Source organism: Mauremys reevesii, linkage group 17, assembly GCF_016161935.1.
Source record: "Mauremys reevesii isolate NIE-2019 linkage group 17, ASM1616193v1, whole genome shotgun sequence".
NCBI lineage: Eukaryota > Metazoa > Chordata > Testudines > Geoemydidae > Mauremys > Mauremys reevesii.
Window position 1 is genome coordinate 11,856,924 of NC_052639.1, and position 70,143 is coordinate 11,927,066.

At 51.5% G+C, this 70,143-nt stretch overlaps 13 non-coding genes and 1 pseudogene across 13 annotated transcripts; 4 read left to right on the top strand and 10 right to left on the bottom strand.

The window, feature by feature from the left end:
- Window positions 1–8,888: 8,888 nt before the first annotated feature.
- On the bottom strand, window positions 8,889–8,961 carry TRNAF-GAA. Its single transcript has one exon. It is a non-coding gene; the product is annotated as a tRNA-Phe (tRNA).
- Window positions 8,962–10,462: 1,501 nt separating this feature from the next.
- Window positions 10,463–10,544, bottom strand: TRNAS-CGA. The gene has a single exon. It is a non-coding gene; the product is annotated as a tRNA-Ser (tRNA).
- Window positions 10,545–14,001: 3,457 nt separating this feature from the next.
- TRNAS-GCU lies at window positions 14,002–14,083 on the top strand. Its single transcript has one exon. It is a non-coding gene; the product is annotated as a tRNA-Ser (tRNA).
- A 1,868-nt stretch (window positions 14,084–15,951) lies between these two features.
- TRNAT-UGU lies at window positions 15,952–16,025 on the top strand. The gene has a single exon. It is a non-coding gene; the product is annotated as a tRNA-Thr (tRNA).
- A 4,438-nt stretch (window positions 16,026–20,463) lies between these two features.
- TRNAG-UCC lies at window positions 20,464–20,535 on the top strand. The gene has a single exon. It is a non-coding gene; the product is annotated as a tRNA-Gly (tRNA).
- A 7,078-nt stretch (window positions 20,536–27,613) lies between these two features.
- On the bottom strand, window positions 27,614–27,686 carry TRNAM-CAU. The gene has a single exon. It is a non-coding gene; the product is annotated as a tRNA-Met (tRNA).
- Window positions 27,687–30,086: 2,400 nt separating this feature from the next.
- On the bottom strand, window positions 30,087–30,158 carry TRNAA-UGC. The gene has a single exon. It is a non-coding gene; the product is annotated as a tRNA-Ala (tRNA).
- Window positions 30,159–31,389: 1,231 nt separating this feature from the next.
- On the bottom strand, window positions 31,390–31,461 carry TRNAE-CUC. The gene has a single exon. It is a non-coding gene; the product is annotated as a tRNA-Glu (tRNA).
- A 6,290-nt stretch (window positions 31,462–37,751) lies between these two features.
- On the top strand, window positions 37,752–37,824 carry TRNAK-UUU. The gene has a single exon. It is a non-coding gene; the product is annotated as a tRNA-Lys (tRNA).
- A 4,208-nt stretch (window positions 37,825–42,032) lies between these two features.
- TRNAR-UCG lies at window positions 42,033–42,105 on the bottom strand. The gene has a single exon. It is a non-coding gene; the product is annotated as a tRNA-Arg (tRNA).
- An 11,380-nt stretch (window positions 42,106–53,485) lies between these two features.
- Window positions 53,486–53,692, bottom strand: LOC120385229 (annotated as a pseudogene).
- A 7,943-nt stretch (window positions 53,693–61,635) lies between these two features.
- TRNAG-UCC lies at window positions 61,636–61,707 on the bottom strand. The gene has a single exon. It is a non-coding gene; the product is annotated as a tRNA-Gly (tRNA).
- Window positions 61,708–66,146: 4,439 nt separating this feature from the next.
- Window positions 66,147–66,220, bottom strand: TRNAT-UGU. The gene has a single exon. It is a non-coding gene; the product is annotated as a tRNA-Thr (tRNA).
- A 1,843-nt stretch (window positions 66,221–68,063) lies between these two features.
- TRNAS-GCU lies at window positions 68,064–68,145 on the bottom strand. Its single transcript has one exon. It is a non-coding gene; the product is annotated as a tRNA-Ser (tRNA).
- Window positions 68,146–70,143: the final 1,998 nt, after the last annotated feature.

Genomic DNA, 70,143 nt, shown 5'->3' on the forward strand with positions numbered 1-70,143 from the left:
GAAGTGAGCGATCTTGGAGCTTTCGATACCCCCTGCTGGGAGCAGAGGGAATTGACTGAGTGATGTCCTGGCTAATTTTCACCTTGTTCTCTGCCAGCAGGCTCCACTGGAGAGCTGGGGAGTGACTTGACCATGGCAGCACCCTATGTACATTTTGGGGCCATTGGGGTGAAATGTGAGTACTTTTGGGGTTGGGACCCACATGAGAAGGGATGTGCACAAACTGGAGAAAGTCCAGCAGAGGGCAATAAAAATGATTAGGGGGCTGGGGCACATGACTTACAATGACCTACAGGCCATATCCTGTATGTTAAGCTAAGGCAAAGTGAGCATATCTATATTGTGACCTTTTACTCAGAAAGGAAACTTGACCTTTATCTTGTTACTTAAATAGAGAAGTACCCACGCCTGTCTAGACCAATCGACAATGGAGAATGGCATAAGGGGTTTTTCAGTGTTGTACCCACAGAATTAACAGGTACACCAAGAGGGAACTTATGTGCATATGTACATGTCATCAACACGCACAAACATACTAGCCTATGAAGTAAGCGTACCCTAACGTTTTGTGGATGGGGAATGAAATTTGGGCATAGGAGGAAGGATTTCCGGCGCTTGTGCCCTATGAAAGAGGTAACCCACCTCGCTAGAGCACGTCGCTCTGTCATTCTGACTTACTTCCTCCACTCTCTGTCTATCTACTATCAGTAGGCGCCTGTACTTGTTCTTAAACTTTAAGTTTCAAAGTAACTCGGCTAAGCTCAGTTTCCCTAAGTTTTTATTTGTTTATTAGGTTTTGATTATAAGTTTAACTTATTCAAGTAAACCCAAAGTAACATTAGCTTTTTCTAAGCACTGCATCTTTCACTCAAGAATTGAGAAACCTGAACTGCAAGGCTGGTTCTGTGTCTCTTACCACCAGGTTATCAAGGAAAGGTGTGAGTATATTAACCAAAACTTTGTTGCATATAATGCCATATGTATCTTTTGAATAGCAGTAATGCAACTGTAACTTTGTAACTCAATTATATTAAATAAAATGTAAGCTAATAAATTAAATTTTCATCATATTTTCCAAATTAATATTATTAGTACACCCTAAATCAGGCTACATGGGACAGAGAATTGGAGTGCAGGGGGATGAGGGCACTGGCTCTGGGGGTGCAGGCTTTAGGGTTGGGTTGGAATGATAGGTTCAGAGGGCAGTAGAGAGCTCAAGCTTAGGGCAGAGAATTGGGCTGTGAAAGCTCTGGAACAAAGCCAGTAAAATGAGAATTTAAACATGAGAAAGAAAAAGATCAGACTAGAACAAAAAATGGTGGGGGTTGAAAAGTTTGAGATACAAGTAAGAAAAAAACACCCCCCTACCCCAGAGCATTTAAGAACTAAATGAGAAATACCTCTCCCCCGCTGCACCAACAACTCTAACAGGAGCTGACTGAGGAAGAATCACCACTTGCCAGCAGTTTGGTTTGGTCTGGAATGGACCATGAACATCTCATTCCCACAAATCTGGTGTGTCTGGCCTGGGACAGGGGAGGGGCTCCTCTCCTCTCCATTGGGGACATGGCGGGATGAGAGATGTGACAGGGCTTGATGGGAAATCATTATTTCCCTGATCATGTGCCAGTCCTAGTCCTTGCTGACCCAAACAAACCGTTTATCCTGCATGCTGATGCCAGTTTGGAGGGCCTATGAGCACTCTCGTACCAGGAAGTGGAAGGCAAATGTAAATCTGTGGCCTTTGCCAGCTGAGAACTGTCAGCGAAACTCGCTATCCCATCCACCAGCTGCAGTTCTTGGCCTTGAAATGGGCCATCACTGAGAAATTTTGAGACTACTTGTCTGCTGCTCAGTTTCAGGTATGAACAGAGAACAATCCACTGACTTATGTGTTAACAAGGGCTAAGCTGGATGCTACAGGGCAGAGATGGGTGGCTACTTTTGCTAGCCATAACTTCAGCATTCAATACCAATGAGTTGGTATAACAGGGAGTGTGATTTATCAGGACCACCAATTCTTGGCTGGGGGGAGGGTGTAAGCAGGGTCAGAATGAACTCTACCCTGCCATCTGTTGGTGTTGTGTTGTAAAGGCATTTAGTTGCTGATGTGCATGGTCACACCCACCCCACATTGCATGATGGGGGTGCTTGTCCAAATGGTGATTTTGGCTGCTGTGGGATCCCCAATCTCTTTCTTATTAGGGCAAGAGTAACAAAGTGTAGTGAACCTGGTGATATGAATCAAGGACAGTAGAACGGAATTTAGCAGTTCTTGATTTCTGGACTCACCAGAACCCACATGAAACTCAGTATACAAGGGACATGGGTTCCAAAGCAGAGTGAATTAAAAGAGATTGAAAAATCAATATTTGCACTTAATACTAGGTTTCTTTTAAAATTTCTAAATGCAGATTTTATGATTTTTTTTCTTGCTTTAGTTAAAAAAATATAATTATTTATGATAGCGAACATTTAAAAACTTTGATGCTTAAGTGTACATTTTAGATACAATTTAGTGGGTTGTCTCTTATTTCACATAAAAGCCAAACCTGGCAGAATAGTTTAGCTGGAAGAAAAAGCAGAGCAGAATTGTTAGTCAATAGTCAGTGGGTGGGTTTATGCAAATACTAGACTCATGGACCGGAGGAAGGGCGGGGGGGGGCACACGCACCATCTCTGAAACTAATGCTTGCTACTTCACTCCATAACACCACACACAGAGCAGCCCTTTACCTCTCAGGACCAAAAGACACCGTGAAAGAGATCTAACAGCACAAGCTTACAACAAGCAACTGGAGCACAAACAACAATTTTAAGGATTCAAAACCACCTCTGTCTTTCCACACCAGGGACAACAGAAAGGACCAGCACCTGCAAGAGACCACCAAACATCCATTCCTACCTCCCACCCCATTTTGTCCTTTGGAACCCATGCCCCTTAATGGTGAGTACTTTCCAGGACAGGGTGACGCTCTCAGGCCTCAAATGCCAGGTACAGTTACTCTGTCCTTGATCCGAAATCAACAGGAAAATACACTGGATTACTCCTGCCCCAATAAGAAAGAGACTGGGGATCCCACAACACCTGAAATGACTGTTTGGACAAGCACTCCCATCATGCAACCTGAGGTGGGTGTAACCATGCAAATGACATCAGCCCCAAAAGGCCTTGACAACACATCACCAACAGATGGCAGGGTAGAATTCATACTGACCCTGCCTCAACTAGATTGTGGCAAAGATTCCAAAACACCAAACATTAAACCTCACCAAACATGGGTCAATCCATCCTCATCGTCAAATCTGCTTGTTATACTCCACACCTGAACAGTAGCCCTCCTATGGACAACATACCCTCCTAATTCAGAGTCTGTACGTTAACCTTTTACCCCAAGATGGGGCTATTGCAGATTATGTATTCCTTACGCCACCCGATCTTAAACAGAACTTCGCACCCTTGGATAAGCTGTACGTTGTTCCCTGAGCACCAGAAACTTCTACGTCTAAACTCTGTACCGTACACATTTTTTTCTTTGAACGTCATCTTAATAAAATGTTGACTTTTGTTTGAGATCCCGGCTCCTGTTCCTTTGCAAGGCGTGTGCGTTCGCTCCGGGTTATAGTCTGCTAATACAGCGAGAGGGGGGGAGGATATAGCCAGATGCGCTCGCCTGCTGCAGACACGGATCCAAGGCTGAACCTCGTCCCCCACAAGCTGAAGGCTTAACTGAAAACAGTTTAAGAAGTGCTCCCGTCTCCGGCACTCAGCTACCCAGCTCCCAATGGGGTCCAAATCCCAAATAGATCCTTTTTGCCCTGTAGAAGCTGTAAAATCCTGTGACCAGGGCAGCAGCCTAGCAGCCTGCACATCTGCCTGCCAGCGCGAGAGCACGTAGGGCACTAATCTGGATAGTGGCAGCTGGGTGGCAGGGGGAGGATGTAAAAACCAGCAGAGTGGTGCAGCGGGAGCGTGCTGGGCCCATAACCCAGAGGTCGCTGGATCGAAACCATCCTCTGCTAGGTGAGCGCTTGTTTCTTTTCCCTCTGGGCCTTCAAGCGAGCCGGTGACCAGCAGAGCACCAAGAGCCTAGGCCATGAGGCAAGAGGTGGCTGAGGCGAAGCGGCCTGCCAGGGAGCTCCCCGGCACCTCTGGCTGCGTGGGCTGAAGGCAAGAGGCAGGCCTGGGCGTGGCGAGGGTCTCCTGTCCTGGCCTGAGGCTGCAGTGCTTCCTGGTCCCCTTTTCCCACCACCCCGGCAGGCGGCTGCTGCGGGAGAACACGAGGGAGGCTCTGGGGGCGCTGGGCAGCGCTGTGTGTGTGGCTGTCAGGGGAAAGAGCCGAGGCTCCGGACTCGACCTGCCATTGACTCGCGTGGCTCTGCGCGGCCGTCAGCCGGGGCGGGCCAGGCCGCGGACGTGACTCAGGCTTGGGCCGCATGGCCGCGCTTTCCTGACGAGGCATGAGGCAGGCCAAGAGCTTTGCACAGCGTACAGGGAAGTGGGAGGGAGGCGTCTTTGAGCCGGCGTGTCTCCTCCGCTTCTCCCTTGCCGCTTGGGCGGAGGCGGGAAGGGAGCGAAATGTTCCCGGCTGAAGGTTTTGCACTCGGCCTTGAGGATTAAACCTGAGCCTCCGGCACGGCTGCTGGGAGATGCGCTTTTGCAGCGCGGCCCCGACACTCTTGTAGGCAGCAGGTGAATCCACTGTGTCCAGGAGGGAGCCTTCGAGGCGGCAAAAGGGGGACATCACAGCTCCCAGCAGACCTTGAGGAGCCCATGAGGAGCCTTCAGTGGCATCCCTGGGGGAGCATAACCCCCCCTCCTTTCCATTAACAGCTGCACTCACTGACCCATGATACCACAGAGACACCTACCAGCAGCTGGTTTGCCAGGGCCGCTGCCCAGCACCCTGCAGCGCTTCCTGCCAGTGCCAGAGCTCACCAGGCACTAGCCTGGAGCCAGGGCCGCTAGGCGCTGCTGAAGAAAAGCCAGCAGAGGGACACAGTGGAAGCGTCCTGTGCCCAGCACACAGAGGTGGATCAATCAAAACCCTCTTCTGCCAGCACCAGGCCTCCTGCTTCTCACACTGGGCCTGCAAGCGAGGGGGCGGCTGGCACAGCACCAAGAGTCTAACCTGTGAGGCAGGAGGCGGCTGACGCCCGCAGCCTGCTGGGGAGCTCCCAGAAGTTATTAAGGGACAGAGACTCCTCAGTGCCCTTAGTAACAAGGGTTTGGGGTTCCCCAAGGCCAGTAAGGGGGTCACTATGTCTGTCTTATAACCCTGGGTGTCAGGTCGCAAGTCTAGGGGCTTGGCTACACTTGCAAGTTTGAGCGCATTAAAGCAGCCCCGGGTGCCCTAACTCCTGAGGTGTCCACACTCGCAAGGCACATGGAGCACCTGGGCTCTGCAGCTGGAGCGCTCCTGGTAATCCACCTCCATGAGAAGCATAAAGCTCACTTTGCCTCGGCTGAAATGCCCAGGTGTGAGTGTGACGACGTGTTGTATTACTGCACTGTGATTGGCCTCTGAAAACGTTCCATAATCCCCTGAAGTCAAGTGCCCACTGTGGTCATTGTTTTGAAATCGGCATGCGGATATTCCCTTTCAAAGCTCTGTTTCCGACAGCCGGCTGCTTATCTGCTCCGGGACAAAGCAACCATTACTGGGGAATGCTGCTGCCGATGATGCAGGGTGTGTGTGAGAGAGAGAGGTGGGGGAGGGTGGTCTGCTGCTGTCCGAACACACAAGACAGCATGCTGACACACTCTCAGACCCCAAAACACACTGTCTCTCCCCCCACATACACACTCCACCCCCGCCCCCCATTTGAAAAGCACATTGCAGCCACTTGCACACTGGGATAGCTACCACAGTGCACTGCTCTCTGTGGCATTTGCAAGAGCTGCTAGTGTGGCCATTCCAGTGCACTTGCAGCTGTCAGAGTAAACACACAGCAGCATTTTCCTGCTGTGGTCTCCGAGGGCTGGTTTAACTCCCAGCGCTCTACATCTGCAAGTGTAGCCAAGCGCTAAATTTGCCAGGCCAACCTACATAACACCTACCATATTTGAACCTCTTCTTTTCACACGGTTGCTCAGTCTCAGGTTCTGCTTTGTCTCCAGACAGATCCATTCTCTTTCAGAACAGCCTTGCTCTTTCTGTCTGTGTCAGAGTAAACACTCCCCTTCACTCTATTCTCAGACAAACACTAGTATTAACTGTTTGCTACTGATGGGTTTAGAAAGCATTTGTCAAATGGAAGATTCTGTTCCTGGAGGACTGTTCTGAAGATCCAGTACTTTATACAAGAAGAGAGGAGTTTTTCACCCCGGATGGGCCTTGAACCCACAATATCTGGTTTAGGAAGCTAATGTTTTCGCCATTAGGCCACTGAAGAGCAGTAGAAAGGTAGATGGAAATTCCCTCTCATAATTGCACATTTCTCACATTCACTCAGAAGCCAAATACCCCATTTAATCGCCTTACAGAAATGTCTGTATCCCCTGGCAGCGAGGCAGCTGGGCAGGTCGCTGACAGAGCTGGGCACCACCTTTCTGCCAGCCATCGTTAGAGAAGAACCCCACCCTGGAGTCACCCCTCCCTCCTTCAGCACCTCCACGGCTGTGGCTCTGAGTGGTAGTAGGATGATTAGGGGGTGAATCCGGGACTGGAAGGGGGGTGAGGTCGGCCTGTAAGGAGTAACCAGGTGGGGCTGACCCAGGGGGAGGCTGTGGGCTGCTGGTCAGTTTAGATCAAAGCTGCACAGCGACCTGACACCCAGGGTTATACCTCATCAGGAAAGCGCGGCCATGCGGCCCAAGCCTGAGTCACGTCCGCGGCCTGGCCCGCCCCGGCTGACGGCGCGCAGAGCCACGCGAGTCAATGGCAGGTCGAGTCCGGAGCCTCGGCTCTTTCCCCTGACAGCCACACACACAGCACTGCCTAGCGCCCCCAGAGCCTCCCTCGTGTTCTCCCGCAGCAGCCGCCTGCCGGGGTGGTGGGAAAAGGGGACCAGGAAGCACTGCAGCCTCAGGCCAGGACAGGAGGCCCTCGCCATGCCCAGGCCTGCCTCTTGCCTTCAGCCCAGGCAGCCAGAGGTGCCGGGGAGCTCCCTGGCAGGCCGCCGCCTCACCCAGGAAATAAGGAAAAAGGGATGAATAAAGAAGTCAGGAAATAACAAGGAAATGAAGCAACAAAGAATCCTGTGGCACCTTATAGACTAACAGACGTTTTGCAGCATGAGCTTTCGTGGGTGAATACCCACTTCTTCGGATGCAAGAATAACTCTGAGCGGTATCCGAAGAAGTGAGTATTCACCCACGAAAGCTCATGCTGCAAAACGTCTGTTAGTCTATAAGGTGCCACAGGAGTCTTTGTTGCTTTTACAGATCCAGACTAACACGGCTCCCCTCTGATACAAGGAAATGAAGAGGTTTGTCGAACGGGTTTCTGCCCCATTTACCATCTTCTCAGCTACCGCTCAGAGTTAAAGACCTAGAGTCGACCTATCGGCATAAGTACAGATGGTTGGATGGGAATTAAAAGGAGCTGCTGTCACAAGTGTTAGGTGCCTGCAAGCAGCATGCAGAGCGTTTAAAAACACCGCAATTAGAGGCTCAGATGAAACGTTTGCCCTAAATCAGAAGCGACAATAGGACGACCAGCAGAACGCCACTCTAGGTACATGGCAGAGTAATGGAGGCCGTTAGAGGCAAAAGTCATTCCTCAAAATTTGGAAATCAGATCCTAGTGAGGATAGTAGGAAGGTGCACAAACTCTGGCCTGTTAAGTGTCAAAGTGTAACAAGTCAGGCCAAGAAAGAATCTGAGAAGCAACATGCTAAAGACACAAAAGCTAAGCATAAATCCGGTCAATGCGAGTCCTGGCCTGTCCCCGCAGAAAGGTGAACCCCCTCTGTGGCTGGAGTGAGCTCCTCTAAGCCGACCTCACTACAGACCTGCGCCAGGTAGTGCTCATTGTAAAAACGTTTCCTCTGAAGGTTGGGAAAACGGGACCAGCGGTGCTCAGGCCGGCTGACACAATTAAAATCCCCCCCAACACCAAACATCATGCAGCCCAGAGGAAGGGAGCCTTTGATCTTCCCTCTCATGCCTTAACTGGGGACCATACACACTAATATAGCAGTGACCAGTGCCACAGAGCACAAAGCCACCAGTAATGCCCTCCCTGGTTGGAGCTCCACCACCTTCTGTACTAGCACCGCGAATGTGAAAAACAAGACTCCAGCCCCATCGTTCTTCCCTGGCCAGGAGGCCCTTCCTCCAATCACCCTCTGCCTATTGAGCTACCCTAGAGTTGTTAATGTGCATTTCCTGAACACCCACCATGGCCAAGTCCAGCTGCTCCAAGGCACTGAACATCAAGCGCCTCCTCCTGGGCCCCCAAATCCCTGCCACCTTCCACACGGCCACTTTTACAGATGCCCCTTCCCTGGTACTGCCCTTGCTCAGCTGCACAGAGGAGCTTCCATCCCCAATCCCTGCCTGTCACTGCCCAGCAGCCCTCTGGCACCATTCCTGAGGGTCACCCTGCCTTGCTGTCTTCCTGCCATGTTGGGAAAGACAGCTCTCATCTCTCCTTGTTAAAAGTCAGGTGGGCCAAGTAGGGGCAGAAGCCCATTCTATGTTTTCCTACTGCAGAGCCCAAGATCAGAGACTCACCATCAGTGCCACCCACAGGGGAGGCAAGTGGGGAAGTTTGTTCCAGGCCCCACAGGGGCCCCATGAGAATACAATGTTGCAACTTTTTTTAATGGAAGGGGCCCCCAAAATTGCTTTGCCCCACAGCAGCTCTGCTCACCTTGGGTGCAAGTACCACTGGGCTGCCAGAGAACAAGCTGCCCCCCTGTACAAAGAGAATAAAAGAACCTGTCAAAGCCTGGGATTGAACCAGGAACCTTTAGATCTTCAGTCTAACGCTCTCCCAACTAAGCTACTTTGGCAGCCATGGAGCAGTATTTTGGCCTGTTGCTGCTCTGCCCGGGATGTTTTTGCAGCAGTTGCACACAAACAGGACGTCATTGTGAGCGGCCCATGAAGACAAGACTCGCTTTTGCCTGCCTTGCTCAGCTTGACTTGCTGCCTCACCCCGTTCCTGCCCTAGTGGCCGGGTTGACCTGGTGGGGGAAGGGGACTGGGGGCCAGTGGCACGGGGAGGAGGTTGAGCTGGACCCTGAGCTAGACTAGACCCTGGCAGTGAGAGTCTGGCCACCACCTGCTGCCCCACCCTGTTGTCCTGGCTTCCCCCACTGGGCGTCATTTCGGGAGGGAAGTGGGGCTTCTGCCTCCCCTCCCCGATTTTCACACCGCAGAGGAGTGCGGACAGGAAAACGAACGGCTGCTCCACACCCCCACCGGAGGAACCCGGCGCCCTTAGCTGTGGGGAGTAAGAAGTGGCTGTTGGCTGACAGGGCCTGTCCCCGAGGAGCTGGAACAGCAGCTGCCGCCTCCCCCTCGGCTCCAGGCTGTGGGAATTGCTCATTGCCTGGCTGCATGGGCGGCTGCTGCTCCATGCTCTGGAGAGCGTCTGTATTGCTCTGTCAACCCCCCGTCTTCACTGAGCCAGGCTGGTAAAGTCCCAAGTGCCCCCTCCGGCCTGGCAGCTGAGAGTCTGTGCAGACATCAGCCCCCCTGCCAGCCCCACAGGCAGCAGCAGCGCCAGCCCCCCAGCACCACAGGGGCACTCGATGCACTTCCTGTGGGGAAATGGCTCCTTGGCATCCAGCCGCTAGAGTGAGAGCCAGGAGAGAGCAGTGTCTGGCTCACCGTGGGGGAGAGAAGAGACCTGGTGAGTGCGGATCTCCCTCAGCCTCCCCCGCAAGGCTGGTCAGTTTTATTGTCACTGTGATAGTCGGTGCGTCCCTGCGGGGCCGGCCCTCGAGGGATCCGGGTATGGGACAAATCCCCTTTCCTCCCCAGGCCCTGCCCCCACTCCACCCCTTCCCCCAAGCCCCCACCCCTGTCCCATCTCTTCCCGCCCTGCACCTTCCTGCCCCATTCCTCTCCCTCTCCCACTCTCCCTGCTCCTCCCCCCCCCAGCGCCTCCTGCACCCCACTGAACAGCTGATCACTGGCAAGTGTGAGGAGCTTGTCAGCAAGGCCTGTAGTGGGTGGGGGGGAGCTGGCTGCCAGTGGGTGCTGAGCACCTTTTTTTCTCTGTTGGTTCTGCAGCCCCGTAGCTCCCATGGAGTCGCTGACTCACATGCTAGAGAGAGGAGCAGAACCAGGGCTATGGCTGATCTATGGGGCACTAGGTGAGTGGCAGAGGCTTCAGGTGCTGAGAGTTTGCCCGACCCCTCAGGTACACAGTGTGCGGGAGTGTCCCAGGCATCTCGATGAAAGGAGCAGAACAGAATTTACTTGGGGTGGGGAGAGAATTGAGAGTGTCTCAGGGGGTTGTACAGAGGTATTGCCTGGGTGAGAGACTGGCTAAAACACAGGCCTCGCTGTGAGCAGGATTTGAACCTGCACAGGGGAACCCTATTGGATTTCGACTCCAACGCCTTAACCACTCGGCCATCACAGCTGTGAGCACAAAACTGCCCCAATGCCAGAGAAACTGGTAAAGAATCACAATGCCCAGGCGTGAAGTCATCTGAACTACAGGATTCCCACAGCAAACCTGGCTCCCAAAGCACAGGGGGGATTTGGGGTTTGTTCTGTTTGCTTAGCCAGGTGCCACAGGAGTCTTTGCTGCTTTTACAAATCCAGACTAACACGGCCCCTCTGATACTCCTAGTGACACTCTCCAATGGATCCCCATCCTCCACCCACCTTGAGCTAGGTAGGAGCGGATCATCATTATCCCTACTTGAGAGAGGGAGAAGCTAAGGCTGAGAAAGGAGAATTGACTTGTCTTAGGTCACACAGCCAGCCAGTGGCAGAGTTGGGAATAGGACCCAAGAGCCCTGATTTTCAAACTAACCATCAGATCTTGAATTTCAAACACTGAATGACCTGAATAAAGTGCTCTCAGATGAGCTCCAGACCAACAACAGTGCACAGTAATTATTCAGCAAGTATTTGAGGAGAACTGCAATGTTAGAGAGAATCATGAACTGCTCAGAGACCATTAATGCAGCAAAGCAGCAAAATTTGTCAACATATAACAGGTTCTGACTTATTTCCTTGGTCTTAAAAGAGAACAACAAGGACCTGAGTCTCCTCCCTGTCAATAACCCCCTGCTCAGCCAATCAGGGTAGAGACTGAGGACGGGAGGCTGAGGGTTCTCACCAGAGAGCCCAAAGGATGGCCCAGGTCACTGGTGGGGATCACTGCCCGAGCACTATTTCAGCCCCACATTTTTGGGTGGACCTCCCACAGTGGGAGCTGCAGAGCACTCCCCCGCAACACACACACACACACACACACACCGCTCCTGGTGTTGGGAGGGGAACAGGTGAAAGGACAAAAGAAGCAAGAGACAAAGAGAAAGGAGGAAGGGATGGATGGAGGAAAAGGTGAAACAGAAAGGACAAACCCTAATGTCCCCACTGATTCTATGGGACAAAATCCCAGGTGCGGAATAAAATTCTGCCTCCTTAAGTTTGTGTTTTCCATGCCTAGAATTCAACTGTCACCAGATGGATCAGACCGAACAGGTTTCAAACCTCAAGGAGGCTCTTACCTTCTAAACAGGGATGGCTGTTTTCTAGTAAAATCATGAAAAGGGAAGGAGAAAACTCAAAAGAGGTTCCTCCTGGCGCTCACATACGTGAACCCCAATATTCCCCCAGTCCTCAAAGAGAGACCTGGAGAAGGAGACTTGCTGAAGCAAAGCCACAGGGTCTCTGAGGTTTCCCTGGCCCCTCGCCCCTGTCCTGCCTGGCTGATGTCAGCATCTCTCTGTGAGGTCACCACCTCCCCACCACCTTTGACCAATAGCCTGAGCCCCTGCAAAAGGCCTTTGTGATGTCACTGCCACACCCCTCCCTTGCTGGGTTAACGTCCTGCCCCTGGCCAGGCACTCTGGAGGTTTGAGCTACTCCCTGTGGATCACCCACTCAAGGAGCATTCGTTCTAGGCAGCAAGCCGGCTAGACAGGAAAACATCAGATGCTGCTCCCAATGCTACACTCAGCTTTTCAGAAATTAGTCGCCTTTATGGCCAGAAGAGACGATTAGAGCATCTAATCTGACCACTTGAGGATCACTTGAGCTGCAGTCAAGCACTCTACCGCTGAGCTATACCCCCACAATGACCTGAGTAGGGAATCGTGATTTTCAGGACTTTGAAGGACAAACCCTGATTCATCGAGCTCCTTTGCCATTCCCAGACCACAGGTGGTTTTAAAAATGGGGTTTGATTAAACTTCTTAAATGTGGCAAACACCACAGCTTGCACACCCACCGATATAGCTTCTCCCACTGACATAGCTGCCACCTCTTGGGAAGTGGATTAACTACACCCCCAGGAAAACTCTCTCCCCTCAGCATAGAGCAGTGGTTCTCAAGCTGTGGGGCAAGACCCCAAAGTGGGTCATAACCGTGTTTTAATGGGGTTGCCAGGGCTGGCGTTAGACTTGTTGGGGCCTGGGGCTGAAGCCAAATTTCTGAGCCCCACCACCCAGGGCTGAATCCTTCAAGCTCTGGTTTTGACCTCCCCTAACTGGGGCAGGGCTCAGGCTTTGTCTTCCCTGCCTCTGCTCAGTGGGGAGGGGCCTGGTCCCTCTTTCCAGGGCCATGGAGTAAGTTTTTTTTGGGCAGAAGGGGGTTGCAGTGAAAGGAAATTTGAGAAACGCTGGCATAGAGCCTCTGAATATGTCTAGACTTGGCTCCCTGTGGCAGATCAGACACGGAAAGTACAGCCATGGAGACACCACACACCAGCCTTGCCTAACAGGCAAGAATCAAACCTCCACAGAAAGACGCCTGTTGCTTTCTAACCCATCTCCCTAAGCCCTCAGCCACCAACACTTAACAAAGGGGCTTTTCTACACGATGGTTCTGGTCTCACTGAAGGGTCATTTCCAATTGTTTGCTCAGACCAGCATTAGGGAAAATGGTGCCCTGGGCAAAGCTTGTACTTTGGCACTTCCCCATTGCCCCTGGACGGTCCCCACTCCCCCTTTACCGCTAGCTCCTGCACTCCCACGCCTTGCACCTCCTTCACCCCTAACTCCTGCCCCCTCCTGTGCCCCATTGCCCTTAACTCCCTGGGCCACCAGCCATTGCCCCTCTCCTGCAGCCCCTTCACATGGCTCCAGTGCTGGGGGCCCGCACTTGTTCTCCCTTTCCCTGGGCTTTGGCATCACTAGCCCCTGCTTAGCGAGTAGGGTTCAGTGGTTCCCAAAATGTGGGGCATGACTCCTAGGGGGACACAGAGGAACATGCATGGGGGCACCTCAGGGCCTGAGCCAGCCCCCATGGAGGGAGCAGCACTCAGCCCCACTCTGCCCCAGCTCTTCCCCAACCCCAACGTCAGCCTGGGGCTCTGGCTCCCAGCTCAGCCTCGACCCCCTTACCCCTGTCTGCACCTCTCTCCCCAGCAAGCAACAGCCCCACTCCCAGCCTCAGTTCTTGACTGCGGCTTCCAAGGGGCCACAGCCATGGCTAAGAGGGCACAGAGTGAAATGTTTGGGGACCACTGGTTTAGGGTGATGTTCTCAATCACTTCTATGAAGTCCAATAAAAGCTATTCCTCACCCACCCCTCCATCAGGACAGTCTAGGTATGTTCTGCTGCCCTTCAATCATGCAGGAATGTTAATAACATTTAATTACATTGAATCCTAAAGTGATTTGTAACCCACCACCAGCCGAAACTGGTCATTTTGGGAAAGCGGCCCCATCATGCTGCATACCTAGGCAGAGTAGGTGTGTCTGTGCAAACACGCTCTGTTCCTGAAGTCTTTCCCCCAGCTCCTCACTAGATGTGAGGGGGGAGCTCATTCAGCCCCTGCTTCTGCGTAGTATTTAAAAACTCCTTATTGGCCCTAGCTCTGCTGGCCTTAGATTTCTCCTCCTGTCCCTTTTAACAGCTCAGATGAGGTGGCCGAGTGGTTAAGGTGATGGACTGCTAATCCATTGTGCTCTGCATGCATGGGTTCAAATCCCATCCTCATCGGATGCATTTAGTTTTCACCCTCCTTTGTAGACAACCATCTCCCCTTTGGTACAATGACAGCTCAAACGATCTTGCTTCTTGCAAACAAAAACCTTCTCAGAAACTCAGAACTCCCTTGCTTTAAATAAAATGTCTAAATCCCAGATTTCTTTAAAAAAGAAATTCTCTAGTGCTGTATTTCTTAGTTTTTATCTCAAGAGGTAACATCCTCATCTTCTCCCCAAAACACCCTGGGACCTGCCCAAATTATTAAAATACCCTCAACTCGAGCAAGGCCACAACAGTGAACCAGAGCTAGTATCTAGGCCAAGCTGTTCTGAAGGAGGCAACTCAAACATTTTCTCCTGCTTCCCTTGGCCAAGTCTGACTGAGAAAACAAAATTCCCCAAACTGAAAATTTTCTGCTGAAAAACTAATACTAGTCTGTTTGGGGACTTTGGTTTGAAAGTATTATTGTTATTATTCTCTTCTGATTTCTGAGTCAGTTCAGTTCAGTCTTTTTCCTCCAGGTGTGTTTCCAGCTGCTGAGTTGTGGGGGAGAGAGGCCAGGTCATGATGTCTCTTCCCCTCTTTCATAGTTTCCTCTGACTTGCTAGGAAGCTCCTTTGCTACGATGTGAGTCAATCAGTGTCCATTGTCGCTGTGCTATCTCGGAGAAGCCTGCATTGTACACGGTTCCTGGGATGGTCCTTGGGAGTGTGGATCCCTTCAATGGGCCAGCAGCGAGTCTGGCTCCTCCCTTGTCGCACCTGAAAGTCTGGTGGGGGGCATTTCCCAACCTCATAACATATCTCAGTAACGCACACAGAGCAAAACTTCATAACTTCCCAACCAATGCGAGCACACACAATCCAACACGATATTAATGTTCAACAGATCAAGACTTTTGAAATGACACCTCACCAGGCAGACTTTGTACAAACCATCTCATCATTATATGAGAGTGGTGAATATGGGGCTTGCAGGGTGCTGCTCTGAGCACAGCGTGCCACACCTGGGCTTACATTGCAATGGAGACGTACCCTTAGAGTCCATCTCTCCTGGGATAAAGATGGCCCACACCTGACTCTCTGCCAATCCCCACTGGGCCCTGAGAAGTGTTGTTCGTGTTTGGATTCTATAAAGCAGAGGAGCAGATGAAGTTTTGCTCCCAAGGTGTGTGTGTGATTCTTTGGACAGGTCTACACTACAAAATTAGGTTGGTGTAATTACATGACTTAGGCTGGCAATGCAGTTCTATCAACCTAATCCCGGTGTAGATAGCGGCTCAGCTGTCAGAACTTTCTGGAGCTATGAAAGGGGAGGTACCCAGCCTCTGTAGCAGGAATGCAGGGCAGGTGAGTTCACGGCAGGCATGGAGGGATACTGGTGGAGGCCAGTTATGGTGATATAATGACCAGCAGCATTTACACTGACATTTGTCACTTTAAGTTTGCTGCAAAAAGCACTAGGCCTCTCGTCGAGGTGGTTTTATTTTGTCACCAAAACAGGGCAATTTTGTCGCCAGACGTGGTATTGCAGTGTGTGCACCAGCCACAAGCTGCTGACCGAGGGAGCGTTGTGTGTTTTTCACGCATCTGAGCAATATAATGATGCTGAAGTAACCTTGTAGTGCAGACCTGGCCAAAGATTCTCTCTCTCTCTCTCTCTCCCTCACACACACACACACACACACACACACACACACACACACACACACACACACACACACACACACACACACACACACACACACACACCTACCTTGCAAGGAAAACGTCACCTGCTCCTCTGCTTTGCAGAATCCAAACACAAGCAAAGCTTGTCAGGCCCCAGTGGGGATGGCAGGGAGTCAGGTGTGGGCAGACACTGTGCTGTTGCCACAGGCAGGCACCATGGCTTAGCTGGCTAAAGCACCTGTCTTGTAAACAGGAGATCCTGGGTTCAATTCCCAGTGGTGCCTTATTGACTAACTCTTGGGCAACCTCGTATTGACTACTGTGGGAAGACAAAACACAGAGCTCTTTGGTCCAGCCCAGTATAGTTGTTTAAATTATACTCACAGGCACTGATAACAGACTTACTGAAAATTTGGGAGTTAAGAGCTGATAGGTCAGTGTTCCAGCCTGTCACAGATGATCCTGCTTCCTCTGGGACAGGGGCAGGTCTGGGCTCTCAGGCTGAATGGCTCATTGTGGCTGGCAGAACCTGTGGGCAGCTTGTTTAGTTTGCACCGAGGGTTGAGTCCTGCTTTGTGCACCGTGTGTGAGAATGAAAATCCTAAACTGCCCTTTGAAATAACGAATGCAGCAGGACGTGTTATTGTCTCTGCCCCAAAGCAGACAGACCAATGGAGAAATGCCATTGAGTCCAGGCTAATACTCCACTGCCATTTTACCTTGTTTGCTTGCTAAACTCCCTCCCAACCTTGAGGGCTCCCAGAGCCCGGTATTGAGCCTGAGCCGAGAGGTCTACGCTGCAAATTTACCACCCCATGGCCCTAGCCTGGGAGCCTGCACTGGCACGGGACAGCGCTGGGTGTTTCATTGCAGTGTGGACATAGCCCAGCATTATGTCTATACTGCCATTAACACACCCAAGTCACTATTCTCAAACCCTGGGTCAGTTGATTCAGCGTAGACACTTGGGCTTCAGCCCAGCCTCCAAGACCCCATGAGGGGTGAGGGTCTCCGAGCCTGGGCTCCAGTCTGAGCCCAGATGTCTACGCTGTAGTTTTTAGCTCCACAACCTGAGCCCCAGGAGCCCAAATCAGATCATCCAGGCCAGCCGGGCCAGTGGGATTTTATCACAGTCTAGATGCCCTCTCAGGGTATGTCTACACTGCAATGTAAGCCCAAGGTTAGTAGAAGTCATGTCAGCAGCCCCAACACATAAACATAAACCACAAGGGAAAGACCCACCCCCCAGATAAGCTGGGCAGTGTCCTTCTCCCTACGGTTCGTAAGTCCAGCAACCAAAAGTCCTTTAACATGAGCCATCCCCGCTCTGCACCCCACTCACAGCTGTTGTCCTTAGTCAGAGCAAGCCCAGAGGTGCCTCTGTACAGTTCACCTGCCATCCTGGGTGGAAAAGGGGGGAATATAAGAAGGCTCCATACTCACTATGTTGTCTAGGACTCACTCATCCTCTACAGCCACCCTGTCCTAAAGTTGGTCTGACACCTAAATTTTAGCATTGGGACCCAGACCCCAGCCCACTCAGCTTTGGAACCCCTGTCCCCTGCCTAGCAAGTGCTATTGAATTGAGGGTGAGTCCCTCAATCGGGGTCTGCCAAGCACAGTTGTGCTGCCCTCGATTCACACAACAAGGATAACAACCCTTTATTTCTCCTGCCCCCAATAACATGGAGACTGGGAGTCCAGCACCAACCACAAGTGATCATTTCGGCAAGCAACCCAACCTATTTCCAACACACTGTAAAATCCACATGCAGACTCATACACAAAACCTTGCAATAAAATCTTCCTGAGCGGGTCTGAAGCACCTGCTGCTGGAGGGAAGGAGGGAGCCGTGGATTGGGATTGAGGAGCAGCATGAGGAGAAGGGGCCTGTGGGTTGGGACAGAGGAGAAGGGTGAAGAGGAGCAGGCTCGGGTTGGGAGTGAGGAGCAGTGAGCATAGGAGGGACTGAGGGTTGGGTCTGAGGGGCACTGGGAAAAGAGGCGACATGGGTTTAGGCTGAAGAGCATCTTCATTTGGGGATCCAGCAGGACAGAGGAAGGCAGCAGGTGATTCTAATTCCTTAGGGATAGTGTGTGTGTGTGTGTGTGTGTGTGTGTGTGTGTGTGTGTGTGTGTGTGTGTGTGTGTGCAGGGGAGGAACATGCTCTATGCCCAGAGGCCTTTATTCCTCCAGGCTGCAAGGACAGAGGGGCTGTCAGGAAGTTGCCCCTTCAAACCACACACAAAAAGGCCCTTCTGAGGAAAGGGAAAATCCTGAAGAGAAAAAGTAACATCAAAGAGGACTCCAGCAAGACAGTGTAAGATCTTGGGGAGTAGTTTATCACCTGACCAGGGACTTGAACCCTGGACCCTCAGATTAAAAGTTTGATGCTCTGCCCACTGAGCTAGCCAGGCTCATAAAGAAAAACAGCAAGTTGGTGCAGAGGAGAAACTAGTCAAGAAAACAAGAGCGGGAAACAATATGGGAAACCTGCTGCTCTCTCTGGCCTGGTCAACACTACGAGTTTATATCGAATTTAGCAGCGTTAAATCGCATTAACCCTGCACCCATCCACACAACGAAGCCCTTTATATCGATATAAAGGTCTCTTAATACCGGTATCTGTACTCCTCTCCGACGAGGGGAGTAGCGCTGAAATCGGCATTGCCATGTCGGATTAGGGTTAATGTGGCCACAATTCAACGGTATTGGCCTCCGGGTGCTATCCCACAGTGCACCATTGTGACCGCTCTGCACAGCAATCTGAACTCGGATGCACTGGCCAGGTAAACAGAAAAAGCCCCATGAACTTTTGAATTTCATTTCCTGTTTGCCCAGCGTGGAGCGCCGATCAACACAGGTGACCATGCAGTCCCAGAATCCAAAAAGAGCTCCAGCATTGACTGTAGGGGAGATACTGAAGCTGATCTTTGTATGGGGAGATGAATCTGTTCTATCAGAACTCCATTCCAAAAGACGAAATGCCAAAACATTTGAAAAAAATCTCCCAGGCTATGATGGAGAGAGGCCACATCAGGGACTCAACACAGTGCTGAAACTTAAGGAGCTGAGACAAGCGTACCAGAAAGCCAAAGAATGAAATGGACGCTCATGGAGGGAGGGGCGGCTGATGACTGTAGCTATCCCACAGTTCCCGCACTCTCCAAAAACCATTTGAATTCTTGGCTGAGTTCCCAAAGCCTGAAGGGTCAAAAACATTGTCACGGGTGGTTCAGGGTATATGTCATTGCCCCCCCTCCCCCGTGAAAGCAAAGGGAAAAAATAATTTCTCGCTTTTTTTCAATGTCACCGTATGTCTACCGGATTCTGCTGGCACATGTTGTGCTGCAGCACTACACAGCAGCATCCCCTTCCCTTCCCTTCCCTTCCAGATGGCAGACGGTACAGTAGGACTGGTATCAGTCATCGTCATCCCGTGAGTGCTCCTGGCTGACCTCGGTGAGGTCGCCCAGGGGCACCTGGGCAAAAATGTGAATGACTCCCAGGTCATTCTCTTCTTTAAGCTTTGTCTAATGGAGATTCAGTCCTGCCTGGAATATCATAGCAGCTGGAGGCTGCCCCCCCTCCTCCTTTGAGCTCTACTTGCAGAGGCAATAAAGTCAGTGTTGTTTCAAATTCCTGCATTCTTTATTACTTCATCACACAAATGGGGGGATAACTGCAACAGTAGCCCAGGAGGGGTGGGGGAGGAGGGAAGCAATGGGTGTGGTTGTTGCAGGGCACCCCTAGAATGGCATGCAGCTCATCATTTCTGCGGATGTCTGGGGCTCTGACCCGGAGTGGCTGTTTGCCTCTCTGGTTCTTTAGTAGGCTTGTCTGATAGTCTAGACAGGACTGACTCTCCTTTAGACAAAACGTAAAGAAGGGAATGACCGGGAGTCATTCCCATTTTTGTCCATGCGTCCCCGGCCGACCTCACCGAGGCCGGCCAGGAGCACCCATGACAGCAGCAGACAGTACATTATGACTGGTCACTGTCATTGTCAACTTGCAAAGCAGCAGATGGGATGGGATGGCTAGTAACTATCTTTGCTAACTTGCAAAAGGCAAGGATGCTGCCGTAGCGCTGCAGTACCGCGCCTGTCAGCACCATCCAGTAGACATACGGTGACAGTGAAAAAGGCTGAACGGGCTCCATGGTTGCCGTGCTATGGCGTCTGCCCGGGCAATCCAGGAAAAGGGCACGAAATGATTGTCTGCCGCTTCTTTCACGGAGGGAGGATTGAGTGACAACATTTACCCAGAATCACCCATGACACTGTTTTTGCCCCATCAGGCATTGGGATCTCAACGCGAATTCCAATGGGCGGGGAGACTCATGGAACTATGGGATAGCTATGGGATAGCTACCCACAATGCAACACTCTGGAAATTGACACTAGCCTCGTACATGGACGCACACCACTTAATTAATGTGCTTAGTGTGGCCACGTGCACTCGACTTTATACAATCTGTTTCCAAAAAACAATTTCTGTAAAATTGGAATAATCCCATAGTGTAGACATACCCTGTGATTAACAACTTTGCTGGCTAATTGAAAGGCTTTGCTGGCTAATTGAAAGGCTGATGGTTCAAACCCAAGTGAAGATGGAGGTGTTTTTTTAGTGATGAGAATCCAGTACATTTTAACAGGCAGAAAAGTGCCTCAATGCTGCTCTAGCCTCATTGGGCAAGCATAAGTGGCACTTTTGCCAGATGCATTGGTGGTATAGTGGTGAGCATAGCTGCCTTCCAAGCAGTTGACCTGGGTTCGATTCCCAGCCAATGCAGGGAAGTGACATTTTCTCTACTGGGAATTGGTTTTATTTCAGTCACGTTGTATCAGTTTATCAATGAAATGAGAGAATCAATGTCCTGCAGGTCATTCAACACACAGTGGAGGAAGAAAGGGGTGGGACTGTACAATGAGCTGTTGGAGTTATCTGGTATTACAATGTTTGGTTTATTTAAAAAAAAATATCTTTACTTCCCTCTCCCTTTTAGACTCAAAGCCTTTAAGGTCAGAAGGGAACAATGTGATCATCTAGTCCGACCTGCTGCACCTTGCAGGCCAAAAGACACCACCCACCCACTCCTGTAATAGACCCGGGAGGGGAGGCAGCTCTGTTCATTGCCCCTACCCCAGGCAGCACATGGAGGCCCTCTGCTCCTCCCCATCAGTGTGCAGAGATGTGCCAGCAGCACTGAGGTGGCTCCCTGCCCACTCTGCCTCCGTCCCTCCGTGCCACTCCCAGAAATGGCCGGCATGTCCCAGCATCCCCTGGGGTGGGGGGGAGTGTCTCCATTCACTGCCTCTGCCCCGAGTACCAACTCCGCAGCGCCCATTGGCCAGGAACTGCAGCCACTGGGAGCTCTGGGGGCAGTGCCTGCAGGCAGCGGCACACGGAGACCCCCTGGCCCCACCCACCTACGAGCTGCTGCCGCAGGGTTGTGTGTACCGGTCACTTTGGGAGCTGCAGTGCCCGGGGTAAGCGCCACCCTCCTGCACTCCAACCCCTCCCCAGCGCAGAGCCAGCACCCCGCACCCAAATGTCCTGCCAGAGCTTTGCTTGTCTTCCTTTCACCCAGAACCATCGTCCTTCTCCTGGGCTGCAAGTAGCCACCCCTGGGAAGCCAAGAGGCAGGCACAGGATTCTGCCTCCCAGCAGCCAACCGCACCTCCCCAGGCTTTGCAGAACGACTGGTGGTGCTCTACTAACCCCACTTAGCCGCACTGAGGCGCTTAGCTTCTGCCCTGCCTTCCTCAGCTTGACTTTCCTCTTTGCCCCATTCCTGCCTCACTCCCGCCTTTGGCAAGTCACACAGAGGAGGCAGCAGGAAGAGCCGGCCGCCATAGGCCAACCTCCCAGGGCAGAGGAGACCAAACCACAAGGCTTCAAAAGGTGACTGGCCAAGATCCTCTAGCTTTCCCCTGCTGATGCCAAGGCTTTTTCCCAGCTCATTTCACCACCCTCTGCCAGGCAGGGGTTGAGTTTATCACAGGTGTTACCCAAAATTGGGCCAGCTAGTAAGCTAATGACCCACCAGAGTTTGGCAGAAAGCAGCACGTTTATTATACTGACAGCTAAGCTCAAAAGAAGAAGCAGGGGGCAGCGGGGGTGACACACTCACACTTGCATACTCACGCTCCCAGGACAGGCACAGCACTGGAGATGTCAGGATTCTGCAAGGTAAGGCAGTCCGGGCAAAGGGCATTCACTGGAGGTACAAGCTTGTGAGTGCTCTCCTGAGCACAGGGCCCCTCCCCCTTTTAAGGGCCTGCACCTCATGGCCTGCGACTAGAGATGACTTGGCTGCATCTGGTTGGTCACACTCCACCCTGGGCAGTGTCCATGCTCTGGGTGTGTGAGTGCTGCCTAATTAGCGTCCCAGACACCTTGTCTACCTGGGAGCTCTTCTGCTCTTCACCCAGAACATTCATCCCACGAGCATTCCAGGAGGGAGCGGGAGGGGAAAAGCCACTTCACAGGCATTCAGAGAGGGAGAGGAGACAAAAGTGGGAGCAGGGGAAGTACAACAGACCTTCTGAGCATAGAAATCACTGCTGCTCCTACAACAGCAGGGACAGGCCAGTAGGAGCTTGGAAAATTAAGCCATTGTGTTTCTGCCTGGTTTTGAACCAGGGACCTTTGCATGTTAGGTAAACGTGATAACCACTACACTGCAGAAACTCTGTCAAAAGCCTTTGCCCCTCCCTTCATAAGTACATAAGAATGGCCATACTGGGTCAGACCAAAGGTCCATCCAACCCCGCATCCTATCTGCCAACAGTGGCCAATGCCAGGTGCCCCAGAGGGACTGAACAGGTAATGATCAAGTGATTTCTCTCCTACCATCCATCTCCACCCTCTAACAAACAGAGGTTAGGGACACCATTCCTTACCCATCCTGGCTAATAGCCATTCATGGACTTAACCTCCATTCATTTATCTGCAAAAAGAAAGAGGAGTACTTGTGGCACCTTAGAGACTAACAAATTTATTTGAGCATAAGCTTTGCTGGGCTAAAACCCACTTCATCGGATGCATGCAGTGGAAATACAGCAGGAAGATATATATATATACAGAAAACATGAAAAAAAATGGGTGTTGCCATACACACTATAACGAGAGTGAGCAGTTAAGGTGAGCTATTATCAGCAGGAGAAAAAAACCTTTTGTAGTGATAATCAGGATGGCACATTTCCAACAGTTGACAAGAAGATGTGAGTAACAGTAGGGGGACAAATAAACAAGAGGAAATAGTTTGACTTTGTGTAATGACCCATCCACTCCCAGTCTTTATTCAAGCCTAATTTAATGGTGTCCACTTTGCAAATTAATTCCACTTCAGCAGTCTCTCATGAGAGTCTGTTTTTGAAGGTTATTTGCTGTAATATTGCAACTTTTAGGTCTGTAAATGCGTGACCAGGAGATTGAAGTGTTCTCCGACTGGTTTTTGAATGTTATAATTCTTGACATGTGATTTGTGTCCATTTATTGTTTTACGTAGAGACTGTCTGGTTTGGCCAATATACATGGTGGAGGGGCATTGCTGGCACATAATAACATATATCACTTTGGTAGATGTGCAGGTGAACGAGCCTCTGATAGTGTGGCTGATGTGATTAGGTCCTATGATGATGTCCCCTGAATAGATATGTGGACAGAGTTGGCTTTGTTGCAAGGATAGGTTCCTGGGTTAGTGTTTCTGCTGTTTGCTTGCTGGTAAGTATTTGCTTCAGGTTGGGGGGCTGTCTGTAAGCAAGGACAGGCCTGTGTCCCAAGATCTGTGAGAGTGAGGCATTGTCCTTCAGGATAGGTTGTAGATGCGCTGGAGAGGTTTTTGTTGGGGGGCTGAAGGTGACGGCTAGTGGGGTTCTGTTACTTTCTTTGTTGGGCCTGTCCTGTAGTAGGTGACTTCTGGGTACTCTTCTGGCTCTGTCAATCTGTTTCTTCATTTCAGCAGGTGGGTAATGTACTTGTAAGAATGCTCGATAGAGATCTTGTAGGTGTTTGTCTCTTTCTGAGGGGTTGGAGCATATGTAGTTGTATTTTAGAGCTTGGCTGTAGACAATGGATTGTGTGGTGTGGTCTGGATGAAAGCTGGAGGCATGTAGGTAAGCATAGCAGTCAATATGTTTCTGGTATAGGGTGGTGTTTATGTGACCATCGCTTATTAGCACAGTAGTGTCCAGGAAGTGGATCTCTTGTGTGGACTGGTCCAGGCTGAGGTTGATGGTGGGATGGAAATTGTTGAAATCATGGTGGAATTCCTCAAAGGTTTTCTTTTTCATGGGTCCAGATGATGAAGATGTCATCAGTGTAGCGCAAGTAGAGTAGGGGCATTAGAGGATGAAAGCTGAGGAAGCGTTGTTCTAAGTCAGCCATAAAAATGTGGGCATACTGTGGGGCCATGCGGGTACCCATAGCAGTGCCGCTGACTTGAAGGTATACATTGTCCCCAAATCTGGAATAGTTGTGGGTGAGGACAAAGTCACAAAGTTCAGCCACCAGGTTTGCCGTGACATTATCAGGGATACTGTTCCTGACGGCTTGTAGTCCATCTTTGTGTGGAACGTTGGTGTAGAGGCCTTCCACATCCATAGTGGCCAGGATGGTGTTTTCTGGAAGATCACCAATGGATTGTAGTTTCCTCAGGAAGTCAGTGGTGTCTCGAAGATAGCTGGGAGTGCTGGTAGCGTAGGGCCTGAGAAGGAGTCTACACAGCCAGACAATCCTGCTGTCACGGTGCCATTGCCTGAAATGATGGGGCATCCAGGATTTCTACGTTTATGGATCTTGGATAGCAGATAGAATACCCCTGCTGCTTTTTTGGCCTGCTGCTTCTCTGTCTGGGATGTTTTTGTCAGTCCTGGCACACAAAAAGGGTATCATTGCAAGCGCCACGAAGGCGAGATGAATTTTTGCCTGCCTTGCTCAGCTTGACTTGCTTCCTCACCCCATTCCTGCCTTAGATCCTGGGTCGCCTGGTGGCTGAAGATGGTCCATTGTCTCGAGCGGTGCCAGAGCCTGACACAGTGCCCTGGGCCGCCTTTGCTCTGCACATGCCGGCCATGCACATTTGCAAATACTTTAAAGATCCTGTCAGTAAGTTCTGGAGACAGTTGCTCACCTTCAGAGGAAGCTCCCTAAAATTGGCCTGTCTCACCCAGTGGTACATTGACCTCTGTTCAGACTGAGCCGAAGGGGGGGGGCTCGCTGCTGTGGCTGCCGCTGCTGTGAGGGTGGCCACTGTTGCGGATGAAGCCATCCTGGAAGCACCTTCCACCTAGCCACCCACTGAAAATCCTGTAGGATGTAAGGTGGGAATAGAAGAACACGGGGGCGGGGCCTTCCTAATCTCCTCCCCTTCCGCCACTATTGGCCATCCCATACCTGGTGCTGCACCCAGTGGGGTAAAAAAATACGCCATATCGGAAGAGTCAGTTGGGTTCTTTATGGTTGTCCCGTCATTCTCCTCGGGCCTGACCTGCCCTCCAGCTCAGCCACCCACTGAAAATTGAAAAACAAAAAGTAGAGCCGCACAAGTCTTCAAAGCCCACCAGGCCCAACCACCATTTCTAATACAGCAGAAAAGCCGCACTTCTCCTGACTAGGTAGGGACGTCCTATGGCCCCACAAGAAGTGGAAGGTCATCGTGTTCGGTCTCAGCAGCATTCGTGGAGCAGGGGGAAACACATGGCTGAGGTTAATGACAAGGTCCCCTTACGCCACCGGCTGAGCCATTCCTCACAGGCCAGCAACCATTTCTCCCAGTTCGCGTTCCCCACCTCGTCCCCAACCGAACGCTAGAAGGCCCAGCCATCAACCTGCAAACTCTTGCTGCCCTCCTCTTCCGCCCTGACTGATAGGGGGGAGTATTGAGCCTCCCTCCCTTAGGCCCTTCAGCATCCCTGGGGAACACCAACACCGCCCAAGTGACTTTGGGCCAGTAGGTCAACCAATAGGGCTGCCTCCTAGGCCAGCCTGCAGCCCAGCTTCAGGACTCAGAGGAAATGGAGCTCGCATCCCTACCTACAGGACTCCAGGCACGGCCAGGCTTCTGGATCAAACGTCCCCTCTTGTGCTCAAGTCACAACAGCTAGCGGGTAAAAGACAGGCTTTCATGGCCTTTGAGAAAGCAAGATCGAGCCTTGGAAGACCCAGCAGGGTTTGTGGCACAGGAATTGTCCTCAGATCCCACCGAGACTTCAGCTCAGATTGCAGGATTCAAAGTCCCGAGTGCTGCCCTTACACCATGGGACCAATAGGGAACCCCCAGACCTCTGCTGAGCTCTGGTGTGGATGACCCTGTGGGGGCAGCCCTGCCTTTACTCACCAAGTTGGCCTGCAGCAGTTTGCTGCAGCTCCCAGAGGCCTTTCTTAAACCAGACTGAGAGGCCAGTGGGCATGTGAGGAAGTTGCCCCTTCAGTCCCAGGCAGTACATGGCCCTTCCTAGGAAAGAACAAGTCCTGGGGGAAAAGGTGATGTCAAATAACAACTTGGAGAGATGCCTTCTTTCCTTCTGTGGGGAACTGTTCCCTTTTTACCTGACCAGGAACTTGAACCCTGGACTCTCAGATTAAAAGTCTGATACTCTGCCAGCTGAGCTAGCCAGGCTTACACATAAATGAAGCAAATTTCATGAAGAAGAGAAACTAGTCATGAAAATGAAGGCAGGAAACAATACAGAAAACCTGCTACTCTCACTCTCTTAGCAGTCCTAGCCCCAGCCTGCTCCTCCATCCGGCGCCCTGAGGTCTTATTCTTTTTTCAGTTAAATATCAAATCCAGGAGAAAACACAGTTATACAAAGCAAAATGAAATCACAAACAGAAATGTCATTGGAAATACAGAAATAAAAAAGGAAAATGCAATCCCCATCACTTTATCGTGTCTGGGCCATTCCTGTATCGAGAGCCCCCGCGAAGGTCCCTGTCTGCTTACAAGAAACCTGGAGGAACTCATACCACAGCCTGAACATGAAACTCAACTGCTCCCAGGTGCTGCAGTAAAACCCTTTCCCTGCTGTGACGTTGCACTCCATAGGATTTTATGAAAATATGCTAATGAGTGTGAATATAATGTAACTGGAACATTCTTCATGCAAAAGTTCTCTTGTAAGGTATCATTACACAGCTTATAATCTACTGTGTGTGTTCATCCTATTTGTATGAACCGATCATTCCTGTATCTGAAACTAGAAATATGAACTATAACTCTGAGGTCCTGTTGTAATGATGCAAAGTGTGGGCCATTAATAGTGGTTTGGACTCTTGATGGCTCCGATCAACCAGGACAATTGACTGGAGATGGCTCTGTCCTGCACCATCTGTGAGTCAGGCCAGGAAGAATGAAGGCTTGGGGGTCTCACAGGACATGTGACCATGTCACCTGGTACAGGAATCCATCTTAAACCTGGGGCTCTTCCCCAAGAGAGAGACAAGAATTCCTGCCTTGTACCAAAGCTGTATAAGGGGGTGGAACTGAACAAACATGGCTGCAGTCATGAGACATCCCCTAGCTACCACCTGAGCTGGAACACGGACTATACGAGGTGAAAAGATTGGGCCCAGACATAAAATAAGTCTAGTCTGCAAAAGAAGCTTATTGGAAGATCTCTGAGGGTGAGATTTGATCTGTATTGAGTTTCATACTGTATTAGGCTTGGGCTTGCATGTTTTTGTTTTATTTTGCTCTGTGAAAAATACAAGGTCCATAGAGAAGGAAAAGAAAATGCCCTAGAAAAGTCTGTGTGTGTGTGTGTGTGTGTGAGATGGGTGGGAGGGTGTCTAGAAACCACTTTCCTCTAGTTTCTTTTCTCTGATTTCCTGTAGAAAATCTGAAGCAGGGAGCAAAAGCCATTGCCTTCTCTGAGGCTTGAACTCAGGACCTTCAGATTATGAGACTGACACGCTGCCAACTGCGCTAAGAAGGCTTGGAAAAGTTTTAGGCTCAGTGTTTATAGGACCCTCCTACAGCAGTGACTGGGGCAGGGAAGGAGCCAGAGATGTGCTGGAAGAAGCAGGAGCTCTGGTGACCAGAGACTTTTCATGGCAGCTTTCACAGCAGCAAAGAAATCAATTCAGGCTGCCAGTGAACAATCTACTGGAACTAATGGCAGCACAGGGGGGATGTTTCCAAGCTATGCACCTACTTCCACATTTTAGAACTTACTCTCCTTTTCCTAGTAGGGCACTTTCCATGCAAATTAAGCAAAGCAAGTTGGGGAAACTACACAGGTAATAAAACCAGTGCTCTAAATAAGGCTTGAATTCATAATCCCAGCAGTAGCCCCTCTGCGCTAACCAGTTGCACCACTGCAGGTGCCTCTTAGGCAAAGCTGGGAAGCAGGCAGTTATCAGTCTCTGTGATTCAGACCTTTGCCTGGTAATTGAAAGGTTGATGCATCAAACCTAACTCAAGATGCGGCTTTTCAGCCATGAGACTCCAGGACATTTTGACAGAAAGAAAATCTCCTCTGTTTTGGTTTAGCCCCATTTGACTCCTTCTGCTCGTCTTCTCCCCCTCCCTCCAGTCTCTTTCCTTCCCATTGGGGCCATGCAGAGAGGAGCCCCAGTCAGTCTCTGTCACAGAGGCTGTATCCCATAAAGGGAGGGAGGGAGGGGTTGCTCCAAAACACTGATAATGGGGGGGAGGGGTGGGCATGGTTAGGGGAGAAAGGATGGAGAATTAACAGTGGGGCCCAGAGAGATTCCCCCAGATTGGGAGATCCTGCTGCCCCCATCAGCCAGCTGTGGGAAGAACAACTTGGGATTGCTTGGGAAGCCACCTTTAAAAACACAAGTGTAACATTCTAGTTACATTTTAATAACACCAAAGCCTCCTCAATCCCAGGGTCACGATCACTGGAATGATTTTGCCTTGATATTTTACCAGCCGCAGACACAAAGCGAGTCAAATTACAGTTTCCGGTCGGAGTCAGTGCACACACAAGAATCCGGAGGCTTTTAATTCCTTAGGTTCTGCTGCCATTTCATTTCTGTCCTGTTCCAAGATTTATCATTGTGCAAAGCAACGTTAGGCCCTTGGGAGTGTCCCCCTCAGTGCTGCCTGCCACCCCTGGGCAATTTAAAAGGGCCCAGGGACCCCCGCCACCACCGCCAGCAGCACAAGGGGACTAAGGCGGTTTCTTGCCCGCCTCACTCCATGTGGCACACCACTCCCGGAAACGGCTGGCACCTCCCTGGTGTGGGGGAGGTCTCCGTACGCTGCCCTGCCCTGAGTGCCAACTCTGCCAGCTGTGGCAATGGGAGCTGCGGGGGTGAAGTCTGCGGGCAGCCATGCACAGAGACACCCCTGGCCCTCCCGCTTAGGGGCTGCTGCCAGAGGAGGGTGCAGGTTGCTTTTGGGAGATGCCCGAGGTAAATGCTGCACCCCTCACCCTCTCCTGCACCCCCAACCCAGACCCCACACCTGCACCCAAACTCCCTCCAAGAGCTTGCCCCCTGCACACCCTCCTGCAGCACAACCCCCTGACTGAGCCCAGACCCTGCACCCAAACTCTCCCAGAGCCCAGCCCCTCTCCCTCCCACACCCAAACTCCCTCCCAGAGCCTTAGGCACGTGTGTGTGGGGGGTGGGGCAGGACTTGGTCCCATTCTGGGCACCACCAAAAATTGTACAAACCTGCCGCCCCTGTCCAGCCCAACCTTCTGCTGATGCACCTCAGCCCACACCCCTGCAGGGTTTGAAGCTTCCATTGCTTAAATTCCAGGACACTGAGGGATTTCAGCTCCCCTTTGCCCAGAGGGAACTTCACCCCACTCCCAGCCAGGTTCTTGTCCATGGGATCACTGTAGGGGGGCTGGGTCCCGCTGGGTTTTTCTCTCTGTGACAGGCCAGGGTGCAATAACTGGGGCATCTGAGCACCCAGGACCTTCTGTGGGGCTGCCATTCCCCTTCCCCTTCTGTGGTCTCATCAGTCATTGACTCCAGCCTTTTTTCTATCCATCATCAGCATCATCCCAAGCAAACTGCACTCGCCTCAAAAAGACAGTGTCCCCTGGTGGGTGTAAATCACTGACCTCTCTCCTCTCTGAGCACTGACTGCCCCTGTGTTTCCTTGCCTCTCAGTCTGTGCAGATGGGACCTTTCCTCCAGTGCTGGAGGATCTGCCCTTCTCATCTACCCTTGTCCCAAGCAGCACAGCAGGTGGGAATCTTAAATGTACCAAGGTGACTTAGGAGCAGAAACCACCCCCAGACCTTCCATGCAATTGGCACTTGCCCTCACTGAGCAGGATTGAAACTGGTGCAGGGAGACTGCTGGGCCACATCCTCTGGGCATGAGCAAAGCACCAGGGTGAAAAATGAACTTGGAGATGCTGGGGATTGAACCCAGGGCCTCATACATGCAAAGCATGTGCTCTACCACTGAGCTACATCCCCAGATGGTTTAGGTGGGCTATGGGTTACACTCAGAGCCCTCCTGTTTCCACTGCATCCAGTGACCTATAAGCCTCATGAGAAGCCCATTCCCTCTCTGAGGGCCAATCCTGCTCTCCTGGAGGTTAATTGTTCATAGGGTCACTTTGCAGCAGGGCCAGATTCTATGTGTGGGGCAGAGAGAGTTTGTGCCCTGGACTCAGGGTGCAGAGATACGCTCAGCCCTCTCCCCTGCATTGGGTGGGGGGTGCTGCCACCCCGTGCTGCAAGGTCATGGTGGGGGACGCTGTGAGCAGCTCAACACCTACCCTGGCGGCAGAAGCGGGGTGGGGAGCTCCAGATGTTTCCACCTGCCTGTGAAGTCCAGCTTTCCCCAGCACATTCACTGCGGTGCAATTGGGTCACTGTTTCCATGGCTGAACAGCAAAGAATCATTCCCAGTTTCCTTCTATCGACAGCAGGATTAGCCTGTGTCAGTGGTTAATGAGGTGGATCTTGTGGTAGATTGTTATTCATTCCCACCTTGACAATTCACACAGTCCCTTTCCTACTCAAATCCCCAGCACCTCGGTGATCCTGGTAGCAGGGGTTGGGTCCTGAGATTTTCAGGGTCCTTTTTCCCCTCCACCTGGAGTGAACTCAGCTTTTCCCCCATCCCAGACAATCCATGAAATAACAACAGGGGCATAAAGAAAGAGGGGAGGGAACATCTCACAGCCAGGGCTGGATGTGCCCAGGGCCCCCTGCTTGTCCATTGTTTCCATGGAATTTGGCCCCCTGCTTTGCACAAGGGACAGAGAAAGATCTTGCTGTTCCTGTGTCTGTGCAAGGAAAATTGTGCTTCCCTAGGAAAGAGAGGCGGGAAATGGCCCCATGGTGGGACAATATCCTCAGGATTAAGACCTAAGGACTCAGGCTGAGACCTGATAGAACTGCACGCATCTGGGATTTAACAAATTGTCTTCCCTGGAGCAGGGCCAGATCCAGCGTTTTTGCCGCCCCAAGCAGAGGGGAAAAAGCTGCAATCAGCAGCAAGTCCTTCCTCCAAGAGGGCCAAACTGCTGCTGAAGCCTCCCTTTCCTTTGGTCGCCCCAGGCACCTGCTTGCTGCTGTGGTGCCTGAAGTCAGCCCTGCCATGGAGACAGTGGGAAGATGGGGGCATCAGGAAAATACCATGGATTCGTTTACATTGCAAGTGAAGAATAACTGAAGCATTTCTGGTTTAAAGTCACTTTTCCCTGACTGGGAATTGAACCCAGGCCTTGGCAGTGAGAGTGCCAAATCCTAACCACTAGACCACCAGGGAGCTGATGTTTTTTTTTTTCTCTCTTATGCTACACTTTCTTAGGCTACTTTCTATCCACTTTCTGAAACTGCTCCATTGTCCATTCCCTGAGGGGCTGGGAGCAGAAAGTGCAGGAATCCCTGTACTCAGGGTCACAACCTGAGCCCAACCCAAGCCACTGAAACAAACTCAAATCATGCTTCCTCCAGCAGGATCACAGAGCCACACAAAAACCCCATGAGAAACAATCCTCCTCTGTCTTCATTTACCCCATCACAACCCTCTCAGCAGCCCGCTCTTGCAGGAAGGACACTGATTTGATAGGAGCTCTGGCATAGAGACCAAGGGAGGGGTGTTGCTCCCCCTGGGTGTGAGCTGATCACATTCTGATTCCATGTAACGGGCCTCTGAGCTTTGCCATCTTGTGAGTTCTGAGTGCTGAGACCCCTGGACCCTTCTGCTGGGAGCATGGTGATTGCACAACAGCTGCAAGCCCTTTTCCTGTCTCCTTGTCCTCCTCGGCTTCCCAGATCTTCCCCACAAATGGTTCTATCAGGCGCTGGAGGGAGCTAAGGACCTGCAGGTTTCCTCACCTACCTCTTAAGGCAAACAGTGATTCCCTTCTCTGACACTCCTGGGTCAGGCTTCTTTTGAGTTTTTCCTCAGGGACCTGATTCCCTGTGAAAATGTGTGTGGGGAACTGGCTTGTCTACCCTCTCTGGGAGCTGAGAAGCTTTTTCAGACTCTCCCCCACTAGATGAGTCCAACAGCACCTCCCACTGGTGGGAGAATCCTAAATGCCACCCTCCCCGCTGGTTACTCTGACCAGCTGATGGTGACAGCATGTTAAATCAACCCCAGCTCTCTGGGCTAGAGAGCAGCATCTAACCAGCCTTGTGACAGCTCCGGTTTGCTCGCTGGAGCCATAATGAACCAGGAAAGAAGGCAAATGTCAGACAGGGAACCTCAGCTCCGCAAATAAATGCCCTCAGGGCTCCTTCTACACTGCGACTGGGCACTTGACTGACTTCAAATCCGGCCAGCCCAGTTGATAGAGCATGAGACTCTTAATCCTGCCAGCATGAGTTTAAGCCCCATATTGGGCAGCAGCAACAGCTCTTAGGTGTCACTCTTATGCTTATAGTCACAGCCCAAAATGAAATAAATTCTCTGTCCGCTCTACAATCTAAGGCAGATCAGGTTCCTTCCTCTCTGAGCTTCAGTAAAACATGAAGAGAGAACAAATAGAATTTCCTCCTCTTCCATTCTACCCCAGGCAAGAAGAGGGGATAATAACCATTTAACAGATGACTGCAGAGAGAAAAGTTTGGTCTTTATAAATAGGATGATGATCAATTGGTCTCCATGTCCACTGACGGTAGGACAAGAAGTAATGGGCTTAATCTGCAGCCAGGGAGATTTACGTTAGATGCTGGGAACAGCTTTCTAACTCTGAGGGTACGTCTACACTACGGGACTATTCCGAATTTGCATAAACCGGTTTTGTAAAACAGATTTTATAAAATCGAGTGCGCGCGGCCACACTAAACACATTAAATCGGTGTTGTGCGTCCATGGTCCGAGGCTAGCGTCGATTTCTGGAGCGTTGCACTGTGGGTAGCTATCCCGTAGCTATCCCATAGTTCCCGCAGCCTCCCCCGCCCCTTGGCATTTCCGGGTTGAGATCCCAGTGCCTGATGGGGCAAAAATCATTTTCGCGGGTGGTTCTGGGTACAGCCTCACCCCACCCACCCACCCAGAAAGCGGCAGACAACCGGTTAGCGCCGTTTTTTGGTGGTGAACAGTGCAGACGCCATAGCACAGCAAGCATGGACCCTGCTCAGCTCCATACCGCAATCGTGAATGTTTTAAACACCTCGCGCACTCTCGTGCAGTATATGCTGAACCAGGACCTTCGAACCGAGGCGAGTAAGAGGCGGATACGGCAGCGCGGCGATGACAGTGATGAGGACGTAGACACAGAATTCTCTCAAACCGCGGGCCCCGGCGCTTTGGAGATCCTGATGGTAATGGGGCAGATTCTATCCATTGAACGCCGATTTTGGGCCCGGGAAACAAGCACTGACTGGTGGGACCGCATTGTGTTGCAGGTGTGGGACGATTCCCAGTGGCTGCGAAACTTTCGCATGCGTAAGGGCACTTTCATGGAACTTTGTGACTTGCTTGCCCCTGCCCTGAAACGCCATAATACCAAGATGAGAGCAGCCCTCACAGTAGAGAAGCGAGTGGCGATAGCCCTGTGGAAGCTTGCAACGCCAGACAGCTACCGGTCAGTCGGGAATCAATTTGGAGTTGGAAAATCTACTGTGGGGGCTGCTGTGATGCAAGTAGCCAAAGCAATCACTAAGCTGCTGCTACGAAAGGTTGTGACTCTGGGAAACGTGCAGGCCATAGTGGATGGCTTTGCTGCAATGGGATTCCCTAACTGTGGGGGGGCGATAGATGGAACCCATATCCCTATCTTGGCACCGCAGCACCAGGGTACCCAGTACGTAAACCGGAAGGGGTACTTTTCAATGGTGCTGCAAGCACTGGTGGATCACAAGGGACGTTTCACAAACATCCACGCGGGATGGCCAGGAGGGTTCATGACGCCGCGTATTCAGAAGCACTACTCTGTTTAAACGGCTGCAGCAAGGGAATTACTTCCCAGACCAGAAAATAACAGTTGGGGATGTTGAAATGCCTGTCGTTATCCTGGGGACCCAGCCTACCCCTTGATGCCATGGCTCATGAAGCCATACACAGGCAGCCTGGACAGTGGTCAGGATCTGTTCAATTACAGGCTGAGCAAGTGCAGAATGGTGGTGGAATGTGCATTTGGCCGTTTAAAGGCTCGCTGGCGCACATTACTGACTCGCTCAGACCTCAGCCAAACCAATGTCCCCTATGTTATTGCTGCTTGCTGTATTCTCCACAATCTCTGTGAGTGTAAGGGGGAGACCTTTATGGCGGGGTGGGAGGCTGAGGCAAATCACCTGGCCGCTGATTACGCGCAGCCAGACACCAGGGAGATTAGAAGAGCACACCAGGAAGCGGTGCGCATCAGAGAAGCTTTGAAAATGAGCTTCATCAATGGCCAGGGTACAGTGTGACTGCTGTGTTTGTTGATGAACACCCAACCCCCTTGATTGACTCAGTCCCTGTAAGCAACTCCCCCTCCCCTTCGAGTACAGCTTACTTATGCAAATAAAGTCACTCTCATTTAAAAAGCATGAATTCTTTATTAATTCATTATAAAAAGAGGGAGAGAAGTAAGGGTGTGCTTTGGGAGGAGGAAAGGAGGGATGGAGAAGGCCATTAAAAAAAAATTCAGAGTAACGACATCCTTCTGGTTGGGCTGTCCACGGGGGTGGAGTGGGCGGGTGCACGGAGCCTCCCCCCACGCGTTCTTACACGTCTGGGTGAGGAGGCTAAGGAACATGGTGAGGGGGGAGGGTGGTTATACAGGGGCTGCAGCGGCACTCTGTGATCCTGCAGCCGTTCCTGAAGCTCCACAAGACGCCGGAGCATGTCAGTTTGATCACGCAGCAGCCCCAGAGTTGCATCCCGCCACCGCTGATCTTCCTGCCGCAACCGCTGATTTTCCTGCCGGTCTTCCTGCCGCCACCTCTCATCTCGGTTGTCCCTCCTGTCCTCACGTTCACTGGCCTCTTTCCTGTAATTTGAAACCACGTCCTTCCACTCATTCAGATGAGCTCTTTCATTGCGTGTAACTTCCATAATATCCGAGAACATCTCATCTCGCGTCTTCTTTTTCCTCCGCCTTATCTGTGCTAGCCTTTGGGATGGAGGAGGGATGGTTGAAAACTTGCAGCTGCATGAGGGAGATAAATATTTAGAAAGATACATTTTACAGAACAATGGTTATACTGTTTCACAGTGAACATCACTATTCACCTAGCACATGTGATTTCCCTACAAGGTCGCATTTTTCATCTTAATAGTGACTGCTTGCAGCTCTGGGGTTACAGATCTCACAGACACATCAGGTCCAGGCATCAGAATTCAGCTTGCATGCGGCCATGGTAAGCCACTGTCTCAGTGATTTACCCCTCCCCCCCAACGCATGGCTAATACCACGCTAGCTCCCTGCTAATCAACAACCTTCCTCCCCACCCACTGCGTGTCCGGTAGCTTGGGGAAGATCGCCTCGCTGGTGACCAAACAGAAAAGATCATTGGCATTTCACTCCTCCCCTCCCCCCGCTTCGCTACGTGCAGGAAAGTGTTTTTTTTAAGCTGCTGCATTCCACGAACCCAGTAGAGAAATGGCCACCCCCCTTACTTAAATTCCTGATTTTTAACCAGGTTATCCTGAACGATATCACTTTGCTGAGGATAACAGAACAAGATAAAGAGCGGATGCTTCTTGAATGCCAGCAGTCCCCGGGACCATACACTGCGATGCTTTGCCACGCAATGATCCCTGATTACTTGCTACATGCATGGCATGGTAAAGTGTCCTACCATGGTGGGCGGAACAAGGATGCCTTGCCCAGAAACCTTCTGCAAAGGCTTCTGGAGTACCTACAGGAGCGCTTCATCGAGATGTCCCTGGAGGATTTCCTCTCAATCCCCGGACATGTTAACAAACTTTTCTAAGTAACTATACTGTCTGCGAATGCATCCCAAGTCCTCAGGGCAAATCAATCATTAAAAAAGGCTTGCTTAAAAAACACTGTTTGCTATTTGCAAAGGTACACTCACCAGAGCTCCCTTCCATGGCGTCATTCTCTGGAATAGTTGCTTGTGAGGGCTGGGAGCAGGGTAATTCCGTCAGGGTGATAAAAAGCTCCTGGCTGCTGGGGGTCACGGAGTGCTGTGTGCTCTCTGCTAGGTCTTCCTCTTCTTCTTCATCTTCATCTTCCCTGTCTGCATAATCCTCAGACATGGCAGAGATTACAACCCCCACCTCGGAATCCACGGTCAGGGGTGGGGTACTTGTGGCGCAGCCCCCTAAAATTGCATGCAGCTCAGCATAGAAGCGGCATGTTTATCGACCTGCCCCGGACCTTCCGGTTGCGTCTTTGGTTTTCTGGTAGGCTTGTCTGAGCTCCTTAACTTTCACTCTGCACTGCACTGAGTCCCTGCTGTGGCCTTTATCCGTCATAGCCTTAGAAATTCTTTCAAATACTTTTTCATTTCGTCTTTTGGAACGCAGTTCTGTTAGCACTGAATCATCTCCCATATAGCGATCAGATCCAGTACCTCCCGAGCGGTCCATGCTGGGGCTCTTTTTCGATTCTCAGGAGACTGCAGTGTTAACTGTGCTGATGAGCTCTCCACGCTGGGGACGCAGGAAATGAATTTCAAAAGTTCGCGGGCTTTTCCTGTCTACCTGGCCAGTGCATCCGAGTTGAGAATGCTGTCCAGAGCGGTCAGTGGTGCACTGTGGGATACCGCCCGAGGCCAATACCGTCGATTGCGCCACACTAACCCTATTCCGATATGTTAATACCGATATTAGCGCTACTCCTCTCGTCGGGCAGGAGTACAGAAACCGATTTAAAGAGCCATTAAAATCGATATAAGGTGCCTCCTAGTGTGGACGGTTGTATGGCGTTAAATTGGTTTTACGCTCCTAAAACCGATTTAAACGCCTAGTGTAGACCAGGCCTCAGCCTCCTACTTCACCAATGTCAGACTCTGAGTGCAGTTAAGCTCTGGAATAGACTCCCAAAGGCGTCTGTGGTGTCTCTCTCTCAGAGGTTTTTAAGAACAGGTTGAACAAACCTCTGTCGAGGAGACTCTGCATATACTTGGTCCCATAGACAACCTGCTCTGGCTCTATCTGCTACCTTCATTGTGTTTGGATGTAAAGGTGGGAAATGATGGGGAAATTGGCCCTCTTTCCAGTTTAAATGTTGTAACTTCTACATCTAGACCGGGGTGGCCAACCTGAGCCAACGTAACTGCCAAACGTGCACCTTTGTATGCAACTGCTGAGTCAGTTGTGAACCTTGCTACCATTATCATTATCCCTTTGAAATGATGATGGTGATGGACACTTGGCTGTATATCCCAGCGTGCCCTGGACGTCTACAGGCTGCATTAGCCAATCCAACCATTCGGCACTTGCAGATGGGCACCTCTGTATTGTGCCTGAGTCTTGTACAGCTATGAATGGCTGGTAGATACCGACACTTTCCCGTCTTTTTAACCAGCACTAATACCCAGCCAGGCCAGGGCTGGGAAGAGAGAGAGAGCAGCAGGTTTCCCCTATTGTTTCCCACTCATTTTTTCTTGACTAGCTTCACCTCTGCACCAACTTGAAGTTTTTTTATGTGAGCCTGGCTAGCTCAGTTGGTAGAGCATCAGACTTTTAATCTGAGGGTCCAGGGTTCAAGTCCCTGGTCAGGTAATAAACTTCTCACTATTTTTGTAAAAATCTGATTTTCTGGAATCTTCTTCGGGTGTTACTCTTTCTCTTCAGGATTTTGCAAATCCTAAGAAGGGCCTTTGTGTGGGGGGGATTGAAGGGGCAACTTCCTGACAGCCCCTCTGACCTTGCAGCCTGGAGGAATAAAGGCCTCTGGGCATAGAGCATGTTCCTTCCCTGCACACGCAAACACACAGAATATCCCTAAGGAATTAGAATCACCTGCTGCCTTCCCCTGTCCTGCTGGATCCCCAAATGAGGACGCTCTTCAGCCCGAACCCATGTCCTCTATTCCCAGTGCCCTCAATCCCAACCCACAGGCCCCCTCCTCACGCTGCTCCTCAATCCCAACCCACAGCTCCCTCCTTCCTCCAGCAGCAGGTGCTTCAGACCCTCAGGAAGATTTTCTTGCAAGGTTTCGTGTATGAGTCTGCATGTGGATTTCACAGTATGTTGGAAATAGGTTGGGTTGCTTGCCGAAATGATCACTGGTGGCTGGTGTTGGATTCCCAGTCTCCATGTTACAGGGGCAGGAGAAACAAAGGGTTGTTATCCTTGTTGTGTGAATCAAGGACTCAACCCTCGGTGCAAACTAAATGAGCTGCCCACAGATTCTGGCAGCCACAATGAGCATTTGGTGCAAGAGCCCAGACCTGCCCCTGTCCCAGAGGGAGGATCATCCACGAGGGGCTTGGACCACTGACCTATCAGCTCTTAACTCCCAAACTTTGAGTAACTCTATTATCAGTGCCAGTGAGTGTAATTTAAACCATAAGAAAAACCACACTGGGCTGGACCAAAGGTCCACCTAGCTCTGTATTTTGTCTTCTGACAGTAGCCAATACCAGGTGCTCTAAAAGCATCTCAACAAGGCACCACTAGGAGTTGAACCCAGCATCTCCTGTTTACAAAACAGGTACTTTAACCAGCTAAGCCATGGTGCCTGCCTGTGACTAAAGTAAAGTGTCTGCTCACACCTGACTCCCTGCCATCCCCCCCTGGGCCCCACGAAGCAGAGCAGCAGGTGTGTGTGTGTGTGTGTGTGTGTGTGTGTGTGTGTGTGTGTGTGTGTGTGTGTGTGTGTGTGTGTGTGTGTGTGTGTGTGTGTGTGTGTGTGTGTGTGTGTGTGTGTGTGAGAGAGAGAGAGAGAGAGAGAGAGAGAGAGAGAGAATCTCTGGCCAGGTCTGCACTACACAGTTATTTGAGCCCAATTATATTGCTCAGGTGTGTGAAAAACACACAACGCTCCTCGGTCGGCAGCTTGTGGCTGGTGCACACACTGCAATGCCACGTCTGGTGACAAAACTGCCCTGTTTTGCTGACAAAATAAAACCACTTCGATGAGAGGTCTAGAGCTTTTTCCAGCAAACTTGAAGTGACAGAGTGTCAGTGTAGATGCTGCTGTTCATTATATCACCATAACTGGCCTGTGCCAGTATCCCACAATGCCCTCTGTGAACTCGCCTGCCCTGCATTCCTGCTACAGAGCCATGGGGCCCTCCCCTTTCATCGCTCCAGGAAGTTCTGACAGCTGAGCCTGCTGCTCTGCTCCAGCAGCCAGGAGCAAATCACTGCCGTGGATGCTGCTCTCCCGCCCTGCGAACACAGAGCAGGTGGTGGGAACTTCCTTACATGGGGGGGGGCACCGGCATCCGAACTGTGACACCCCCAGGACACCCCTTCCCTCGAGGAGGCTCTTACCTTCTAAACAGGGACGGCGGGTCTCTAGTAAAATCATTAAAGGGAAGGAGAAAACTCGAAAGAGGTTCCTCCTGGCGCTCACGTCCGTGAACCCGAATACTCTCTCAGTCCTCAAAGAGAGACCTGGAGAAGGAGACTTGCTGAAGCAAAGCCACAGGGGTCTCTGAGGTTTCCCTGGCCCCTCGCCCCTGTCCTGCCTGGCTGATGTCAGCATCTGTCTGTGAGGTCACCACCTCCCCACCACCTTTGACCAATAGTCTGAGGTCCTGCAAAAGGCCTTTGTGATGTCACTGCCTGTCACGGACTCACAGATCGTGCCCACTCTTGGCCCCGTGCGGTCCATGGGGTGCCCTTTCAGTGCGACAGCCCTTCACGGGGTCCACTCTCTCGGGGTCAGGCCCCTCCACCTCCTGGAGCCGCACCTCTCTGAGCCTTAGCACGTCTGTCTCTCGCCGTGGGCCCCCTCAGGGAGTCCACGCGCTCTGGACCCCCTGGGCCTCCTCACCCCCGAAGGGGATGATGCCCCCTGTTCGCTAAACCGGAGTGACTCTCAGCCAGCATAAAACAGGAGGGTTTATTGAGAGTTGAACACAGCACAGGAAACTCTCAGGGCCTCAGGCCTGGCCTCTCACAATAACAGCACATCCCAGTCCCCTTGCAGCCAGGTGGGCTCTGCCGGCTTCCCCTCGCCAGCCCCGAGCCCCGCTGCTTCCCAGCTGGGCCTCTGATATCCCCAGCCCCAGGGCCAGCTCCAGACCCCAGCACGCCAAGCACGCGCGTGGGGCGGCCCTATCCCGGGGGGGCGGCAGGCTGGGCCGGCGGATCTGCCGCAGTCATGCCTGCGGGAGGTCCACCGGAGCCCCGGGACGACCGGACCTGCTGCAGGCATGACTGCGGAGGGGGCGCTCGTCCTGCGGCTCCAGTGGACCTCCCGCAGCTGCGGACAGTTCGCTGGTCCCGTGGCTCGGCTGGACCTCCCGCAGGCATGCCTGCGGAAACTCAAGCGGAGCCGCCGGACCTGCGAACCGTCCGCAGCTGCGGGAGGTCCAGCCGAGCCGCGCGACCAGCGGACCCGCCGCAGTCATGCCTGCGGAGGTCCGCTGCTCCCGGTCTCCGGGCACCTCCCGCGCATGACTGCTTGGGGTGGCCAAATAGGTAGAGCCGCCCCTGCCCGGCCCCAAGCTCCACCTATGTGCATTGTCTTTTCTCCAGGTAAACAGGGTTGCCTGGGCCTCCTCTCCTCTCCGGGGTCCTCTCTCTGCAGCCCATTTTATTCCCACTGGCCAGAACCGGCTGTGACTCCTGAGCTGGGTCTCCGGATGACCAGGTCACCAGTCGCTGGGGTCTCCATCCTCCAGGCCATCAGCCGGGTCCCAAGTCCCTCTCCGATCCTCTGTAACAACAAACTCCCTCTCCCTTCACCTCGTTAAACCAGTAACACCTGGGGACACTGAGTCCCACTCCCTGTGCATGTGAACTACTGGAAAACACAGAAAACCCCAAGAAAATCCTCCACTTCGTCACAGAGCCCAGCACCTCTCCTCCTCTGGGCACCTAGAGCAGAGGCAGCTGGTGCTGACGGCTCCAAGGGAAGGCTTAAAAGCCACAGAGCAGCCGAGGGCAGGGCAAGAGGAGGGCAGGCCCATGCCTATGTGTGGCCTTCAGACAGGCACAAAAACACCCAGCCAGGCTGCTCCCTGCCGTGCCAAATACCAGGGGCGGCTCTAGCAATTTCGCCGCCCCAAGCACGGCAGCACGCCGCAGGGTGCGCTCTGGCGGTCGCCGGTCCCGCGGCTCCGGTGGACCTGCTGCAGACGTGCCTGCGGAGGTTCCGTTGGTCCCATGCCTCCGGAGGAGCATCCGCAGGGACGCCTGTGGAGGTCCACCGGTGCCACCTGCCACCCTCCCAGCGACAGGCAGAGTGCCCCGCGGCATGCCGCCCCAAGCACGTGCTTGGCGTGCTGGGTCTGGAGCCGGCCCTGCCAAACCCCCACTGAAGGCCACCCACAGACCAGCATGCAGGGCAGCTGCTGATGCTCTGTGGCCATTATCGAAGACGGTAGGAAAGCAGGGCCAGCCCCCTTGGTGGCGCCTCTTACCGTTCCCACTCCAGGTGCTCACTTTGGCAGTGGGGCAGGAGATTTTACCCCAAGAGGCTTTTCACCAGCTGGCGAGAAGCAGAGAAACACCCAGGCTCCCAAGGTGCTATGTAGCAACCCCCGTCCAGCACAGGGACAGGCGCACACTTGGAAGAGGGAAACTGCTCCACACGCTAGCCCGGGCAGCCGCCCATTTTCTTTGGCAAGTCAGGAAGGGCAAAGGTGAGACTGGAAGCACCTGGGGCTCATGCCCCAGCCTTTGTGACACCCAACCCCCAACTCCTTCCCGGGGCTCTAGCTGAAGCCAGAGCATTGGCCTGAGCGGCCAAGAAGAGGTTCCAGCCCTGAAGGGAGCAGGACTTTCAGCCCAAAGGTAAAACTGCACAAGCACAACCACGAAGGGACTCGAACCCTCAATCGCCTGATCCGAAGTCAGGCGCCTTATCCATTAGGCCACGTGGTCACACAGAAAAAAAAGCCCTCCAGGCACTTCTTTGGAAAAGGCAGACACTGATGCATCCAATGAAGTGGGGATTCACCCACGAAAGCTCATGCTCCAATACGTCTGTTAGTCTATAAGGTGCCACACGACTCTTTGCTGCTTTTGCAGACACTGTGTTTCTCAGGTCAGCTACTGAGGGGGACCAAGACTCTCTGGGCACAAAAAGTCAAGTTCCCAGTGAGATGTGAGACTTAATTCTCTGGAGCCAGGTGCAGGGCTTTGGCAGGGAGGCTCAGGCATGGGGGATTGAGGTGCAGCGGACGGACCGGCTGTCTAGGTGCAGAGATTTAGTCTCCCTGAGGAGGAGGAGGGGGAATCCTGCTGACAGGCAGTGGCCAGGGCCGGTGCAACCCCTCGGCGACCTAGTGGGCCCCCCTGGGTGCCATGTGGTTGGGGCACCAAAAGCACACTCAGGGGCAGTGGGTGGAGATGAGCTGGGTCAGGGGGCTGGGAGGTGCGGGGGGAGGGCTGCCCGCAGCAAGTAACGGGGAGGGCGTGCAGGGCAACCGCTCCCTGTCCCAGCTCACTTCTGCCCCGTCTTCTCCCCTGAGCACGCCGCCCCCACTCTAATTCTCCTCCCCTCCCAGGCTTGCCGCACTAAACAGCTGATTGGCACCGCAAGCCTGGGAGGGGGAGAAGTGGAGCGGAGGTGAGCTGGGGAGGAGCTGCTGCAGGGGCTGCCCGGCTCTTCCCATGGCCCCCGCCCTGCACTCACTGCATGGTAAGTGGAGTGACCCAGCCCCAGCCTGGTCCACTCCTGGCTCCCAGCCACGCCGCCGGCGAGTGCTGTGGGGCAGTTCCCTCCCCAAGCTTGGGAGCCAGGGAGCAGAGCAGGCTGGGGCCCCAGGCCTCCATGGGGAAGCAGAAGGGGCTGGCCCCAGGCCATCGTGGGACATGGGGGGCTGGCTAATTCCTGCGGGAAGTGGAGTGACCCAGCCCCAGCCTGCTCTGCTCCCCTGGCTCCCAGGCTTGTGTTGGTGTTGGCTGGATTTGTGCGGGTGTTTGTGTGTGTGTGGCTGGATTCATGCATGTGTTCATGTATGTTTGCAATTGTGTGTGTGTGTGTGTGCTCTGCTGCCTTCTGCCGGCACGACAACCGTTTCTCCGTTTGTCACAGCCCCCATACCGTCGACCCCGATGGTGATTTCCCCATCTTACAATGGCTGGCTGGCCTGACCTTTCTCCCCTCTGTGGAGTGTGGCAGGGGCTGCAGCTCACCCCCTATGGGGCAGGAGTGCCAAGGTGCGGGGTGCTGGGCTCCAATGCACCTGGAGAGCAGCTCAGGTGAGGCTGGGCAGGGCCTGTGGTGTCTGTTCTGCATTGCCTGGTGCTGGGCCATTGCACAATCCCCAGCCACGCCACACAGTGCACCCCGAGAGGGAGTGGGGGGCCAAGCAGATGATCCAACACGAGGGGATCATTCTCATGGGTAGCTGTCCAGTGGCAGTGAGTTCCACAGGCCTCGGCACATGCTGTGTGGGGCAGGAGGTCCTTGTATTTGGAGCAGTGGGAGTGAACTGTGTGCAGTTGTGTCTCTGAGCACGATTGTGAATATTGTGGTGTGGGGGGAGTGATTGTGAGTGTGGCTGGGGGTGTGATTGTTTCTCTCTTTGGGGTTGGGCTAGCATGTCCCTGTGGGTGTGTTGTGTGTGAGTGTTCTTGGGATTGTGTGAGTCCCTTTGTGTGTGTGTGTGTGTGTGTGTGTGTGTGTGTGTGTGTGTCACTTGCTGCAGGATACAAAATCCTGCAAAGCCACCACACACACAGAGTGGGGCTCAGCCCCACCAGCAGGAGGCAGCAGGGACACACACGTCTCTCCTGGGCCAGCGTGGACAATTTCCCATCAGGACCCGGCACAGTGCTGGTGCCCCCACACGGGGGTGGGCAGTGACCGAGGGGGCGGGGGCAGGGCCAGGGCTTTGGGTGTATGGGGCGGGGTAAGGCTTTGGGGAAGGGGCGGAGCAGGGCTTTAGGGGCAGGCACAACGGCGGGCGGGGCTTTGGGGCGGGCACAGCGGGGCGGCTGGGGAAGGACTCATTCAGGCCGGGGCGGGTCTGTCCGGGGTGTCGCTGTCCCTGCAGCGGGTGTTTAGAGCCGGGCTCCCCGGGGCAGGGGCGGGGGCAGCGGGGGTGACAGGGGCGGTGCTTTGGGGCGGGCACAGCGGGGCCGGGCTTGGGGGCGGGCACAGCGGGGGCTTTGGGGCGGGCACAGCGGGGCGGGCGGGGCTTCTGGGGCAGCGTCACACCCTGCAGGGGCGGGGCTCTGGGGCGCAGGGATGAGGAGTTGCTGCGCTGGGGTGTCAGGTTGACCCAGGGACCCGCCCTCACCTGGGCTGGAGAGGCGGAGGCGCCCGGGGCAGGCTGGGAGTTGAAGTTCCTGGCTCGTCTCAGGCGGAGGTGACGGCAGGTTGCTCAGGCAACGCGCCTCCCGGTGCACTCTGGGAAGCGTAGTTCTCTCTCTCTCTTGCGACCTTCTATTGGAGGAGGGGCCGTAACTCGTCACTTCGCCGCCCCGCTCCGCTCCTGATTGGCGGAGAGCGCGGGACAGAGACGGCGCGTGGGCAGGGAGGCGCCGTTCTCGGCCCCAGGCTTCGCTGCCCCCGCTCCCCCGGCGCGCGCGCTGCGTCGTTGGGATTCGATCCCGCTCGCCGCCAGGGGCGGTCCGGAGCGGGGAGGGGCTGGGCTGCTGCGCTCTGTCCTCTCCTTATGCCGCCCAGGTGGTGGGGAAGGTGACCTGGAGGCAGGAGCCCCGATGTCGCTCCTTGCTCCCCTCACAGCCCCTAGGGGCACAGCCCAACATTGGGGGGAGCAGTAGCTACATATGCGAGTTGCACTTTAATGATACAGAGATTGCCCTAAAGCACTTTATATTTCACAGTGTAAATATTTGTAATAAAACTATATATAGTGAGCACTGCACACGTCGTATTCTGTGTTGTAACTGAAATCAATATATTGAAAATGTAGAAAAACAAAATATAATCCCGTAATTTTAAATTGGTATTCTATTGTTTAACGGTGCGATTAAAACAGATTAATCATGATTTTTTTTAAGTTAATAGCGTAAGTTAACGGCAATTAATTGACAGCCCTTGATTTGAATGTTTCTGTCACATGCAGGACAAGCTAGAATATCCGTGTGCAGGGAAAGAGCCTGGGGGGAATTGTGCTGTGAAATTATTTCCTGTTCTGACATGTCCCCAGTTGCCTTTTTTGCCCTAACAGGCTGCAGTGCAACATCCATGTTTTGCTCCAGCTCATTCCGTCCTCCCAGGGGCAAGGGAAGGGAAATGGCTGCAGTGGAGCCAGTTGAGGGAGGGATGATCAGGGAGTTGCTGGCGGGTTCCCTTGGCGGGGAGAAAGGGCAGTAAATACATAGGGGGGTGGGAACTTCCAGGAAGGTTGCTCTGGGTGGGAGAGGGCAGGAAATTCCCAGGGTGGGGGACAGGGAGTGACTAACCTGCTGGGATTTGTTTACTGTGAGGCTCCAGCATTTCTCAAGTGTGGCCACCAGGGGCTTTTATTGTGGCCACAGGCTCCTGGGCTGTAATTGAGGGGGAGTCAGGGGCAGCAAAGCAGCGGCTCTTTCCCCCGGGCTGCCTGCAGGGGCTGGTCCCTACCCCCTTCCGGAGTCATAAACACTGCAGGAGCAGGCAACCAGTGGGAGTTCCCACCTCCCACGTGCGGTGGGGCTCAGGCTTCAGGCTTCTGCTCTGGGATGGTGGGCGATAGGCCCAGTCAAGATACATGGAACATAGGCTGGGTGGGGAGAAGTCTGTGTAACTCATCCAGTTATTGATATACATGTGACCTCGAATATTGCCAATCTGTGTGTGTCCCCCACACACACACCGAGCCCCCGCCCCAACCCACCATCTCCCAAACAGACCCTCAGTCTGGAAAGCATTCATCCCTCATATTGTTGAAAAGACTCACAGCAAACAGAAGAATCTCAGCTTTTAAAACAATCCTCCAGCAAGCAGGGCCGGCTCCAGACCCCAGCGCGCCAAGCAGGCGCGTGGGGCGGCGTTGTTGGGGCAGGGTGGTATTTGGCTCCGGCGGACCTTCCGCAGTCATGCCTGCGGGAGGTCCACCGGAGCCCGGGACGAGCAGACCTGCCGCAGGCAAGACTGCGGCGGGTCCCCTCTTCCCGCGGCTCCACTTGAGCTCCCACAGGCATGCCTGCGGCGGGTGCGCTGGTCCCGCGGCTCGGACGGAGCTCCCGCAGGCATGCCTGCGGATGCTCCACCAGAGCCGGGACCAGCGCACCCGCCGCAGACACTTCTGCCCCGGCCACGGGACGGGGAAGGGCGGCGCGGCGCACCGCCCTGCTTGGGGCGGTGTAATTTCTAGAGCCGCCCCTGCCAGCAAGACAAAGAAACTCACATCTGTAGACTCAGAAAACACTCCCAAGAAATTTTAACAATATGTTGTTATGAAGAAACCAAAGTGCTAAAGAGGCCTGTGTCATAAGTAGTTAGTTAAGGGTTAAGGTCTACCTGTAAAGGGTTAACACAGACCTGGTGAAACACCTGACCAAAGGACCAATCAGGGAAGAGAATTTGAAAATCCCAGAGAGCGGGAACTTGGGTCTCTGTGTTCTTTGTTCTGAGTTCTTAGCCGTCTGGACCTACACCAGTCTAGACGCTTAACCAAGTCTGCTCATCTTTCTGAACTAATTTCTTCTAGTCAAGCTAGTGAGTATTAGAAGAACTGGGTAATTGCATATAAGAATCTTGTGTCTGCAATTCTGTGTGTTTGCATTGATTATTCGTAATTTTGCCTGTATTGTTTGTACTGAGGAAAAGGGAGAAATTTCTCCAGGGATTAATAAGATTAGACCCTATGAAAGTCTATCTTGGATTCATAGAGATTGTGTATTTTTTCTCTTCTTTCTTTTATTCTTTTAATAAACTCTTTTAAGTTCAGGACTTGGTTAAGTTCCTTACCTGTGGATTCAGGGGAAGGAAGCTAGGCGCCACTCTGTGGAGACAAGAGTTGTCTCCAAGCAGAGAGAGCAGGAGAGGAGGGGAAGTGGGCTGCTTCCCTGTGTGTAGAGATTCAAGGGATTTGAATCTGGGTTCCCCAGGGGAAGCTTGGGGGACAGGCAGTGCGTCAGACACGTTAACCTGACTGGTGGCAGCGAGAAGAAATCCTACCCTAAGGGTTAGGGTGGGGGGAGAATACCTGTGGGTCCCCACCTTTGAACCCACAAGCTCAAAGTGGGGGTGAGATCCCATGACATGGTGGCAGCGGAGTTTCGAACCCATTGTTAGAAGAAATCTTCAGCCAGGTTGGCTGGAGGGAATTGAGTTTCCAGCAGGCTTTGTTGGAAGCAGTTTTTCTTTTGGGTTGCTTGGACAGGCAGCTTGAGGAAAAAGCAGTTTCTTTCGGGTGGCATAGAAAAGCACCTTGGAGGAAAAGAAAGTGTGTGCATTCCTTAGGTGGGGGGAAGTGCCCTCACAGGTTTGCTGGGGAGATAAGGAATCTCAAGACAGAGGTTTTTAGCTCTGGTTGCAAGGAGGTGTCCCTCCTTTGTGTGATCAGGATTCCTTGGGTGGGGAGTGCTCCTCCGAGCTCATCCCGTCCAACAGGGAAAACAGGTTTGGCGAGGAGAAAGCTCCTGAAGCCAGTTTTTCCTGTGACTTTTGAAATGCAGAAGCCAGGAAGCCAGTGAGATTTTCACTAGTCTTTTCTCGCAGAGAGACAGAGAGTTTTTTAGATTTTCCCTATTGCTCAGTACAGAACAATAGAGAGTTGCAACACACAATTTGCTATACACAGGATTAATTACCCTTTCTTTACTCAAGTTATCATAAACAGGAGGGTGTCCAGCACCCCAAGGCACAGATATGACGGAAACAAGTGACCAACTAGAGCTTGCTCGATTGCAAATAAAAATCCTGGAAGCCAAAGAGAGAACACCAGATGGCCATGGCAGCCATGGAGGCAGACCAGAAAGCCAGAGAGGCAGACCACATCAGACAAATGGAATTAAGAGAGAAAGATCTGGAAATCCAGAGGCAGGCTCTGGAAGTAGAACAGGCTAAGCAGCATAATCCACCACCCCATCCACCTACTGATCAAACTTTTCGGAGAAAATTTCCCGCCTACAGGGCAGGGGATGATGTTGAGGCCTTTTTAGAAAACTTTGAGAGGGCCTGTATTGGATACCGTCTTCCTAAAGACCAATACATGATGGAGCTGAGGTCACAGCTCAGCGGACAATTATCCCTTGTGGCAGCTGAAATGCCTAGAGACCAGATGGACGACTTTCCACTGTTCCTAACCAAGGCCAGACTCAGAATGGGCATCACCCCTAATCACGCCCGTCAGCGTTTCAGAGCCCAGAAATGGAAACCAGAGATGTCATTTCCAGAGCACGCTGCTTACCTGGAAAAACACTATTTCTCATGGATATCAGGATCCAAGGTTAAGGAGCTAGACGACCTACACCTCCTGATGATGATGGAGCAGTTCCTAGATGGTGTTCCTGAGAACATTAGACGCTACATCCAAGATGGTAAACCAAAAACTCTCACTGAGGCAGGAGAGATTGGAGCCAGATGGATGGCATCGGTAGACAACACGAAAGCTACTGCCAAAGGGAACGAATCACACAAGGTACCCACTGAGACTAAACCTTACCATCGAGGGCCAATCAAGCCCACACCTACAACCCAAGCACAGTCACACCCTACCTCTTCTTCTACCTCACCAGTTTCCAGTAAACCAACACAACCCCGTGACCCATCAAGTGGGCGATGTTTTGGATGCAATGAACTGGGGCATATCAAAGCCAAATGCCCAAAGAACCTGAACCGGGTCCAACTCCTTGCACCTGCACACCAAGGAAACCCGGAATTAGATATCTCTCAAATACCCATATGCTTTAGGGAAACTTTGAGAGTGGACGGAAAGGAAGTTATCGCATGGAGAGACACTGCAGCACATGTGTCAGCTATCCACCGAACCTTCGTGGACCCCAAATTCATCAACCCGAAAACCAAAGTGACAGTTCGCCCCTTCATGTCAAAACCTGTAACATTACCTACAGTGCGTTTACCTGTCCAGTACAAGGGCTGGTCAGGGACGTGGACTTTTGCTGTCTATGACAATTATTCTGTCCCCATGATTCTGGGCAACCACTTGGCCCATCACGTTGAGCCGCCAGAAACAGAGGGAGTGGTTACACGCAGCCAAGCCAGACGAGCTGCTGCACCCATACCTGTTCCTGAGCCATCCACCAAGACCCCGTCTGTGTTACCAGAGACCCAGACTGAGGTGGTGGAACCGGATCCCAGGCCAACACCGACAGCAGCCATAGTTCATCCAGTCCCAGAACCGGAACTGGAAGGGCACCCAGCGCCAGCACCGGCGCCAGCTATTACAACTCCACCGCCAGAGGGCGACAACGGGCCTGAACTGGAAAAACCAGCAGACAACCCTACCCTAGAGGCTCAGCCGGAGCCTGAAATAACACCTCGTGGACCAGCGGAGAGCGGTTCACAGTCAACAGAAACAATCTCATCACCTACATCACTTCCAGAGGAACTGGTGTCTCCCGCCTCAAGGGAACAGTTCCAGACAGAGCAGGAAGCCGATGACAGCCTCAAGAAAGCATGGGCGGAGGCACGCAGCAACCCACCGCCTCTCAGTTCCACTAACCGATCCCGGTTCGTTGTGGACCAAGGACTTTTATACAAGGAAAGTCTTTATGGTGGACACCAGGAGGGCTGGCATCCTCAAAAACGGTTGCTAGTTCCGACGAAGTACCGGGAAAAGCTCTTAAGCTTAGCCCATGATCATCCCAGTGGCCATGCTGGGGTGAACCGAAGCAAAGACAGGTTGGGAAGGTCCTTCGACTGGGAGGGGATGGGCAAGGACGTTGCCAAGTATGTCCAGTCTTGTGAGGTATGCCAAAAGGTAGGAAAACCTCAAGACCAGGTCAAGGCCCCTCTCCAGCCACTTCCCATAATTGAGGTCCCATTTCAGCGAGTAGCTGTGGATATTATGGGTCCTTTCCCAAAAAAGACCCCAAGAGGAAAGCAGTACATACTGACTTTTGTGGACTTTGCTACCAGATGGCCGGAAGCAGTAGCTCTAGGCAACACCAGGGCTCAAACTGTGTGCCAGGCCTTAACTGACATTTTTACCAGGGTGGGTTGGCCCTTTGAGATTCTAACAGATTCGGGAACAAATTTCCTATCAGGGACCATGAAAGACCTGTGGGAAACTCATGGGGTGCATCATTTGGTTGCCACCCCGTACCACCACCAAACTAATGGCCTAGTGGAAAGGTTTAATGGAACATTGGGGCCATGATCCGCAAATTCGTCAATGAACACTCCAATAATTGGGATCTAGTGTTACAACAGTTGCTGTTTGCCTACAGGGCTGTTCCACATCCCAGTTTAGGATTCTCACCATTCGAGCTGGTATATGGCCATGAGGTTAAGGGGCCATTACAGCTGGTAAAGCAGCAATGGGAGGGTTTACACCTCCTCCAGGGACTAACATTCTGGACTTTGTAAGCAACCTTCAAAACACCCTCCGAGACTCTTGGGCCCTTGCTCGAGAGAACTTAAGAGATGCTCAAGCGGAGCAAAAGGTCTGGTATGATCGACATGCCAAGGAGCGGTCCTTCAAGGTAGGAGACCAGGTCATGGTCTTGAAGGCGCAACAGGCCCATAAGATGGAAGCGTCCTGGGAAGGACCATACATGGTCCAGGAGCGCCTGGGAGCTGTTAACTACCTCATAACATTCCCTGATTCCTCTTTAAAGCCTAAAGTGTTTCATGTTAACTCTCTAAAGCCCTTTTATCCCAGAGAATTACAGGTCTGTCACTTTACAGTTCAGGAAGGAGATGACACCGAGTGGCCTGAAGGTGTCTACTACGAAGGTAAAAGAAATGGTGGTGTGGAAGAGGTGACCCTCACCACAACCCTGCAACGTCTGCAGCGTCAACAGATCAAGGAGCTGTGCACTCACTTCGCGCCCTTGTTTTCAGCCAACCCAGGACGGACTGAGCAAACCTGCCACTCCATTGACACAGGTAATGCTCACCCAATTAGGACCCCACCCTACAGGGTGTCACCTCATGCCAAAGTTGCTATTAAACAGGAGATTGACAACATGTTGGAGATGGGTATCATCCGCCCTTCTACCAGTGCATGGGCATCTCCAGTGGTTCTGGTTCCCAAACCAGATGGGGAAATACGCTTTTGTGGACTACCGTAAGCTCAATGCTGTAACTCGTCCAGACAACTATCCAATGCCACGCACTGATGAGCTATTGGAAAAGTTGGGACGTGCCCAGTTCATCTCTACCATTGATTTAACCAAGGGATACTGGCAGGTACCACTAGATGAACCCGCCAGGGAAAATCTGCCTTCATCACCCATGCAGGGGTGTATGAGTTTACTGTGCTTCCATTCGGACTGCGGAATGCACCTGCCACCTTCCAAAGGCTGGTGGATGGTCTACTAGCAGGATTGGAAGACTGTGCAGTTGCATACCTCGATGATGTGGCCATTTTCTCTGATTCATGGCCTGAACACCTAGAACATTTGAAAATGGTTATATAGCGCATCAGGCAGGAAGGACTAACTGTTAAGGCCAAAAGTGTCAAATAGGCCAAAACAGAGTGACTTACCTAGGACACCAGGTGGGTCAAGGAACCATCAACCCCCTACAGGCCAAGGTGGAGGCTATCCAACAGTGGCCTGTCCCAAGGTCAAAGAAACAGGTCCAATCCTTCTTAGGTTTGGCCGGATATTACAGGCGATTTGTACCACACTACAGCCAAATCACTGCTCCACTAACTGATCTGACCAGGAAAACCCAGCCAAATGCAGTTAAGTGGACTGATGAGTGTCAGGAAGCCTTTATCCAGCTTAAGGCGATGCTCATGTCTGACCCTGTATTAAGGGCCCCGGACTTTGACAAACCCTTCCTAGTTACCACTGATGCATCTGAACGTGGGGTAGGAGCGGTACTAATGCAGGAAGGACCGAATCACAACTTCCATCCTGTCGTGTTTCTCAGCAAGAAGCTGTCTGAAAGGGAAAGCCACTGGTCCGTCAGTGAAAAGAGTGTTACGCCATTGTGTATGCCTTGGAAAAGCTACGCCCATACCTTTGGGGACGGCAGTTCCAACTACAAACTGACCATGCTGCGCTAAAGTGGCTGCACACCAACAAGGGAAACAACAAGAAACTTCTCCGCTGGAGCTTAGCTCTCAAGACTTTGACTTTGACATTCAACACATTTCAGGAGCTTCCAACAAAGTTGCTGATGCACTCTCTCGTGACAGTTTCCCAGAATCTAGTGGCTAAAAAGTGTTCTTTACATGTTATATGCTTAGTAGTATATGTAATAGTGCATGTGTTTATTACTCTGTTGGTTTTGCAGTTTAGGAGGAAATCACCGCCAGTGCTCCCACTGTTGGTGATTTGGGGCGTGTCATAAGTAGTTAGTTAAGGGTTAAGGTCTACCTGTAAAGGGTTAACACAGACCTGGTGAAACACCTGACCAAAGGACCAATCAGGGAAGAGAATTTGAAAATCCCAGAGAGCGGGAACTTGGGTCTCTGTGTTCTTTGTTCTGAGTTCTTAGCCGTCTGGACCTACACCAGTCTAGACGCTTAACCAAGTCTGCTCATCTTTCTGAACTAATTTCTTCTAGTCAAGCTAGTGAGTATTAGAAGAACTGGGTAATTGCATATAAGAATCTTGTGTCTGCAATTCTGTGTGTTTGCATTGATTATTCGTAATTTTGCCTGTATTGTTTGTACTGAGGAAAAGGGAGAAATTTCTCCAGGGATTAATAAGATTAGACCCTATGAAAGTCTATCTTGGATTCATAGAGATTGTGTATTTTTTCTCTTCTTTCTTTTATTCTTTTAATAAACTCTTTTAAGTTCAGGACTTGGTTAAGTTCCTTACCTGTGGATTCAGGGGAAGGAAGCTAGGCGCCACTCTGTGGAGACAAGAATTGTCTCCAAGCAGAGAGAGAGCAGGAGAGGGAGGGGGAAGTGGGCTGCTTCCCTGTGTGTAGAGATTCAAGGGATTTGAATCTGGGTTCCCCAGGGGAAGCTTGGGGGACAGGCAGTGCGTCAGACACGTTAACCTGACTGGTGGCAGCGAGAAGAAATCCTACCCTAAGGGTTAGGGTGGGGGGAGAATACCTGCGGGTCCCCACCTTTGAACCCACAAGCTCAAAGTGGGGGTGAGATCCCATGACAGCCTGATTTTTCAACTACTTTAAATTTTTTTTCTCAAATCAGCATCTTTAGAGTGAAACTTTTTCTGCTTTTCTAACCAGACAATTCTCCCCAAAAGAAGAGAGACTGGTCCTGGAGACACTGCAATACCAGGTCAATGCATGGGGTGGACAGAGCAAGCTCCTATTCCATCCCCTTGTTTCAAAAATAAATTTAACATACAGTCCTCCAACAAAGGACCTATCAGATATTAAACTGATAAGAACAGATATAACTTAGATAATATTTTTTACCTCAAGGTTCCCCAGACACAGATAAGGTTTTCATCTCGAGGCCAAAAGACCAAAACATCAAGACATTTGATCACAGCCTTGAAGAGACCAAGAGACTACTCACCCCCTCTGAGCTCAAAAAGCCAAGAAGCAAATTTAAAGTTTATTAGAGCATATTTAAAAATAAACGATACAAAATGTTTGAAGAGTCAGTTATTGTGTCATTGGGGGTAGGATACAGGCTGTAGGGGGATATTAGCGTTTGGGTATTGGACGGCACATACATATACACAGTCTGTCATGTCCCCAATGGGGTATATGGTGGGTGAGTTCAAGGTACAGCCAACAAGCAGTGAGGGTACATCACTCATACAAACAGGTTATGGATAGTCATGAGCATAAATAAATGAACCAAATGGGTAATGATGATAGGATGATCCTCACAGGGCAGAGTTCAGTGTGGTTGGTTTAAGGCTCAAAAAATAAAGTCTAACAGGGGAAGTTTACAGGTCATTTCAGCCTTATGGGTGCGTGAAATCATGCCGGCTTACTCTTTGCATTGATGGTGGGCCGTGACGTACTCTGTGTAAATATCTCTGAACCAGATCTTAGCTCCTACATTTGATCTTAGCTCCAAGGAGCCGAGAAACAATGCTAAGAGTCTCAAATGCTAGGCAGCCGCTCTTCCCACTGCTTTCTACTTCAGCACGAGGAGCTCCCAGACACACACCAAACACCATTCACAAAACTTTGATAACTAGGTAACTCGAAGTGATGATCACTTCCCCGAAATGACTCCACTGGAAGAATTCAAAGCAAGAGCCCTTAACACACAATTCTGTTCAAAGACAGAGAAGTCTTTCACCCTCCTTCCTCTTGCTGGTTTCCCTGTACACTCCTAATTTGCATAAACCCACCCACTGACCTGTGACTAACAATCTCTCACTTTTACTCTTACAGCAAAACAGGCCAAAGAAAGCCTATGCAAGCGCTATCCCGCAGCCCCAATGCTCTTTTCTGCTCCTTCTCAAACGTACAGTTATCAGGCACACATAAGATAGTTTTGCTCCATACCAGTCCAGTTCCTTGCTGTTTCTTGTCTAACCACTGCACACACATGGTATAACCCTACCCTGAGCTGATTCCCGACTTTTGTGCTCAATACAGGAAAACGAGAATTGAGAGAGAAGCTGTGCAGGGAAGTCTTCCTCAACTTGCACTCCACTCCCCAAGGGCCTTTCGGGGTCTTCTATGGACTTCAGGTTCCATTTGATTGCCAAGGTTTGTGGTCTTATTAATTAGCCATCTCCTAATGCAAGGATGCTGCATGTCAGACTAAAGATCGATTTTCCAAAAGAGCTGGGAAACAGAACTAAAGCTGAGCACGAGGTGTTACATTTCCATGAGCATCCAGAATCTGACTGTGCCCTGGCAAGTTCAATGCTTCCGAAAGAAACCAGAAAATAAGGAGCCCATCAGGCCCCCCTGCTAGCACCCAGATCTAGTCAATCTGCTGGGAAATAAGGAAAAGGTGATGAATAAAGAAGTCAGGAAATAACAAGGAAATGAAGAGGTTTGTCGAACGGGTTTCTGTCCAATTTACCATCTTCTCAGCTACCAATCAAAGTTAAAGACCTAAAGTCGACCTATCGGCATAAGTACAGATGGTTGGATGGAAGTTAAAAGGAGCTGCTGTGGCAAGTGTTAGGAGCCTGCAAGCAACATGCAGACCGTTTAAAAACACTGCAATTAGAGGCTGTGACAAAGTTCCTCCTCTACCTTGGTGTGTCCTGCGCTTATTAGCAGATTTGCTCACCTCAGTGATCTTCCCCTCTGGTGGAACCCACAGTCTGGGTCAACTCCTCCTGTGTCTGATCAGGAGTTGGGAGGTTTGGGGGGAACCTGGGCCCACCCTCTACTCCGGGTTCCAGCCCAGGGCCCTGTGGATCGCAGCTGTCTATAGTGCCTCCTGTAACAGCTGCATGACAGCTACAACTCCTTGGGCTACTTCCCCCTGGCCTCCTCCAAACACCTTCTTTATCCTCACCACAGGACCTTCCTCCTGGTGTCTGATAACACTTGTACTCCTCAGTCCTCCAGCAGCTACACCCTCACCCTCTCCCTCTCAGCTCCTTGCGCCTCTGTCTCCCAGCTCCTCACACGCACACCACAAACTGAAGTGACTCCTTTTTAAATCCAAGTGCCCTGAGTAGCTCTGTCTTGATTGGCTGCAGGTGTCTAATCCTCCTGTCAGGGGTGCGGAAAGCCCCGGGGCGGGTGCAAAGAAGTTTTGGGCCCTAGGTGAAACTTCCACCTTGCACCCTCCCACCCAGCTAACCGCATCTGTCCGTTTCCCCCCTGCCCCGCCCCGCAGCTAACTCAGCCCCCCACCCGGGGAGCCCCCCTGCAGCAACTACTCCCATCCCCGTGGCAGCTAATCCTGCCTGGGGAGACTTCCTCCCCACCCCACCCCCTGCCACGGCAGCTAACCCTGCCTGGGGAGACCTCCTGCGGACATGGGTGGCAAGTTTGTAAAAATTTTGGTGGTGCCCAGAACCCGCCCCCCAACTCTGCCCCCCCAACTCTGCTCCCACCTGCCTAATGCTCTGGGAGGGGGCTCGGGAGGGGGAGGTCTGGGGTGCAGATCCTGGGCTGGGGATTAGGGTGCAGGAGGGGTGCAGGCTTTGGGATGGAGTTTGGATGCTGGGTGCAGGCTCTGGGCTGGGGCAGGGGTGGGTGTGCAGGAAGGGGTGAAGGGTGCAGGCTTTGGGACGAAGTTTGGGGTTGGGAAGGGGTGTGTGGGAAGGGGGAAGGGTGCACCTTGTGGGGAGGGAGTTTGGGGATAGGAGGGAGTACAGGGGTGAGGGCTGTGGGGCTGAGGATGAGGGATTCATGATGCAGGAGGGGACTCAGGGCTGGGGCAGAGGATTAGGGTGCAGGGGGATGAGGGGTTCATCCTGAGGGGGGGGGGCTGTGCTCACCAGGTAAGAACACCAAGCGAGGCCGAGACAGCAGCAGCCATGAGCCAAGCAGCAGAGGACACACCGAGGATGAGAGCATGCAGCAGCTGCGGTATGTACCTGGTCCTAGCAGGGGACCCAGAACAGTACTATATATGCATGAAGTGTCGCCTAATAGAGCTGCTGGAGGAAAAGATCCAGGGCCTAGAGCTGCAGGTGGAAACCCTGATAGAGAATAGACGGGGGTTTGAGAGGCTGATGGAGCAATGGCAAGCAGTAACTGAAGGGGAACGCCCAGGGGCACAGGGGGGAGCAGGGGCTGAGGCCAAGGAAGGGGGACCACCAGAGGAGGAAGATGGGCGGTGGAAGCATGTGACCGTGAGAAGCAGGCCAAGGAAAAGGAGAGCCAGTGAGGGGGAAATTGAGCTAAGGAACAGGTTTGAAGGTTTGGAGAATGAGGAAGGGGTACAGCAAGTGGTAGCTGACAGTGGGAGGCCTAAGAAAAAGAGGCGAGCGGCCAGTCCCATAGAAAAGGAGGAGTCAATGGAAGTAGCTCCAAGTTTGGTCCCATGGAGGATACAGGATGGCTTAAGGGGAACCACAAGGGATGATAGGAATGGAAGGAGCTTGCAACCAGGGGGAACGGAGGATAGGTTAGAGGACCGTGCTGTCCCCAGGCGAAGGCAGGTCTACGTGATTGGGGATTCCATACTGCGAAGGTTGGACAGGCCTGTGACCAGGGCCGATCCTGAGAACAGAAGGGTGTGCTGTCTACCGGGTGCTAAAATACGGGATGTGGACCTGAGGTTGAAAAGGATCCTAAGAGGAGCGGGTAAGAACCCTTTGATCATCCTTCATGTAGGAACGAATGACACAGCTAGATTCTCGCTAGAGAGGATCAAGGAGACTATGCCAGGTTGGGTAAGACGCTCAAGGAAATTGAGGCTCAGGTGATCTTCAGTGGGATTCTACCTGTCCCTAGGGAAGGGCGGCAAAGGGGTGAGAGGATCGTGACGATTAATAGTTGGCTGAGGGAGTGGTGTTACAAGGAGGGCTTTGGGATGTATGGGCACTGGGAGGCTTTTGGGGACAGACAACTGTTCTCAAGGGATGGGCTCCACCTAAGTAGGGAAGGAAGTAGACTTCTAGGAGGGAGGCTGGCTCATCTGATTAAAAGAGCTTTAAACTAGACACTGGGGGGAGACGGTCGGGAGAGGTCCTAGTGCTCTCCACGCCAAATTTTCACATTGGGAGTGAGGACAACAAGATAACAACAGATATAGCCAGAGGGGGGCGGTTACGTGTAAGGAAGAGGGGGGGGACAGATACTAGATCTACAAGTCATACTGGTAGTACTGTGTCCCTACCGAGTTGGGTGAAAAGAGTGAGAGGAGCCCAACAGGAAAAATTAGGATGTTTGTTCACCAATGCGAGAAGCTTAGGTAACAAAATGGAGGAACTGGAGCTCCTGGTCCGGGAATTGAAACCGGATATCGTAGGAATAACAGAAACATGGTGGAATGGTAGCCATGACTGGAGTACAGGTATGGAAGGTTATGTGCTGTTTAGGAAAGACCGATGCAAAGGTAAAGGTGGGGGAGTAGCACTGTATATCAATAATGAGGTGAAATGTAATGAGATAACTAGCACTGCAATGGACAATACAGAGTCTGTTTGGGCAATGGTCACATTGGGGAAGAAAACTACCAGAGCCTCACCCGGGATAGTGATTGGGGTGTGCTATAGACCGCCAGGATCTAGCTTAGAGATGGATAGAGAGCTCTTTAATGTTTTTAAGGAGGTAAACACTAATAGGAACTGCTTGATCATGGGGGACTTTAACTTCCCAGATATAGATTGGGAAACAAATGCTAGTAATAATAATAGGGCTCAGCTTTTCCTAGACGTGATAGCTAATGAATTCCTTCATCAAGTGGTTGCTGAACCGACGAGGGGGGATGCCATTTTAGATTTGATTTTGGTGAGTAACGAGGACCTTGTTGAGGACATTGTTGTAGGGGACAACCTTGGCTCGAGTGATCATGAGCTAATTTGTTTCCAAATAAATGGGAGGATAATCAATAGTGCATCTGAGACTAGGGTGTATGATTTCAAAAGGGCTAATTTTACTAAATTAAGGCGACTAGTTAGGGAAGTGGACTGGGCTAACATATTTAGGGATCTAAGGGCAGATGACGCCTGGGGTTACTTCAGGTTGAAGTTGCAGGAGTTGTCAGAGGCATGTATCCCGAGAAGGGGGAAACGGCTCGTAGGTAGCAGTTTTAGACCGAGCTGGATGAGCAAGCGTCTTAGAGGGGTCATTAAGAAAAAACAGAAAGCGTACCAGGAGTGGAAAATGGGAGGGATCAGCAAGGAAACCTACCTTATTGAGGTCAGAGGGTGCAGGAATCTGTGAGAAAGGCAAAGCGACGAGTGGAGATGGACCTAGCGAAGGGGATTAAAACCAATAGCAAACGGTTTTTTAGCCATATAAATAGGAAGAAAACCAAGAAAGAAGAAGTGGGACCGCTTAAAACTTTAAACGGAGTGGAGATTAGGGATAATCTTGGAATGGCACAATATCTGAACGAATACTTTGCCTCGGTCTTTAATGAGGCTAATGAAGGGCTAAGGAATAGTGATAGAGGGACCGATGGGAATGAAGATATGGGGGTAGACATTACGGTATCTGAGGTAGAAGCCAAACTTGAACAGCTTAACGGAAGCAAATCAGGGGGCCCGGATAATCTTCATCCTAGAATATTAAGGAATTGGCGAGGATATTGCTAGCCCGTTAGCGATAATCTTTAATAAATCCCTAAATTCGGGATTGTACCGACTGACTGGAGATTAGCTAATGTAGTTCCTATATTCAAGAAGGGGAAAAAAAGTGACCCGGGGAATTATAGGCCTGTTAGTCTAACATCTGTAGTATGCAAAATCATGGAAAAAATCTTAAAAGAGAGAGTGGTTCCGGAGCATGAGGCCGATGGCAACTGGGATAGATTACAGCATGGATTTACGAAAGGTAGATCGTGCCAAACCAACTTGATCTCCTTCTTTGAGAAAGTAACAGATTTTTTAGACAAGGGAAATGCGGTGGATCTAATATATCTGGATTTCAGTAAGGCGTTTGATACAGTACCACATGAAGAATTACTGGTTAAATTGGAAAAGATGGGGATCGAAATGAAAATCCAGAGGTGGATAAGGAGCTGGTTAAAGGGGAGACTGCAGAGGGTAGTATTGAAGGGGGAACTGTCCGGTTGGAGGGGGGTTACCAGTGGAGTTCCTCAAGGCTCGGTTTTGGGTCCGATTTTATTCAATCTATTTATTGCTGACCTGGGAACCAAGAGTAGGAGTGGGCTGATAAAGTTTGCGGATGACACCAAGTTGGGGGGTATTGCCAATTCGGAAGAGGATCGATATTCTCCAGGGAGATTTAGATGACCTTGTAAACTGGAGTATTAGTAACAGGATGAAATTCAATAGTGAGAAGTGTAAGGTTATGCATTTAGGGATGTCTAACAAGAACTTTAGTTATAAGCTGGGGACACACCAGTTGGAAGTAACGGAGGAGGAGAAGGACCTAGGAGTCCTGGTTGATCGCAGGATGACTATGAGTAGGCAATGTGATGTGGCGTTAAAAAGCTAATGCGGTCTTCGTTGCATTAGGCGAGGTATTTCTAGTAGGGATAAGGAGGTGCTAGTCCGTTATATAAGGCGTTGGTGAGACCTCATTTGGAGTATTGTGTGCAGTTTTGGTCTCCCATGTTTAAGAAGGATGAATTCAAACTAGAACGGGTACAAAGAAGGGCCACTAGAATGATCCGAGGAATGGAAGGCCTTTCGTATGAAAGGAGACTTGAGGAGCTGGTTTGTTTTCCTTAACCAAAAGAAGGATAAGAGGAGATATGATTACACTCTTTAAATATATCAGAGGATAAATACCAGGGAAGGAGAAGAATTATTTCAGCTCAGTGCTAATGTGGACACGAGGACAAACGGATATAAACTGTCAGTCAGGAAATTCAGGCTTGAAATTAGACGAAGGTTTCTAACCATCAGGAGTGCAATACTGGAACAGCCTACCGAGGGAAACCGTGCGGGCGAAGGACCTCCAAGACTATAAGATTAAGATAGATAAGTGTATGGAGTGGATGGTATGATAGCATAACTCGCTTAGTCAATAGGGCAATTAAGTGCCACACTGGTAAATAGAACAATGGGTCAATGGTATGATATAACCTTTTCCAGAGGGTTTGGCTGGAGAGTCTTGCCCGCATGCTCGGGGTTCAGCTGACCGCCATATTTGGGGTCGGGAAGGAATTTTCCTCCAGGGAAGATTGGCAATGGCCCTGGAGGTTTTTCGCCTTCCTCCGAAGCATGGGGCAGGGGTCGCTTGCTAAGGAGTGGGTGGATCGGCTTATGTGGCCTGCATCTTGCAGGAGGTCAGACTAGATGATCATAATGGTCCCTTCTGATCTTGAATTCTATGATTCTATGATTCTATGAATGGAGACACTCCCCCCCACCCCAGGGGATGCTGGGACATGCCGGCCATTTCTGGGAGTGGCACGGAGGGACGGAGGCAGAGTGGGCAGGGAGCCACCTCAGTGCTGCTGGCACATCTCTGCACACTGATGGGGGGAGGGGAGCAGAGGGCCTCCATGTGCTGCCTGGGGTAGGGGCAGTGCACAGAGCTGCCTCCCCTCCCGGGTCTATTACAGGAGTGGGTGGGTGGTGTCTTTTGGCCTGCAAGGTGCAGCAGGTCGGACTAGATGATCACATTGTTCCCTTCTGACCTTAAAGGCTTTGAGTCTAAAAGGGAGAGGGAAGTAAAGATATTTTTTTTTAAATAAACCAAACATTGTAATACCAGATAACTCCAACAGCTCATTGTACAGTCCCACCCCTTTCTTCCTCCACTGTGTGTTGAATGACCTGCAGGACATTGATTCTCTCATTTCATTGATAAACTGATACAACGTGACTGAAATAAAACCAATTCCCAGTAGAGAAAATGTCACTTCCTGCATTGGCTGGGAATCGAACCCAGGTCAACTGCTTGGAAGGCAGCTATGCTCACCACTATACCACCAATGCATCTGGCAAAAGTGCCACTTATGCTTGCCCAATGAGGCTAGAGCAGCATTGAGGCACTTTTCTGCCTGTTAAAATGTACTGGATTCTCATCACTAAAAACACCTCCATCTTCACTTGGGTTTGAACCATCAGCCTTTCAATTAGCCAGCAAAGCCTTTCAATTAGCCAGCAAAGTTGTTAATCACAGGGTATGTCTACACTATGGGATTATTCCAATTTTACAGAAATTGTTTTTTGGAAACAGATTGTATAAAGTCGAGTGCACGCGGCCACACTAAGCACATGAATTAAGTGGTGTGCGTCCATGTACGAGGCTAGTGTCAATTTCCAGAGTGTTGCATTGTGGGTAGCTATCCCATAGCTATCCCATAGTTCCCGCAGTCTCCCCCGCCCATTGGAATTCCGCGTTGAGATCCCAATGCCTGATGGGGCAAAAACAGTGTCATGGGTGATTCTGGGTAAATGTTGTCACTCAATCCTCCCTCCGTGAAAGAAACGGCAGACAATCATTTCGTGCCCTTTTCCCTGGATTGCCCGGGCAGACGCCATAGCACGGCAACCATGGAGCCCGTTCAGCCTTTTTTCACTGTCACCGTATGTCTACTGGATGGTGCTGACAGACGCGGTACTGCAGCGCTACACGGCAGCATCCCCTTGCCTTTTGCAAGTTAGCAAAGATAGTTACTAGCCATCCCATCCCATCTGCTGCTTTGCAAGTTGACAATGACAGTGACCAGTCATAATGTACTGTCTGCTGCTGTCATGGGTGCTCCTGGCCGGCCTCGGTGAGGTCAGCTGGGGACGCATGGACAAAAATGGGAATGACTCCCCCGGTCATTCCCTTCTTTACGTTTTGTCTAAAGGGAGAGTCAGTCCTGTCTAGACTATCAGACAAGCCTACTAAAGAACCAGAGAGGCAAACAGCCACTCCGGGTCAGAGCCCCAGACATCCCGCAGAAATGATGAGCTGCATGCCATTCTAGGGGTGCCCTGCAACAACCACACCCATTGCTTCCTCCTCCCCACCCCTCCGGGGCTACTGTTGCAGTTATCCCCCCATTTGTGTGATGAAGTAATAAAGAATGCAGGAATTTGAAACAACACTGACTTTATTGCCTCTGCAAGTAGAGCTCAAAGGAGGAGGGGGGGCAGCCTCCAGCTGCTATGATATTCCAGGCAGGACTGAATCTCCATTAGACAAAGCTTAAAGAAGAGAATGACCTGGGAGTCATTCACATTTTTGCCCAGGTGCCCCTGGGCGACCTCACCGAGGTCAGCCAGGAGCACTCACGGGATGACGATGACTGATACCAGTCCTACTGTACCGTCTGCCATCTGGAAGGGAAGGGAAGGGAAGGGGATGCTGCTGTGTAGTGCTGCAGCACAACATGTGCCAGCAGAATCCGGTAGACATACGGTGACATTGAAAAAGCGAATTTATTTTTTCCCTTTGCTTTCACGGGGGAGGGGGGGCAATGACATATACCCTGAACCACCCGTGACAATGTTTTTGACCCTTCAGGCTTTGGGAACTCAGCCAAGAATTCAAATGGTTTTTGGAGAGTGCGGGAACTGTGGGATAGCTACAGTCATCAGCCGCCTCCCTCCATGAGCGTCCATTTCATTCTTTGGCTTTCTGGTACGCTTGTCTCAGCTCCTTAAGTTTCAGCACTGTGTTGAGTCCCTGATGTGGCCTCTCTCCATCATAGCCTGGGAGATTTTTTTCAAATGTTTTGGCATTTCGTCTTTTGGAATGGAGTTCTGATAGAACAGATTCATCTCCCCATACAAAGATCAGCTTCAGTATCTCCCCTACAGTCAATGCTGGAGCTCTTTTTGGATTCTGGGACTGCATGGTCACCTGTGTTGATCGGCGCTCCACGCTGGGCAAACAGGAAATGAAATTCAAAAGTTCATGGGGCTTTTTCTGTTTACCTGGCCAGTGCATCCGAGTTCAGATTGCTGTGCAGAGCGGTCACAATGGTGCACTGTGGGATAGCACCCGGAGGCCAATACCGTTGAATTGTGGCCACATTAACCCTAATCCGACATGGCAATGCCGATTTCAGCGCTACTCCCCTCTTCGGAGAGGAGTACAGATACGGTAGTAAGAGACCTTTATATCGATATAAAGGGCTTCGTTGTGTGGATGGGTGCAGGGTTAATGCGATTTAACGCTGCTAAATTCGATATAAACTCGTAGTGTTGACCAGGCCAGAGAGAGCAGCAGGTTTCCCATATTGTTTCCCGCTCTTGTTTTCTTGACTAGTTTCTCCTCTGCACCAACTTGCTATTTTTCTTTATGAGCCTGGCTAGCTCAGTGGGCAGAGCATCAAACTTTTAATCTGAGGGTCCAGGGTTCAAGTCCCTGGTCAGGTGATAAACTACTCCCCAAGATCTTACACTGTCTTGCTGGAGTCCTCTTTGATGTTACTTTTTCTCTTCAGGATTTTCCCTTTCCTCAGAAGGGCCTTTTTGTGTGTGGTTTGAAGGGGCAACTTCCTGACAGCCCCTCTGTCCTTGCAGCCTGGAGGAATAAAGGCCTCTGGGCATAGAGCATGTTCCTCCCCTGCGCGCGCGCGCGCGCACACACACACACACACACACACACACACACACACACACACAGAATATCCCTAAGGAATTAGAATCACCTGCTGCCTTCCTCTGTCCTGCTGGATCCCCAAATGAAGATGCTCTTCAGCCTAAACCCATGTCGCCTCTTTTCCCAGTGCCCCTCAGACCCAACCCTCAGTCCCTCCTATGCTCACTGCTCCTCACTCCCAACCCGAGCCTGCTCCTCTTCACCCTTCTCCTCTGTCCCAACCCACAGGCCCCTTCTCCTCATGCTGCTCCTCAATCCCAATCCACGGCTCCCTCCTTCCCTCCAGCAGCAGGTGCTTCAGACCCGCTCAGGAAGATTTTATTGCAAGGTTTTGTGTATGAGTCTGCATGTGGATTTTACAGTGTGTTGGAAATAGGTTGGGTTGCTTGCCGAAATGATCACTTGTGGTTGGTGCTGGACTCCCAGTCTCCATGTTATTGGGGGCAGGAGAAATAAAGGGTTGTTATCCTTGTTGTGTGAATCGAGGGCAGCACAACTGTGCTTGGCAGACCCCGATTGAGGGACTCACCCTCAATTCAATAGCACTTGCTAGGCAGGGGACAGGGGTTCCAAAGCTGAGTGGGCTGGGGTCTGGGTCCCAATGCTAAAATTTAGGTGTCAGACCAACTTTAGGACAGGGTGGCTGTAGAGGGATGAGTGAGTCCCTAGACAACATAGTGAGTATGGAGCCTTCTTATATTCCCCCCTTTTCCACCCAGGATGGCAGGTGAACTGTACAGAGGCACCTCTGGGCTTGCTCTGACTAAGGACAACAGCTGTGAGTGGGGTGCAGAGCGGGGATGGCTCATGTTAAAGGACTTTTGGTTGCTGGACTTACGAACCGTAGGGAGAAGGACACTGCCCAGCTTATCTGGGGGGTGGGTCTTTCCCTTGTGGTTTATGTTTATGTGTTGGGGCTGCTGACATGACTTCTACTAACCTTGGGCTTACATTGCAGTGTAGACATACCCTGAGAGGGCATCTAGACTGTGATAAAATCCCACTGGCCCGGCTGGCCTGGATGATCTGATTTGGGCTCCTGGGGCTCAGGTTGTGGAGCTAAAAACTACAGCGTAGACATCTGGGCTCAGACTGGAGCCCAGGCTCGGAGACCTCACCCTCATGGGGTCTCGGAGGCTGGGCTGAAGCCCAAGTGTCTACGCTGAATCAACTGACCCAGGGTTTGAGAATAGTGACTTGGGTGTGTTAATGGCAGTATAGACATAATGCTGGGCTATGTCCACACTGCAATGAAACACCCAGCGCTGTCCCGTGCCAGTGCAGGCTCCCAGGCTAGGGCCATGGGGTGGTAAATTTGCAGCGTAGACCTCTCGGCTCAGGCTCAATACCGGGCTCTGGGAGCCCTCAAGGTTGGGAGGGAGTTTAGCAAGCAAACAAGGTAAAATGGCAGTGGAGTATTAGCCTGGACTCAATGGCATTTCTCCATTGGTCTGTCTGCTTTGGGGCAGAGACAATAACACGTCCTGCTGCATTCGTTATTTCAAAGGGCGGTTTAGGATTTTCATCCTCACACACGGTGCACAAAGCAGGACTCAACCCTCGGTACAAACTAAACAAGCTGCCCACAGGTTCTGCCAGCCACAATGAGCCATTCAGTGTGAGAGCCCAGACCTGCCCCTGTCCCAGAGGAAGCAGGATCATCTGTGACAGGCTGGAACACTGACCTATCAGCTCTTAACTCCCAAATTTTCAGTAAGTCTGTTATCAGTGCCTGTGAGTATAATTTAAACAACTATACTGGGCTGGACCAAAGAGCTCTGTGTTTTGTCTTCCCACAGTAGCCAATACCAGGTTGCCCAAGAGTTAGTCAATAAGGCACCACTGGGAATTGAACCCAGGATTTCCTGTTTACAAGACAGGTGCTTTAGCCAGCTAAGCCATGGTGCCTGCCTGTGGCAACAGCACAGTGTCTGCCCACACCTGACTCCCTGCCATCCCCACTGGGGCCTGACAAGCTTTGCTTGTGTTTGGATTCTGCAAAGCAGAGGAGCAGGTGACGTTTTCCTTGCAAGGTGCGTGTGTGCGTGTGTGCGTGTGTGTGTGTGTGTGTGTGTGTGTGTGTGTGTGTGTGAGAGGGAGAGAGAGAGAGAGAGAGAGAGAATCTTTGGCCAGGTCTGCACTACAAGGTTACTTCAGCATCATTATATTGCTCAGATGCGTGAAAAACACACAACGCTCCCTCGGTCAGCAGCTTGTGGCTGGTGCACACACTGCAATACCACGTCTGGCGACAAAATTGCCCTGTTTTGGTGACAAAATAAAACCACCTCGACGAGAGGCCTAGTGCTTTTTGCAGCAAACTTAAAGTGACAAATGTCAGTGTAAATGCTGCTGGTCATTATATCACCATAACTGGCCTCCACCAGTATCCCTCCATGCCTGCCGTGAACTCACCTGCCCTGCATTCCTGCTACAGAGGCTGGGTACCTCCCCTTTCATAGCTCCAGAAAGTTCTGACAGCTGAGCCGCTATCTACACCGGGATTAGGTTGATAGAACTGCATTGCCAGCCTAAGTCATGTAATTACACCAACCTAATTTTGTAGTGTAGACCTGTCCAAAGAATCACACACACACCTTGGGAGCAAAACTTCATCTGCTCCTCTGCTTTATAGAATCCAAACACGAACAACACTTCTCAGGGCCCAGTGGGGATTGGCAGAGAGTCAGGTGTGGGCCATCTTTATCCCAGGAGAGATGGACTCTAAGGGTACGTCTCCATTGCAATGTAAGCCCAGGTGTGGCACGCTGTGCTCAGAGCAGCACCTGGAAGCCCCATATTCACCACTCTCATATAATGATGACATGGTTTGTACAAAGTCTGCCTGGTGAGGTGTCATTTCAAAAGTCTTGATCTGTTGAACATTAATATCGTGTTGGATTGTGTGTGCTCGCATTGGTTGGGAAGTTATGAAGTTTTGCTCTGTGTGCGTTACTGAGATATGTTATGAGGTTGGGAAATGCCCCCACCAGCCTTTCAGGTGCGACAAGGGAGGAGCCAGACTCGCTGCTGGCCCATTGAAGGGATCCACACTCCCAAGGACCATCCCAGGAACCGTGTACAATGCAGGCTTCTCCGAGATAGCACAGCGACAATGGACACTGATTGACTCACATCGTAGCAAAGGAGCTTCCTAGCAAGTCAGAGGAAACTATGAAAGAGGGGAAGAGACATCATGACCTGGCCTCTCTCCCCCACAACTCAGCAGCTGGAAACGCACCTGGAGGAAAAAGACTGAACTGAACTGACTCAGAAATCAGAAGAGAATAATAACAATAATACTTTCAAACCAAAGTCCCCAAACAGACTAGTATTAGTTTTTCAGCAGAAAATTTTCAGTTTGGGGAATTTTGTTTTCTCAGTCAGACTTGGCCAAGGGAAGCAGGGAGAAAATGTTTGAGTTGCCTCCTTCAGAACAGCTTGGCCTAGATACTAGCTCTGGTTCACTGTTGTGGCCTTGCTCGAGTTGAGGGTATTTTAATAATTTGGGCAGGTCCCAGGGTGTTTTGGGGAGAAGATGAGGATGTTACCTCTTGAGATAAAAACTAAGAAATACAGCACTAGAGAATTTCTTTTTTAAAGAAATCTGGGATTTAGACATTTTATTTAAAGCAAGGGAGTTCTGAGTTTCTGAGAAGGTTTTTGTTTGCAAGAAGCAAGATCGTTTGAGCTGTCATTGTACCAAAGGGGAGATGGTTGTCTACAAAGGAGGGTGAAAACTAAATGCATCCGATGAGGATGGGATTTGAACCCATGCATGCAGAGCACAATGGATTAGCAGTCCATCACCTTAACCACTCGGCCACCTCATCTGAGCTGTTAAAAAGGGACAGGAGGAGAAATCTAAGGCCAGCAGAGCTAGGGCCAATAAGGAGTTTTTAAATACTACGCAGAAGCAGGGGCTGAATGAGCTCCCCCCTCACATCTAGTGAGGAGCTGGGGGAAAGACTTCAGGAACAGAGCGTGTTTGCACAGACACACCTACTCTGCCTAGGTATGCAGCATGATGGGGCCGCTTTCCCAAAATGACCAGTTTCGGCTGGTGGTGGGTTACAAATCACTTTAGGATTCAATGGAATGAAATGTTATTATCCTTCCTGCATGATTGAAGGGCAGCAGAACATACCTAGACTGTCCTGATGGAGGGGTGGGTGGGTGGGTGAGGAATAGCTTTTATTGGACTTCATAGAAGTGATTGAGAACATCACCCTAAACCAGTGGTCCCCAAACATTTCACTCTGTGCCCTCTTAGCCATGGCTGTGGCCCCTTGGAAGCCGCAGTCAAGAACTGAGGCTGGGAGTGGGGCTGTTGCTTGCTGGGGAGAGGGGTGCAGACAGGGGTAAGGGGGTCGAGGCTGAGCTGGGAGCCAGAGCCCCAGGCTGACGTTGGGGTTGGGGAAGAGCTGGGGCAGAGTGGGGCTGAGTGCTGCTCCCTCCATGGGGGCTGGCTCAGGCCCTGAGGTGCCCCCATGCATGTTCCTCTGTGTCCCCCTAGGAGTCATGCCCCACATTTTGGGAACCACTGAACCCTACTCGCTAAGCAGGGGCTAGTGATGCCAAAGCCCAGGGAAAGGGAGAACAAGTGCGGGCCCCCAGCACTGGAGCCATGTGAAGGGGCTGCAGGAGAGGGGCAATGGCTGGTGGCCCAGGAGTTAAGGGCAAAGGGGGCACAGGAGGGGGCAGGAGTTAGGGGTGAAGGAGGTGCAAGGGGTGGGAGTGCAGGAGCTAGCGGTAAAGGGGGAGTGGGGACCGTCCAGGGGCAATGGGGAAGTGCCAAAGTACAAGCTTTGCCCAGGGCACCATTTTCCCTAATGCTGGTCTGAGCAAACAATTGGAAATGACCCTTCAGTGAGACCAGAACCATCGTGTAGAAAAGCCCCTTTGTTAAGTGTTAGTGGCTGAGGGCTTAGGAGATGGGTTAGAAAGCAACAGGCGTCTTTCTGTGGAGGTTTGATTCTTGCCTGTTAGGCAAGGCTGGTGTGTGGTGTCTCCATGGCTGTACTTTCCGTGTCTGATCTGCCACAGGGAGCCAAGTCTAGACATATTCAGAGGCTCTATGCCAGCGTTTCTCAAATTTCCTTTCACTGCAACCCCCTTCTGCCCAAAAAAAACTTACTCCATGGCCCTGGAAAGAGGGACTAGGCCCCTCCCCACTGAGCAGAGGCAGGGAAGACAAAGCCTGAGCCCTGCCCCAGTTAGGGGAGGTCAAAACCAGAGCTTGAAGGATTCAGCCCTGGGTGGTGGGGCTCAGAAATTTGGCTTCAGCCCCAGGCCCCAACAAGTCTAACGCCAGCCCTGGCAACCCCATTAAAACACGGTTATGACCCACTTTGGGGTCTTGCCCCACAGCTTGAGAACCACTGCTCTATGCTGAGGGGAGAGAGTTTTCCTGGGGGTGTAGTTAATCCACTTCCCAAGAGGTGGCAGCTATGTCAGTGGGAGAAGCTATATCGGTGGGTGTGCAAGCTGTGGTGTTTGCCACATTTAAGAAGTTTAATCAAACCCCATTTTTAAAACCACCTGTGGTCTGGGAATGGCAAAGGAGCTCGATGAATCAGGGTTTGTCCTTCAAAGTCCTGAAAATCACGATTCCCTACTCAGGTCATTGTGGGGGTATAGCTCAGCGGTAGAGTGCTTGACTGCAGCTCAAGTGATCCTCAAGTGGTCAGATTAGATGCTCTAATCGTCTCTTCTGGCCATAAAGGCGACTAATTTCTGAAAAGCTGAGTGTAGCATTGGGAGCAGCATCTGATGTTTTCCTGTCTAGCCGGCTTGCTGCCTAGAACGAACGCTCCTTGAGTGGGGTGATC